The sequence below is a fragment of the Leptodactylus fuscus genome, chromosome 1 (assembly GCF_031893055.1).
Source record: "Leptodactylus fuscus isolate aLepFus1 chromosome 1, aLepFus1.hap2, whole genome shotgun sequence".
Classification (NCBI taxonomy): Eukaryota; Metazoa; Chordata; class Amphibia; order Anura; family Leptodactylidae; genus Leptodactylus; species Leptodactylus fuscus.
Window position 1 is genome coordinate 158,864,558 of NC_134265.1, and position 57,498 is coordinate 158,922,055.

The 57,498-nt window shown below is 41.8% G+C and overlaps 1 protein-coding gene across 2 annotated transcripts; it reads right to left on the reverse strand.

Annotated features, from left to right (window-relative positions):
* Nucleotides 1–8,343: 8,343 nt before the first annotated feature.
* Nucleotides 8,344–48,851, reverse strand: BRD10 (bromodomain containing 10). Of its 2 annotated transcripts, none has more exons than XM_075278361.1 (8): nt 48,309–48,851; nt 33,010–33,201; nt 30,286–31,682; nt 23,872–23,951; nt 17,671–17,760; nt 14,924–15,039; nt 14,199–14,356; nt 8,344–12,076 (listed from the first exon to the last, which is right to left on the reverse strand). In XM_075278361.1, the coding sequence occupies exons 1-8, from the start codon at nt 48,737–48,739 to the stop codon at nt 8,826–8,828; spliced, it is 5,715 nt and encodes a 1,904-aa protein (XP_075134462.1). In that variant the 5' UTR covers nt 48,740–48,851; the 3' UTR covers nt 8,344–8,825. The 2 variants fall into 2 exon arrangements, with proteins under 2 accessions (XP_075134462.1, XP_075134453.1); XM_075278352.1 differs by having other exon boundaries at nt 23,872–23,972.
* Nucleotides 48,852–57,498: the final 8,647 nt, after the last annotated feature.

A 57,498-nucleotide genomic window follows, 5' to 3' on the forward strand; every position in this document is an offset into this window, starting at 1 on the left:
CGGGCGGTCGCCATAGTTACAGACCTGACATGCGCCGTACTATTACGGCGCATGTCGGGAAGGGGTTAAATAAAGTTTTGGTTTGGATACCTTCTTTTCCCATTAATACCAAGTCTAAGTATTCAATTTCTGATTTATGAATCTTTCCTGTTAATTTGATCCCCCACTCATTTTAATTTAGATAGGTGGTAAAATCGTGAAATGATTCGACCGAACCTTCCCAGATGAAAATTAAATCATCGATATACCTTTTATATAGTTTGATATTATTTGTCCAGAAGTGGTCATTTAATATATACAAATCTTCATAGCGACCCATAAAGAGGTTGGCAAAAGATGGTGCAAATTTTGTACCCATAGCTGTACCTTTTGTTTGGATGTACGTTTTGTGTTCAAAGGTAAATACATTGTGGGTTAATATGAAGTTAATTCCTTCTAGTATAAATTCTTTTTGGTTGGTTGGCATGGAGTTGTCTGTTATTAAGCAGCTCTGAACGGCTTCTATGCTTTTATCATGCGCAATATTGCTGTAAAGGGCTGTGACATCTAAAGTTGCCCAATGAAAGTTTTTCTCCCATTTTACTGGCAAGATTTCACTTAGTAGACTTACAGAATCTTTCAAATATGATGGTAGGGTGGTAACAAAGTTCTGAAGCTGCAAATCAATGTAATGTGATAAATTCCTCATCACCGAGTTAAGTCCTGAAATGATTGGGCGTCCAGGGGGGTTTATTGGATCCTTATGGATTTTTGGCAGGTGATAGTACAGAGCTTTTCATTTTTGGTTAAGACTCCTTTATTGAAAGCCCTGAGTATGAGTTTAGTATAGTCTAGAAGATGTTCTGTTGTAGGATCTTGTGTAATTTCCCTATAATAATTCCTATCAGAAAGGATTCTTGTAGCTTCATATACAGTATATATAAGCTTCCCGGTTCTGAATGACTATACCACTCCCCCTTTATCTGCACTTCTAATAACAATCGAGGTATTGTTCTTAAGGGTGTTCAATGCTTTTCTTTCTAATGTAATAAGATTAGCTGGGACATCTCTTTGGTTATTTAATTGTCTGAATTCTGAGGATACTAGAGAGTAGAACGTTTCTATATTGGGTCCTTTATGGTGGAGTGGATAAAAGTTTGATTTGGGTTTTAGGTGAGTAGTAACGGGATCAACAGGGTCTTGTTCTAATGTTTTCCCGAGTGAAGAATTAGGAGGACTAAATGATGGTGCTAGTGTTAAAGTTGATGAGCCTGGCTGGGGGGCTTGGGTGGATGGATGGGGAGGAGAAACTAATGAAGCCAATGGTAATACTTATGTAGTTTGGCTCCCCTGACGGTTTTCTGTGATCGAGAAGTGTCTAGTCAACGTGAGTTTCCTCACAAATTTGTTCAAATTGATAAATAAATCAAGATCGTCTATTTTTTGTGTGGGACAGAAGGAGAGGCCCTTCTTTAATAAGTTGATTTCTGCCTGGTTTAGCTGGTAATCTGATAGATTAAATATCCCTAAATTTGTTATATCTTGTTCCTTTTTGGGCTTGGGCTGGTTAGGTCTAAGGCTTGGATTAGCCTTCCTTCCTCCTCCTCTACATCCTCTCTTTTTCTTCCTTTTGAGGGGGTCGATAAGCTGTTTATGATATTTCTCTTCGTCCCTAACGGAGTGTAAAAATCTGAGATCCGGATTATTCTCGTATGTAGGGGGGCTTCTTGAACATGATAGGTACGGGGGGAGGGAGTATGGGGGGGTTAAGGTATGAGGGAGGGCTAAAAAATGCTCCTTTTTTGGTTGTGTTGGTTCCTCTAATGCTCTCATAATTTGTGATTCCGTTAGAGTGTTCCATACAAGAAATCTTTGAATTCGCGGTTGGGGGAATTCAGCTCTACTGCAGTTGGACTAGTTAAGACCGAGATGGATGGGCTCTCTGTCTTGTTCTTATTGGTTAATAAATTGTGGTTTTGGAGGGGAGGTGTGATATTCGAGAAGGTTGTTGGAGGAAAATGGAGCTTCTTAGAAACAGCTTCCAATTCCAATGATATACTTGGTCCCTGTTCTGTAGTGATTATTTTTAATTCTGCAGGTGCCGGAGGCTTCTCTATGGACATTGAGATCTGGGAGTTAAATTTGGGGAGAGGGAGGGGTATAGTTCTTTTTGGGGTCTCATTAGAGATTAATTGATGTACTTGTGATGAAGGTCCTCTCTGTTCTTTTTCTTCATTTGGGTCGCTTTTTCCAGGTAGTGTTCTAGATCTGGGTGCCAGATTACTAGGTTTATTTTTGGTACCTGTTTTTAAGATTATTTTAGGTCGTGTTGTTAGATTTTCTTGATTACCTTTATTTGGCTGTGGGGCTGGATTCTTTACAGATATTTCCATATTTGTGTCACTGGATCGCAAACGCGATTGGCGTATCGCTTGCCTATGTAAAGGGGTAAAAGTGCTAAAGTTGGTATTGAGTTTAGGTTTCCTGGTGTTATTTGGTTCCCTGATTCTGGATATGTTACCTGGTGGGTTCTTTTTATTAAGTACCCAAAATTTTACATTGCCCATAGCAAAGTCACGTCTGTCTCTATTTAATTTGTGGCTCTTGGCCTCTAAGATGTTTCTTTCTACCTCCAAACTTCTGGAGCATAGAACTCTACTCATTTTAGCAAACATTGGGTGGAATTGGTATTTCTCTATTTCTATTCGTGCAGAATTAATCTGGGTATTTAGCTGATTGGCTAATTTTAGTCGTTTGTGTGACAATCGCTCAATCAGACCCATCGTGCATTTATGTAGATAGGAGTCCCATTCTGCTGAAAATTCAACATCATTCGGAAAGGGTGAGGGATTTTAAACCTCAAATCCCTTGGTGCTATATTTTCATTTAGGCATACCAATAGGAACTTGTGGTCAAGGCTGTGCCTGGATTTCTCTGTAAGTAGGTTTTCCAGTTCCCAGAAAAGGCCATCAAGCTCCTCTCTCGATATATTGGGTACATCTGTTGTAATATTTGGTTCATTAGTGACCTGTTCAACTCTGTCCTCCGAAAAGGCTGGTACAGGTCTTGTATAATTTTCAATAAGATCCTCACGTTTAAGAGATCTCTGGTGAATAAAACCCATATTTTAGACACAAGATTTGATGCTACAAGGTACCTATGTGGACGTCTTTAGGAGGAGGTCAAGGACCTAGCTCCCTCTTATCCACTGACACACAAGGCCTCCTGGTCAGGTGAGACCGTGAATGTAATCAAATATCCAATATATTCCTTCCCATCCATTGGTCTTCATTTCCTGGTTTGTCTCTCCCTGAAGGGGTGTCGGATGGTTCGACTGCTGCTGTAATCTCCAGTGCTACAAGTCTCCAAGCTGCCAACCGCTTTTTGTGACCACAGAAAGCGGCAGTATATATTTGCTCGGTACCTTTATTGCTGTTTTTCAATAACATTAAAAGTATCCTTATATCTACTCACAACATCCTACCTGAAAGAGGACTGAAGAGTCCACAAGAGCGACTGAGCATAAGAGAAACGAAACAGACTAAAGAGGCTTATTTATTTATTATGCTTACTTATATAGCGCCATCATATTCCACGGTGCTTTACAGACATTGACAGTCTGGAGGAGTGTTTAAACTAGGTACTGGGGGGGAGGGTAACAGATGTAGAGGGCAAGATAGTGTAGAAATGGAAAGAGGGCTAGAGACTGTAACTGGGGGTGGGGTTAGAGCAGTCAGTAGGCAGAGGAAGAGTAGGGAAGATAAATCTATGAAATGTATGTATACAAATGCCCGAAGCCTCACTAACAAGATGGAGGAACTAGAAGTGATGATGTTGGAAGAAAATTATGACATGGTGGGGGTAAGTGAGACATGGCTGGACTCTAGCTATGACTGGGCTGTAAATATACAAGGGTACAGCATGTTTAGAAAGGAGCGTACAAATAAGAAAGGGGGAGGGGTTTGCTTATACATAAAACCAGGCCTTAAAGGGGTATTCCCACATCGCATACTCACCAGTATTCACTGCTATAAAATCTTCTTTCTTCCTGGTTTCTTGCATCATTTGGTAGGCGGGGTTTCACGTGCAACCTGCCGTTTAGCTCCGCCCCCAAATTAGCGTGTAGCTCTGCCCGCCCACATTGAACTATGAAGTACAGGCAGCAGCAACTCCATTCTGTGTTACATACAGAGACTGCCTGTCTCTGCCATAATGAACACAATTGAATTAGCTAGCATGATAACTGGGAGAACAGAAGAAATGAAAGCAGCTCCTCTCCCCTATCTGATAGCAGGGAGCTAGGTCATGTGGTGTAGACACAGGAATAGCTAGATACACAGGCTGACTCCCGTGCACTTAGCCCCTCCCCCTGAGAGCAGCAGATACATCACTTGACTCATGAGCAGCTAAGTCAGGGCTGTGTCCACAATGAATTGAATAAAGTAAGATAGTGGACAAACAAAGCAGTTTTGCTGAAGCAGTGTATTTAGGAAAAGTCTTACATCCACATTAACAAGCAGTATAGATAGGATCCTTGTGATGGGACAACCCCTTTAAGCCAGTCCTGCGTGAGGACATCTGGGAGGAAAATGAATATGTGGAGTCCTTATGGGTGGAAATTACGGGAGGAACAAAAAATAATAAAATACTGATAGGGGATTGTTATAAATCTCCAAATATAACGGAAGAAGCTGAAAATATACTAATAAAACAAATAGATGAGGCCTCAAAGCATAATAAAGTCATTATTATGGGGGATTTCAACTACCCTTATATCAACTGGGAGGCAGAAACCTGCAGGTCCAACAAAGGGAACAGGTTCTTGTCAGTAATAAAAGACAATTACCAATCGCAACTAGTGCAGGACCCAACAAGAGGCGAGGCACTTTTAGACCTAATTTTAACAAATGAACCTGACACACTGTCAAAAGTGGAGGTTGGGGGACATCTGGGTAATAGTGACCATAACATAATAAGTTTTCTTGTACACATTAAGAAGATGTTCATTAGAGGGGGTACAAAAACACTAAACTTCAGGAAGGCCAATTTTATCCAGCTGAGGGAGGAGCTTAGCAGCATAAACTGGGACAATGTCCTCAACGTGACAGGAACACAAACTAAATGGGACATCTTCAAAAATATACTAAATAAGAGCACTAGAAAACACATACCCTATAGGAATAAGCGGGCCAGAAATCATAGAAAACCAATATGGCTAACTAACACAGTACAGAATGCAATGAGGGATAAAAAGGAAGCATTTAAAGTACTAAAACAAGAGAGTAGCGACACAGCATTAAAAAACTATAAGGAGAAAAATAAATTGTGCAAAAGACAATTAAAAGAGGCGATGATTAAGGCGGAGAGAAAAATTGCCAACAAAAGTAAAAGTAATCCAAAATTATTCTTCAATTACATAAATAATAAGAGAATAAAAACTGACAATGTGAGCACTCTCAAAAATAATCTGGGTGTAATGGTGGAGGAGGATGAGTAAAAAGCACAAGTATTAAATGCCTTCTTCTCTACAGTGTTTACACAAGAAAATCCTTTGGCTAGCAACAAGATTAGGGGGAATGTTAACTCTCAATTAAATGTCACCTGCTTAACCCAGGAAAAAGTACGGCGCCGCCTGCAAAACACTAAAATAGAGAAATCGCCAGGTCCAGATGGAATACACCCCCGAGTTCTGAGGGAATTAAGCACGGTCATAGATAGACCCTTGTATCTAATATTTAAGGATTCAGTAATGACTGGGTCTGTTCCACAGGATTGGCAAATAGCAAATGTGGTGCTAATTTTCAAAAAGGGGTGTAAAAGTGAACCTGGAAACTATAGGCCAGTAAGTTTAACTTCTGTGGTAGGAAAGATATTTGAGGGCTTTCTAAGAGATGCTATCCTGGAGTATCTCAATGTAAATAATCTTATAACACCCAATCAGCATGGGTTTATGAGGAATCGGTCCTGTCAGACTAATCTGATCAGCTTCTATGAGGAGGTCAGTTCAAGGCTGGACATGGGTAATGCAGTAGACGTGGTGCATCTGGACATGGGTAATGCAGTAGACGTGGTGCATCTGGACATGGGTAATGCAGTAGACGTCGTGTACCTGGACTTTTCAAAGGCTTTTGATACTGTTCAACATAAACGGTTGGTATGCAAAATGATAAAACTCTGACTATGGTCATGTGATTTACGGTCCATGGTCATGTGATGAGCACACAGGTGCTGCTCGTTATAGTCACAGTACAATAATCAGACATCTGCCTGGTAATCAGCTGTGCACCAGAGAGGTAGTGGCCAGACTTCTGAAATGTTCTTCTCATGGGGGAGAAAGCTCTTTAAATAAGTGGATAGAGGAAGGTTACACAATAGAATTTCCCTTCTCCCCCCCCCCCCTCAAGATATTGGTGATTGCAGCTCAGTCCCGGTCTCTTCTTCAACTCCACATTAACTTAACATGTCAGACCTTACAGCCGTTAGGTTGGATAGTAAACCTATAGAAATTCAATTATTCCTTCTCACAAAAAAAATATTTTTAGAAGTTCTTGTAGACTCCCGATTACAAAAACCAAACTCTGTGGGTGGAAAAAATATCTTTAATACAGAAAAATGGGTCTCTCTGATGGCTATGTCGATTCTAGGAACAATGAAATTGTGCATCCAATCAGTTCCCTGCTCTTAAAAGTCTCCCCTGTACCCTAGAGAAAAGGATCTGGAATAAGGAGTAGCATGGCATCCTTGCCCAGTAATTCTGATTACCAAAGACTCCCGCAAAAGGGCTGTGGGGGCTGTAGTATGCTAAGAGTTCTTTGAGGGAACCTGGTCTCCAGACCTGAGGGGCACACTCTTTCTGAATTTTCTGAAGCTCAAAGAGTAGTTCTGGAGGCTTTGAAGAGTGCAGCATCTCTAATAAAAGGGTCTTATGTAAGAACTTTTTCAGACAATAGCACTACCTTGGCACACGTGAATCACCAAAGAGGCATAAAAGGGAAGTATTTATTGATTCTATCAGCACAAATATTCAGCTAAGCAGAAAAGAATACGACCTCCCCTTCAGTGCTTCATCTCAGAACACGGTCAGATTTTCTAAGCAGTACATTAAAAAGTGCAGGTAGCAGCACTTGGTAACAATTTTGATCAAGATCTTGTAAACCACCGCTAGGTTCTGAGATTTTATTTCAGCAGCTAGCAGACTAGGTTCTTGCAAAATCCCTAGGGTACCATCTTGATGATCGTAATATTGTCCTAAAAGCACTATGCTAACTATACAGCCCTTTGAACCAACCAAGAGGAAATGTGATGTATCAGATTTTTTAAGGATATGTTTGTTTTTTTTTGCAGCATTTACCTTGTACAGATACAGATGAATCAATACCAAATAATATTCACTTTTTTTCTTGGGAATGTCAGTGCTAAGAAGTTTAGTTGTGTTGTTTTCTTAATTTTGTTGTAAATTCATTACAATATGTTATTTTAATATCTAAAATTATTACTACTTAGCTCCAGGGTGGGACTTGAACACTAGGAGGAGCAATCACTAGTATAATACACTACTATACTTCTGTTCCATACAATCCATATTATGTGATGCAATAGACACAGTTATAGGAGACTCTACCATGAAGTCCCAGGATGGTAAAAAACAAGTAAAAAACCCAACCTACACACACATCCATCACCATTCATAGATAGTAACAATAGTAACACAGATGTTGTACTTGGATCATCACATTTCAATATGACGTAAATGAGTAAATGTTATTGTCAGAACCTGGGAGCAAGGAAAGGATTTGTGCTTTAGGCGATCTCCACAGACAGCACATGGTCCTATTTAGATTTCAAATGTGTGTGTGTGTGTGTGTGTGCGCGCGCGTGTCCAATTTTTGACATGGAGCGCTGGAAAAAAAAACGTTCTATTTTGGTCCCTTTTGTGCACCAATCACAGCTCACGGTTTTCATTTGTGTGCGATCAATTTTCCCATAACATTAAAAACTATGGCATTTAGATAAAGAAAACGGTTGAACACCTTATACACAGAACACATCAATTAACTCAAAAGGACCATGTGCTGCGTATGGAGAACATAGACAGTACATGTCTGTAAAAAACAAAACACACAACAGAAATGTGAATAAGTTCTTACTGTCCGACACCAAGCCAGTCCTTTGCAGAGATTCTACTCTAATAGATTAGGCCTATTCAGGGTCCACTCCTGAAATCCAATCGACCAGTAGAGTATGTCTGGACAACCCCATTAAGCATAATTTTATGTTTTGAAGAAACAAACACAATAAAATCATAACATGACTTTTATTTTCTACAGGCAGAATAGTCTGCATTAATGCTAAACAGTACACTGTTCTGAAAAATACTAAAATACTTAAAAAACTATACATTATGTAAACAAAACATAAATAAGACAATGTCCTTTATACATAATATTTAGTAAAGAATGTTAAGGGCAAGGAATATGTACAATTTTACAATTTAGCCTAAAACCTTCTGAATACATAAATATCCATGCCCCCCCCCTCCCAAAAAAATTATTTTTTTTTTACAAATGTAGAAAGACAAATACTGCTCTAGATAAACTGCTAAAATATTCAAATAGAAGTGCAAATAGCTAGACTATCAATTGCAAACTATACTGGCTGATCAAAAGTGAATCCCCTTTTACTTCAAGCAGATTCCATACTAATGTGAACCTAAAAAAAAAAGGAAATAAAAACCGGAAAGTCAACTATGTAAACCATACTCATTGACGAACATGTGGAACAAGTATTATCAGTTCAGCATGAAGTAAGTGCCACAAAAGCTACCTTTTTATCACATTTATTCTTATTTAGGATGCTACAGTGTGCTGATTTTCTGATGTTTTAGACTGATAAACAAAACGGGTATCATCTGCCATGTTGTGTTCTGAAACAACTGAAGCAGGTGATGGATTGGTAGGATAGTTGCCCCTACCTAAAATAACTTCTTTGACTGGTATACTTTTAGGTAACTGCATTAGTTTACTTGTTTGCAGATAGCTGCCCTGTGGTATGCATGGAACAATACGAGGCTGAGGTACAGAAGCCAACGCAGGACATGTTGAAATCCCTTCAATTGAAGACACAGGACATGGAGACCCAAGTTTAGATGTCGTATTTACAAACGGAGTTATATTCTGTACAGAGGGTAACATTTTAGTAGTGGCAACAGAATAGGCAGTCTTCAAGGGTTGCCCTGAACTCTGTACTGGTGCCAAGTTTTGCTTTAAAGAATGCTGTTGCACTGTGGTGTTACTCAGGAGAGTACTAGGACATGTTTGCCCACTACTGCCAAGTAAAGAAAGTCCTTGTTTAGTATTTGTTGATAGCAGTAGAACATGACTTCCTGCCCCAAGTCCTTGAGGAGGGACAATTAATCGCGTACCATTAATGGTAATCTGAGTTCCAGGTGCTAAAGGTGTGCTAGTATTAATGACCAGTTTCTGATGGGTACAAGGGTCATTTATCTGTGGATTTAATTGGGTAACAGTAGTGGATGAAAATGGCGGTAGACTTTGATAAGGAGAGTTCACAGAATTGGTTTTACATAAAGCGGGTATTAAAGGAGAGGTCACTGCCACCTGTGTCATGGGGGCATTTGTTGAGAGCATTTTAGGAAACCTTTCTGAGACATGTTGAGTTTTTTCCAGAAGTTCTTTATTTACTGGTTGACATGCCCCTGCCATAGAAGTTTTTGAATGTGAGCTTTCTCCAAGAGAAGTGGTTGTTACAGGTATTTGCAAAGAAGATAATTTAGCTTTTGCAGGTCCAGTCATCTGTGTAGGGGACAGCATAACTGATGATGAAAGATGCCCAGTTTTCACAGTTGATAAAGCTACAGTACTCCCTCCATTTGAAAAACACGCACTCTTTGAAAAAGGTGGCAAAGTCTTTAAAAGGTCACTACCACAAGACTGAACTGAGACTGGTTTCGCGGTTGCCATCACAGGACATGCCATAGGTGCCTTTGTTATAGGCACAGTATGTATAAGGTTTGAACTTGGAATTTGTCCATTTTGTCCTTTTAAGTCAAATTTCTCTACACTGGAAATGGCAAAGTCTTTATGGGAATTTGCATCTGCTTTGCCCAATGTTTTTTGTAAAATATTAAAAGGTAGAACATTTTTTGCACCGCTAGTGGAATTAACAATAGTCTGTCCGATAGTTAAACCAATCTTTACATCCTTAACTTGAGACACAATAGATGCAGAACTTGTTTTTATTGGTGAAGTCATAGTCGAAGGTATTAATATAATCTGAGGAGACTCCGTAGGCTTAACAAATGTTTTGCCAATAATAGTGGGAGCGGCAGGTTTTGAGGTTTGTAGTGCAACATTTATATTTGATGAACTAGTTGGAACTTGAGTGTTGATAAAAACTAACTTTTGAGGTGTCACTGCTGATGTTGTTAGCATACTTATTTTTGGAGGATTTGTGGATGGCAGGATAGAAGGGGGTGTAATAAGTACAACTTTATGAAGGGAAGATCCACTGAGTAAATCACCCTTTGGAGGGGTAGTGGTGTCCGGCTGAACAACAGAAATACTACACTCTCTTTGTTTTAGATGTGTATTCTTGTTAATAGTGCTAGCACTCTGTCCGCTACTACTGCAAGCAGGAATATTTCCGATATTAGTCGTATCCTGTGAAACAGTAGGCCTATTACCTGGATGAACAGTGGTGACATTAGAAGAATGCACGGACTTCTCTGCAGTGTTACATATCCTTGAAGTAGGATATTGAAGTGGTGTAGACTTAGTGTTTATTTCTGACTGATAGTTTCTACCACCAGAAATTGATGAAGTCTGCAGACCAGGAGATGAAATTATTGGAGAATAATTTGGAGGAGCAGATTTATTTCTTGAGACTAAGAATGACTGAAGGTGTGGGGTAACCGTAAAAATAGAATTTGAGACTGGACTAACTTGTTCTTGGCTTGGTTGTACTTTTACAAGCCCAGTATTACCACCCCTAGTCCTTACAAGAATTGACTGGGAGTCTCTAATACATACAGTTTTTAATTCCTGTTTTCCTTCAGATGTATCTGTTTGTGATGAATTTACTATGTGGCTAGCCATAACAGTTTTGCCAGTATTTGATGCGAGACCTCCAAAGTCAGAATAAATGGGTGTGCACATAACAGATGGCACCACTGATGCTGGTGAACTTGCTGTTAAGATGGGAGCACTGCTTTTACTAGTTTCATAAGATGATACTGTGGTACTACAAGCAAAGCTTGTTACTGATGGTTGGGAAACGACAACAGTTGAACACGTTGTGGAATGTACTGTAGTCTTGTTAAATGCTGTGACGGGCTGTGCGGTTTCCTCTGCATTAATATAACCTACAGACGAAATGGATGGTGAAACATTAGGCATAACAAATTTGCCACATATATCTGGCTGAGTGAGGTGGTTATCCTCTCTCAAAAGTTTTTCATCTTTGTGCTTAATGAATAGGTTTTTAGGCAGAAGCAGAACCTGTTGCATTAGTTTGTCTCCAGTTTTGGTATCCAATACAGGTTGTACCTGAATCTTCACAGAAGGGTTCTGTAAAACAGGGACACAGTGTCCATCTGGGAGCTTGTACATCATCTGTAATGGAGTTTTTAAAGAAGTCTGACCAGATAGTGCAGACTGCACTGGGACTACATCTTCAACATTTTGAGAAACAGATAAAGACTGTGCAACATGGCTTGTTAAGGTCACTTTGTTCCCCAAATTTTTTGCTAGTAATGCCTGAATTGGTTTGGTCCCTTTCAAAGTATCCAGTGGTGAAACACACATGGCATCTTCCCTTATTTCTGTAACATCTGGATCAATTTGTTGTTGGTCTTCTAAACATTTTACCTGTGCCCTGCCTTCTGAGGAAGAACTGGAGACTTCATGGGGGCTTAATTTATTTTTCTTTTGTGGAAAAACATCATTTTCTTCATTATCTGTAGAACTGCACTGTCTGTTCAGGCGCTTACAGCTTCTTCCTGGCAACTCTTTCAAACACGAGTCCTGCCTAGTTATCTTGCTTTTTCCACATACTCCCACCTCTAATTTTGCAAGTTTTTCTGCAAAATAAATAACAGATAGAAAAAAAAATCAGTAAATACAAGTCTATTTTTATACTGTTAAAGGGGTATTCTCATCTTAAGGATCCAATCTATATTGCTAGTTTGTGTAAATTCAAGAGATTTCCTAAATACATTGCTTTATCAATGCTGTTTTGTTTTCCTGCCATGTGAAGTTATTCCTCCAATTGTTCACAATTTGTTGGTAAAGCACCCAGTCATCTGATATCAGGTCGGATGACGTGACTTACTGCTCTCGGGGGAATGGGGAGCAGAGTTCTTAGAACATACTTTCAGAGCTGTTTATCTAAACCGCTGCCATCAGAACAGTCAGATCAGCTAGTTGCAGTTTGCTGACAGAGGCTTAGACAGTGATGTTATCTCTCTATGTAAAGACAAAGATAATATTGTGTTTACTGCAAGTCCATTGTCTGGGAGTGTACGATTGTTCTCTCTCACCCTGTGTAATGTAATATACCTTTACCATGCATACTTGATCTGTATTTATATTAGATTTTCTAGTAATCATAAATCATGGTAAAGGCAATGTCTATATCTACTGTGATATGATTTCAACGTCTTATGGTCCAGTGTGGGAGATGTTCTAAGCGCCACAAAATTGCCTCCCCTAATCTCTGTGCCAAAGTCTTGGTTTCAATGTTTAATGGTCCCAGTATGATTGACATTCTGTCTAAGGCCTGGTTCACATCTGCACTGGTAATCTGTTTGGGGGAGTCTGCATGGGAACCCGGAATACCAAACGCAGTGGCAAGCGGTGTGCAGTGAAAACACACGGATCCCATAGACTATAATGGGGTCCGTGTGCTTTCCGCACGGTCTCCACACGGAACATGCGGACAGAAAAGTAGTTCATGATCTATTTTCCTGTCCGCATGACTCGTGCAGAGACCGTGCGGAAAGCACACGGACCCCATTATAGTCTATGGGATCCGTGTGCATACTGCTTGCCAATGTGTTCAGTAGTCTGTTCAGAAGTGTCCCCATGTGGACTTCCACAAACAGATTACCAATGCAGATGTGAACCAGACCTCAGCTCCACAAAATTGCCTCACTTCTTCTCTGTGCCAAAATCACACCTATGCAGTGAGCACGTTTCTCCATGTGTCTTGAGACTGTGTGGGGCAGGTGATTTCTTGGGAGGAATACAGCAATGGCCTGTTCTCTACATTTTTAAACAGTAGGACATTCCAATAAACACCTATGTAAGACGATAATTAAACATCTGCTCAGTCTGGCCCGTTCATGCATCCCAGCCCTATGGAAATCTCCCTCCCTACTTTTGCTGACCAACTGGTACCCCAAGGCAGAAGATATCCAGAGAATGAAGGATCTTCCCTTCAAAATACCCACTATGCCATTTTTTTTTAAAATGTAGATTATGAGCCCCATATAGGCCTCACAATATACATTTTTTCCCCTATCAGTATGTCTTTGTAGAATGGGAGGAAATCCACACAAACACGGGGAAAACATACAAACTCCTTGTAGATGCTGTTCCTGGCGCTGCAAGGCTGCAGTGCTAACCACTGAGCCACCATGTTGCCCCCCACGATGCCATTTTTTTTTCAGCCTGAACTCCCTGCATTCTCTTTCAGGGTACCCAAGATTTCTGGGGAAGCAGCGACTTTAGATGTGGCTATTGGAGGACGACAATCCTCCTTTCTTTTTTTGAGATTATTGCTAAACCTTTCAACCTTGCTCTCCTTCTTGCTTCTTTTCTGGGCGTTTCTTTCTACTCTGTTTCTACGGACACCGTTGGAGACTCCAGCATAGACAGCATAGCATAGCCTTATTAGTAATTCATTTAACAGGTTTGGTCTTAGATGTTGAATTTAATTTAGTTTTCACTTAACAGGGTTCATCCCTAAAGTTTAGTCACCATTCAGACTTCTGGAACTCTGCCTCATTTGTTTGTATTTTCACTTTCTTTATTTAGATGGTTGCTTAGTTATAGGCCCAAATGTTCAGATGCATATTTTATCTGAATACAGTACATTGCTACCTCTGTCAGTCGCCACAGGCACTTGCACACATTTGCACATTTGTATTAATTTTTGAAAATATTCATTAAGATTAAAACAAAAGAAATCCAAATTCATACCAGGAGAGTCTTTTTCCTCTTGACAAGTGGCAAATGTTTTAGAAACAGAATTTGGAGATTTCTTAGCCTCAAGTTCTCCACAGTTATATGATTCCTTAGGAAGAATTTCTGAATTTGTCAATTTTAGGAAATCATCGTAATCTTTTCTGAGGCGTGCCCTGCACAAAGACAGAAAGAATAGTCAAGTAATTTAATGAACTCCCTTTGAAATAGTTTTCAGTGCAGTTACCTGCTATATCAGCATTTAACTTCAATTATCACTCAGCAAACCTAGTAGCTTAAAGACATCTCTTCATTTTAAATGTGAATGTCAGTTTATCTACATAGATGGTAGAATGGTAAGATATGTTTGTAAAAATTAAACAAAAGGCAGATATTGCAATATCAATTACCTTAGAATGCCATAACGTATCATATACAAGGAAAAATACAAACGCATATAGCATTATAACGTCCCAAAGTGATACGCTAAAATGTTAGTGATCCTGTAGCAACTAACTAGATAACCCTCTACATTACAGATTTAGCGCTTCCAGGAAAGTATATGGTGCTGTACACAATAGTGAACAATGCAGTCCTCTGTAGTGCATACAGTGGAGTAATCATATATCCAATGTCTTTTTTCTTTTCCATAATCATATTGTTAGGAAGCCATAACAAGATTTTTATTTAAGCATATAAATAGTAACAGGAAATAAAATGCAATGATAACATAACATTATTACCGGTTTTTCTGAAAAGCTTTTTGTAGTTTTGGTTCCCATGGCAACAGCTCATTTAGCAGACGTGTCAAGGTGCTGTGTAGCTCTTTCACGCCTTGTCTCCTGAAGTGCCACTTTCCCTAAAACATTACATTAGACAGTTTTCTATTAGTGAATCCATATTCTTTATCTCTTATTTTACCAAAATCATTAAAGAAGCCCTTCAGCAATTTTTTTTTTTTTTTTAACATTGAATATGTCAGTATTATTTTAGCAGTGCAATACGCCTCAGCCCAGTGCAGCTGTATACATGCATTTAACCCCTTCATTATAAGCAGTTGTGTCATGTTATAATTAGTCTGTGCATCAGTCCAAACCAGACAGGACAAGTTTACATCTTCATCTATTAACACGTGTTCCCATGTGTGTTGTTTTATGCATGCAGTGATGCTGAAGATATCAATTCTGACCTATTTAAGAAACAAGGTGTGCAGGGAGACCCTGTAGGAGGTAAGTTCCTAAAATGATTAGCTTCAGCGTTATTTTCACATAGTCTGTTTGTGATGTTCGTTGTTCTCTATGTGAAATTTCTGCTGTATCTGAGAAGTAGTGTCAACCCACCATGAATAAACTTGGAAAAAGAAGCGCTTCCAGCCTCCTATGCATTTCAGATCAAATTCTTAGTCATTGCAAACATAATTACAACATAAAATAACACCACTCTAGATAACCCCACTAATCCATCTTTGCATTTATTTCTGAAAATAGATTACCGTATTTACTCGAGTATAAGCCGAATTTTTCAGCCCAGTTTTTGTGCTGAAAAAGCCCCCCTCGGCTTATACTCGAGTCAGCAAAAAAAAAAAAAAAATTTGTTTTTTTTTTTAGGAGGGTGAGGGGGGTTTATGACCAGCCACAATGTCAATGTATAGAATCTCCCATAAAATAGTGCAAAATTAAAAAAATAAAATAAAATAAATAAAAGTTCTTAATCCCTCCTTTCCCTAGAATACATACAAAAGTAGAAAATGACTGTGAAACACATACACATTAGGTATCCATGTGTCTGACAGTACCCTATCTACTGAATATAGGTTATCTGCAGTGCTCCTGTTCCATCAGGAAGGGGTTAATAGGAACACTGCAGATACCCTATATTCAGCCAGACTGAATTCCAAGTGGGGGAAGAAAAAACAGTCCTCAAGCTCAGGGAAGGGGCAGACAGACAACCAAAACACCCCCTCCCTTTCCCCAGCATCTACTGCACCCAAAAACTACGACCATTTTAATTTTTGAAATTTTCCAGTAGCTGCTGCATTTCCCCCCCTCGGCTTATACTTGAGTCAATAAGTTTTCCCAGTTTTTTGTGGTAAAATTAGGGGGGTCGGCTTATATTCGGGTCGGTTTATACTCGAGTATATACGGTATGTCATAGCTTATCTACTCCCCCTCACTGCACAGAGCAAGTCTACAAACCTCTCCTATACACCTGAAAGAGTCAGTATTAGATGCTCCACAGTGGGCCCCCGCACAGTATAATACTGTGGAGCACATAATATTGTGCAGGGGGCCACTGTGGAGCATCTAATACTGTGTTGGGGGCCACTGTGTAGCATTTAATACTGTGCTCGGGCCCATTGTGGAGCATCTAATACTGTGCGGGGGGCCACTGTGGAGCATATGATACTAAGTGGGGACCACTATGAAGCAGATTGTTCAGCGTGGGGGCTACTGTAGGGAAAATTGTACTGCGGGGGGGCGGCCTTCACTATTTATATCATACAGTATCTGTTTTATGGCAGATGTGATATTATTATAGGCTATAACAACTTTGCATGGTCACTAGAAAACAGATCCTGTGCAATGTATATAGTGTACAAAATTGTTTGTATTTTTGGAAGCTTGGTAAAGACCCATTTACATGACTGTATTTTGCAGGTCCATAACCATCTGCAATTTTGAATCAGCACAAAAGTAAGGTTAAATTGGTGTGTTGGCACTTTGCAATAATTTAATAGGTTTTGGGTTGCAGTTTAGGCACTCGGTCTCTAAAAGGTTCACAATCACTGCTCTAGTAGATGAATGATTTAATGTGAAAAGTTTCCTCTTCTAGTTCTACTGTATTCAGCAGCTACACAAAAAGAACTTGCCCCCCCTTTCAGTTTGCACCACTTAGAAAAGTAAAAGTCATAACGCAGTCAAAATATCACAAACTGAATCAATCTCTGTCCAACAAGCCATGACAAGAATCTCATAGTGGATGTAGAGTGGAAATGAGAGCTTAAAGAGACTCTACCATTGAAATGAATTTTTTTGGCGATCACACATCGGAACAGGCTCCTATATTGAACTACAAGAGCAAGAGTGGCCTCCCAAAAATGGCCGCCGACCGGCATGCGCACTCGGCTCTGCTGGTGTCTCACTGGCAGAGCTAACTGCGCAGGCGTCGGAGGTGACGCAAAGGAAGACGACGAAAGAAGGGGAGGATCCAGTCAAAGATAGAGGCGTCGCTGGAGTGTGTTTTCGAGCAGCAGTGGGGACGCCCCCATCGCATTTTCAGCGCTGGGGCCCACTCCCATCGCTGCGAGAGAACTAATTTGCATACCGGTAAAAACCAGTATTTCTAAGGAACAGCGCGGCGGAGACCACGTCTAAAGGTAAGAGACGAATAGCCTTTCTAAAGGCTATTCCAACGTATGATCGCCCAAAAAATTCATTTCAATGGTAGAATCCCTTTAAAATGATAATGTTACAGATACAGACAACCTTACCGATTTCTTCTTATTGTTTTCCATACATTTCAGCTCTCTATTTATTTTCTTAATCAGTTCCCTGAGCTCAGTAAGATTGGTACAGACAAGCTGAAAATAAAATGAAAATGTATAATCAAAATTTGCCCATCATGATTCCCTCATGTTTGAATAAAACTTTCTTACTTAACTAGCTTTCCATTATACTGGCCCTAGAGAAATCCTCAGGAACCTGTCTGAATACATTCCAACTACAGTGTAACAAATGACTTGGCACTGTATAAACAGCAAGCACATAAATACATTCATACTGCTTGAATTACCAGTCAGAAGATGACATCTGCTGCACTGACATCTAGTGACAAGTATGAAAACTACAAAATGTAAAATTTTATATAGATAATTTCAATTTAAAAATAAAATGGTTTATAAAACAAGTATAAACGCAATAAAAACATTATTATACTATTGCCTCTGAATTAAGGTGCATCTTTTTCAGCTAGTTTTCTTGTGTTCAATCTCAGTTTCCCCTTGATCTTATTTTGCCTCTGGATTCTGCCTTTATCTTGCACTGTCATTCTGTCACCTATAACTGTAGTCTGAACTCTTAGGGCCCGTTCACACGGAGTAAACACGAATGTATTTTGGCAAAATAAACATGTAAAAAATACACGTGTAAAAATAAGACTCCCACTGACTTCAATGACATTTTACACGTGTATTTTGATGTGTATTTTTATGTGTATATTGACGTGTTTTTTAAACCTGTAAAAAAAATGTCATTGAACTCAATGGGAGTCCTAGGGCTTTATTCCTGACTATACCTATGCATGTGTTCGGATCTGTTCCTAGAAGTGAGTTCGTGGCCAATTGATGGCTACTCTTGGTTTTGTAGCCTAGAAATACGATCACAGCCTATATATTGTTACTATTGTTAAGGTTTAATTCTCAGTCTAGCCTGTATGAAACTGATTGTGGTTCAATGATCCACTTCTTCTGTGAGAATCATAGTGCAGAGGTGATAAAAAATTTGCCTACAGCCAATTTTCCAGATGACTATATTCACCAAAACTAATTTGCCGTGCCAGGGTGCATTTAGTGTCAAAAAACCCTAAATTCTAGGTGATTCATTATTAAAGAGGACCTTTCATCAGATTGGGCACAGGCAGTTCTATATACTGCTGGAAAGCTGACAGTGCGCTGAATTCAACGCACTGTCCGCTTTCACGATCTGTGCCCCGGGTAAAGCGCTATCGGTCCCAGTACCGTAGCGCTTTACAGTCAGAAGGGCGTTTCTGACAGTTTGCCAGGGACGCCCTTCTGCCTAGAAGCGCCTATCACGCTGTACAGTGTGAGCGGGGAGGAACTCCCCCCTCCCTCTTCTGATAATACTCGTCTATGGACGAGCTGTGTGAGCAGAGGGAGGGGCCGTTCCTCCCAGCTCCACAGTACAGCGCGATAGGCGCTGCTGGGCAGAAGGGCGTCCCTGGCTAAGTGTCAGAAACGCCCTTCTGACTGTAAAGCGCTACGGTACCGGGACCGATAGCGCTTTACCCAGGGCACAGATCGGGAAAGCCGACAGTGCGCTGAATTCAATGCACTGTCAGCTTTCCAGTAGTATATAGAACTGCCTGTGCCCAATCTGATGAAAGGTCCTCTTTAAAGGGGCTCTATCAGCAAAATTTTGCTGTATGAGCCCCACATATGCGTGAATAGCCTTTAAAAAAAGCTATTCAGGCATCGCTAATCTTGTTTTAAACCCTCGTTCCGTTTTAAAATAAAACTATAAAAACATATGTAAATCATACCTATCATGCACAGTGAGCGGTGATTCACGATCTGACGTCATCCTCTGGCACTTCTTCTTTCTTCATGTTTCGGTGACGGCTTCATCTTCATCTTCTTCCAACGATTCAAATCCGATTGACTGAAATCCGGCTCGTGCGCAGTAGCGCTCCCTCCGGAGCCACTACGCATACTACAGCGCTATTTTTCTCAATGGCAGTGCCACCGGAGTGTGCACAGTAGCTCTGGAGGGAGTGCTACTGCGCACGTGCCGGATTTCAACCAATCGGATTTGAACCGCCGGAAGATGATGAAGATGAAGACAGGGAAGAGCCAGGACTGGAGGGCGTTGCCGAAACAAGAAGAAAGAAGAGGTAGGCGTGCCAGAAGATTACGTCGGATCATGCATCACCGCCCAGGGTGCACATTCAGGTATGATTTACATATATGTTTTTATAGTTTTATTTTAAAACGGGACGGGGATTTAAAGGGGCTCTATCACTGGGAAAAGTCATTTTTAACTAATCACATCCTTGCATAGCCTTTAGAAAGTCTATTTCACACCTACCTTTAGTATATAGATTGCCTCAGTGGTTTCTGAATAAGTCCGTTTTTATTCATATGCTAATTAGACTGTTGCATGATACATCGTGCACACCTCTCCCTGTTGTTTCCTATGGCACAGGCTGCTGATGATGATGACTCAGTTTCCTGTTTGCCTCACACACATAGGAGATAATAGAAGAGAGGAGGCTGCTGGGAACTTCCTGTACTGGCTGAAAGCTCATTAGCATATGAATAAAAACTGACTTATTCAGAAACCACTGAGGGAATCTACATACTAAAGGTAAGTGTGGAATAGCATTTCTAAAGCCTATGCAAGCATGTGTTTAGATAAAAATGACTTTTCCCAGTGATAGAGCCCCTTTAAAATAAGATTAGCGGTGCCTGAATAGCCTTTTTAAAGGCTATTCACGTATATGTGGGGTTCATACAGTAAAATTTTGCTGATAGAGCCCCTTTAAGACAAATAATACAGTCCTATGGAAAAGTTTGGGCACCCCTATTAATCTTAATCATTTTTAGTTCTAAATATTTTGGTGTTTGCATCAGCCATTTCAGTTTGATATATCTAATAACTGATGGACACAGTAATACTTCAGGATTGAAATGAGGTTTATTGTACTAACAGAAAATGCGCAATATGCGTTAAACCAAAATTTAACCGATGCAAAAGTATGGGCACCTCAACAGAAAAGTGACATTAATATTTAGTAGATCCTCCTTTTGCAAAGATAACAGCCTCTAGTCGCTTCCTGTAGCTTTTAATCAGTTCCTGGATCCTGGATGAAGGTATTTTGGACCATTCCTCTTTATAAAACAATTCAAGTTCAGTTAGGTTTGATGGTCGCTGAGCATGGACAGCCCACTTCAAATCATCCCACAGATGTTCAATGATATTCAGGTCTGGGGACTGGGATGGCCATTCCAGAACATTGTAATTGTTCCTCTGTATGAATGCCTGAGTCGATTTGGAGCGGTGTTTTGGATCATTGTCTTGCTGAAATATCCATCCCTGGCGTAACTTCAACTTCGTCACTGATTCTTGAACATTATTCTCAAGAATCTGCTGATACTGAGTGGAATCCATGCGACCCTCAACTTTAACAAGATTCCCGGTGCCGGCATTGGCCACACAGCCCCAAAGCATGATGGAACCTCCACCAAATTTTACAGTGGGTAGCAGGGCTGCCGATATGTCAGTATTACTGCTACTGGCGTCAGGGGCACGGCCAAATTGAAAAATAGGGGGGGGGGGCCCGGTTTTGGACCGCCACCGTGTGCCGACCCCCTGGCGCCCGCAGCAGTCGTGTGTCCGATTTCAACTGAGTTGGACACATACGCGGCTACAGCAAGGAGCTGACACAGGTCAGCTCCTTGCTTCGCTGCTGCACGCTGGCTACTGCTGCCGCCGCTGCACGCCGGCTATGCGGACGTGATGTGATGACGTCACATCGCGTCTACAACTATGCGCGAGTGAGAGAAGAGGCGCGCAGACAGCAGCGGGGAAAAGGTAAGTTTAATGTGTACACTGAGGTGGAATGTGAAACGGGGGCAGATGAAGGAGAGGACAGCATGACACTGAGGGCAGAGATGTGGGGACATGAATCTGGGGGTAGAGATGGAGAGGACAGCATGACACTGGGGGCAGAGATGGGGGGGGGACATGAATCTGGGGGCAGAGATGGAGGGGACATGAATCTGGAGGCAAAGATGGAGGGGACATGAATCTGGAGGCAAAGATGGAGGGGACATGAATCTGGAGGCAGAGATGGAGGGGACATGAATCTGGGGGCAGAGATGTGGGGACATGAATCTGGGGGCAGAGATGGAGAGGACAGCATGACACTGGGGGCAAAGATGGGGGGGGACATGAATCTGGGGGCAGAGATGGAGGGGACATGAATCTGGGGGCAGAGATGGAGGGGACATGAATCTGGGGGCAGAGATGGAGGGACATGAATCTGGGGGCAGAGATGGAGAGGACATGAATCTGGAGGAAGAGATGGAGGGGACATGAATCTGGGGGCAGAGATGGAGGGACATGAATATGGGGGCAGAGATGGAGGGGGGACATGAAACTGGGGGCAGAGATGGAGGGGGGACATGAAACTGGGGCAGAGATGGGGGACATGAAACTGGGGGAAGAGATGGGGGACATGAAACTGGGGGCAGATGAAGGGTGTATATGAAGCTGGGGGAGAGATGTGGGCTCTCTATAGGCGCTGTCACACGTAGCAGATTTTACCTGCAAATGGAATCTGATTAAGCCTTGTAATGCTGTTAAATAAAGGTAAATTTAATACATAATTGGTATGTCGCAAAATAAAGTAGTTTTAAAATGGCGGGGGGGGGGGGGGGGGGGCAGACACTTAGGCTGTATGGGGCCCCAAAATTCTTGGAATGCTCTTTTTTTGGACGCCATGCATAACGCCTTTTTGTATGACCAAACAACTCAATCTTTGTCAGTCCACAGGACCTTCTTCCAAAATGAAGCTGGCTTGTCCAAATGTGCTTTTGCATACCTCAGGCGACTCTGTTTGTGGCGTGCTTGCAGAAACGGCTTCTTTCTCATCACTCTCCCATACAGCTTCTCCTTGTGCAAAGTGCGCTGTATTGTTGACACAGTGACACCATCTGCAGCAAGATGATTCTGCAGCTCTTTGGAGGTGGTCTGTGGATTGTCCTTGACTGTTCTCACCATTCTTCTTCTCTGCCTTTCTGATATTTTTCTTGGCCTGCCACTTCTGGGCTTAACAAGAATTGTCCCTGTGGTCTTCCATTTCCTTACTATGTTCCTCACAGTGGAAACTGACAGGTTAAATCTCTGAGACAACTTCTTGTATCCTTCCCCTGAACAACTATGTTGAACAGTCTTTGTTTTCAGAACATTTGAGAGTTGTTTTGAGTAGCCCATGATGCCACTCTTCAGAGGAGATTCAAATAGGAGAACAACTTGCAATTGGCCACCTTAAATACCTTTTCTCATGATTGGATACACCTGGCTATGAAGTTCAAAGCTCAGTGAGGTTACAAAACCAATTTGGTGCTTCAGTAAGTCAGTAAAAAGTAGTTAGGAGTATTCAAATCAATAAAATGATAAGGGTACCAAAATTTTTGCACCGGTCAAATTTTGGTTTAATGCATATTGCACATTTTCTTTTAGTACAATAAACCTCATTTCAATCCTGAAATATTACTGTGTCCATCAGTTATTAGATATATCAAACTGAAATGGCTGTTGCAAACACCAAAATATTTAGAACTAAAAATGATTAAGATTAATAGGGGTGCCCAAACTTTTTCATAGGACTGTAAAACATGACAAAGTTCAAAGGAGAATGGGGATAACTGCTGTAAACAGTATTCTCACAGTCAAGATATTACAGAAAATCTGTCCCCCTTTTTATGCTTTAGTCTCAGAGGGCAGCATAAAGTAGTGACAGACACACTAATTTCTATATTGTATCTGTTATTCCTATATTATTATCAGTGTATTTGTTGCAATACTGGCATCACACTATGAGCCAGGAGTTCTCAGTATTAATGAGATGCCCCATCTTACTTCCTATTACTGTACATAGGAGAAAGCTGTAAACCAGCAATTGGAGGGTGGGATTAGCCTCAGCTCATGAATATGATAGCAGCTTTTGCATATCATGACACACACATGAACTGCAACTAATAAACTACACATTGAACATGTATAAGGCACAAACCTGTATAAGGCATAAAAGGCCTCAACACAGCTGGTGACAGATTCCTGTAAATTGTTAAGTAAATTAAGATTATGCACAAACAAAACAAAATCCATTTTGTCTTTTGTCCCTATTCGGTTTTTAAAATGTTCAACTATAAACCAAGAAAGTTGGTTACCTGGAATTCAGGAGGAGCAGGTGAAGCAGCGGACAATCTCCTCTTCTTGATCACTGTTTTTTTGGATACAGATTTTTTTCCTTCCAAAAATCCAAGAATAGCTTTATAAGAAATTATAAAGACTCTTCTAACAAAAAAGCATACATGATGAATTGCCAGTCTAAGGGTAGGTTCACACTACCATTATTATAGTCTATTGCTCTCATTCGTCATAGGATGAGAGCAACAGACTTCAACACCGATGGAGTGACTGACAAAGACTGAGCCACCCTGCATCAGTGTCTGTTCCCATTCGATCTAATGTAACATAAAAGCATGACAGAACTATAATAAAGGTAGTGTGAATATACCCAAAGTCATCTGTCTAATAAACATCAGAATTCCTAAAGTATAAGAATATTTTTGATATGGTTATAATTACCATAAACTGATATTACTTTGTAATAAAGAAATTTTCTGACCTGGTGGGGGTCAAGCCCGTAAGTTCCACAAAGGTCAACTGCTTAAGCAGGTTTTTCAGGAAGCCTTCAGGCCTGCAGTCTATACAGGGAACAGAGGCAGAAGAATCTGTTCACTGTATAGTTGGAAGTACTGGAGTACCACTTGAATGAGAGCAAAGCTACAGTACATGAGCAACACCAATGTACATGGGGAGGGGGGGTTAAGACAGGAGATGGTAGGGGTCTGAGCAGCCAAAACCATGCTCCAGTAAGTACCGATTGCCTCATTTACATAAGACATCAAAGTTATTATTCTCCAAATCTACAAATGTGATATACAAATGTGCTCTGTAACAGTCGAGGCAGTTGAATCTGCTTGGAAGAGGTGATAAGACTCCCTTTAAGAAATGATAATTCAGCAAGTTGTGACAATGAAAGAGCTCACATGAAAAACAGTGTATCTCCTGTTATAAACAAATTTCTAATAGCACAGGTGAAAATAAACTTTGTAATATATCTTTTTAAACAAATCTGTTTTCTTCGCCACATCCAGGCAGTTACTTTCTCCATATTACCAGGTTTCTCTGAAAATAAGACAGGGTCTTATATTATTTTTTTGCTCCAAAAGATGGATTAGAGCTTATTTTCAGGGGATGTCTTATTTTTTTCCATGACAAACAATCCACTCACCAGACCCCCTTATACCCAAGACAATTAGAGTCTGGAAGTGTCAATGGTGGATGGGTTCTCACAAACAGATCTGAGTCACTCCTGTCAAAGGCATGTCACTGTCAGGCCCCTTGCCATTGCATCAGCGTTCCACTGCAGTCAAGTGTAGCAGCTGGCTGCCCCTGGTGACTGTAGGCAGCCACAACGGAGTGATGCCAGCAGGACTACCTGATCAGTGTGTGAGCCCAGCACTAGGTGATATACAGCTCTTATTGTTGTGGAGAACTATCTCACTAGTGCCATCTTATAATGATAGCTCACTTAATGGGATCCTATCATTCAGACAACATTTTTCTAAGTACCACGTCAGAATAACCTTAAGAAAGGCTATTCTTCTCTTACCTTTCGTTGTCTTCTCCTTGCCGCCGTTCGCCTACAATCCCGGTTCTTGTCGGTATGTAAATTAGCTCTCTTGCAGCACTGGGGGTGGGCCCCAGCGCTCAGACAGCACTGGGGGGCGTCCCCAATGCTGCGAGAGAACTCTCTCCAGCGCCGCCTCCTCTTCTTCAGTAGTGTCATCTTCAGCCTCTTCTTCCAGCAGTGGCTTGTAACTTCTAAGGCCTCAGGCCTTGGGCAGAGCAGACTGCGCATGCTCATAGGCCATAAGAAAATGGCCGCTTGGAAAGTATTGTAAGAGGCCATTTTCTCAGGGCCTGTGGGCATGCGCAGTCTGCTCTACCCAAGGCCTAAAAGTAAGAAGACACCACCGGAAGAAGAGAATGAAGAGGCCGTTCCTGACGAAGATGGAGGCGGCGCTGGAGAGAGTTCTCTTGCAGCATTGGGGCCACCCCCATTGCTGTCTGAGCACTGGGGCCCGCCCCCAGTGCTGTCTGAGCACTGGGGCCCGCCCCCAGTGCTGCGAGAGAGCTACTTTACATACCGACAAGAACCGGAATTGTAGGCGATCGGCGACACAGAGAAGACAACGAAAGGTAGGAGAAGAATAGCCTTTCTTAAGGCTATTCCGACGTGGTACTTAGAAAAACAGTCGTCTGACTGATAGGAGCCCTTTAAAAGCAATGTTTGATTCTTTTGGGGGTGTCTGATTTCTTTTGGGAGTGTGATTCTTGATGAAGGGTCTACTAGATTGGTGCTGCTGTATTCTACTTATCTCTCTACTTTTTTACATGTATAGCTGCATGGAAACTTTTTTTTTTAATGAACTGTAACTGGGCTTATTTTTTGGAGTAGGGCTTATATTCCAAGCACACTTCAAAAATCCTGAAAAGTCATGCTAGGGCTTATTTTTGGGGTAGGTCTTATTTTCGTAGAAACATGGTAGTCTATGACGAGATGAGGGGGGAGTAGAAAAGGCACTGAAATAATTGCTGCTGTTACACCTTATTTTTTAACACTGCTAAATCTTGATTTACATCTGTGCTTGGAGTCTCAGAAACTGCCTTAAATTGGCGGAGAGAAAAGTCCTGCTTTCAGTTTTGATAAAGATGACCTCATTATAGGCAACAGAGTCCACCAGTCTCCAAGTATACCTGCTGTTTTAGCATTCCGGCTCTCCATCATTCAGGTACCCTAACAGACTTAAACAACAGAGAGCTTGGCACTAGTATGAACCTAGTGCAAGTTGTACATAACAAGCCCATAATATACAGAATGAGGCAATAAATCAATTAACCAGCTGTGAAGATGTCACTCAAACAGTGGGGGGTGGGTGAGCTCCTGGGCGTTAGTTAGAGGAGGTTATCAAGAACAAAGAAGTGAAGCCCTGGCAGGAGAAGAAACACTCCTAAAGTCTTTTTTAGATTTACATAAGAATAAAAAGTTTATTTTCATGAAAATGGAAACAAGTAAAGCCGGGTTCACACAGGGCTTTTTGGTCTGAAACCTGAGGCAGAGGCTGAAGCGAGAGTTGCATTTCATATCAAACAATGAAAACTCTTGGGTAAAAAATAAATAAATATATATATATATATATATATATATATATATATACAGTCCTATGAAAAAGTTTGGGCACCCCTATTAATCTTAATCATTTTTAGTTCTAAATATTTTGGTATTTGCAACAGCCATTTCAGTTTGATATATCTAATAACTGATGGACACAGTAATATTTCAGGATTGAAATGAGGTTTATTGTACTAACAGAAAATGCGCAATATGCATTAAACCAAAATTTGACCGGTGCAAAAGTATGGGCACCTCAACAGAAAAGTGACATTAATATTTAGTAGATCCTCCTTTTGCAAAGATAACAGCCTCTAGTCGCTTCCTGTAGATTTTAATCAGTTCCTGGATCCTGGATAAAGGTATTTTGGACAAACAATTCAAGTTCAGTTAAGTTAGATGGTTGCCGAGCATGGACTGCCCGCTTCAAATCATCCCACAGATGTTCAATGATATTCAGGTCTGGGGACTGGGATGGCCATTCCAGAACATTGTAATTGTTCCTCTGCATGAATGCCTGAGTTGATTTGGAGCAGTGTTTTGGATCACTGTCTTGCTGAAATATCCATCCCCGGCGTCACTTCAACTTCGTCACTGATTCTTGAACATTATTCTCAAGAATCTGCTGATACTGAGTGGAATCCATGCGACCCTCAATGTTAACAAGATTCCCGGTGCCGGCATTGGCCACACAGCCCCAAAGAATGATGGAACCTCCACCAAATTTTACAGTGGGTAGCAAGTGTTTTTCTTGGAATGCTGTTTCTTTTTGGACGCCATGCATAACGCCTTTTTTTAAAACCAAACAACTCAATCTTTGTTTCCAAAATGAAGTTGGCTTCTCCAAATGTGCTTTTGCATACCTCAGGCAACTCTATTTGTGGCGTACGTGCAGAAACGGCTTCTTTCTCATCACTCTCCCATACAGCTTCTCCTTGTGCAAAGTGCGCTGTATTGCTGACTGATGCACAGTGACACCATCTGCAGCAAGATGATGCTGCAGCTCTTTGGAGGTGGTCTGTGGATTGTCCTTGACTGTTCTCACCATTCTTCTTCTCTGCCTTTCTGATATTTTTCTTGGCCTGCCACTTCTGGGCTTAACAAGAACTGTCCCTGTGGTCTTCCATTTCCTTACTATGTTCCTCACAGTGGAAACTGACAGGTTAAATCTCTGAGACAACGTTTTGTATCCTTCCCCTGAACAACTATGTTGAACAATCTTTGTTTTCAGATCATTTGAGAGCGGGCTGTCCATGTTCGGCGACCATCTAACTTAACTGAACTTGAATTGTTTTGTAGAAAGAAATGGTCCAAAATACCTTCATCCAGGATCCAGGAACTGATTAAAAGCTACAGGAAGCAACTAGAGGCAAAAGGAGGATCTACTAAATATTAATGTCACTTTTCTGTTGAGGTGCCCATATTTTTGCTCCGGTCAAATTTTGGTTTAATGCATATTGCGCATTTTCTGTTAGTACAATAAACCTCATTTCAATCCTGAAATATTACTGTGTCCATCAGTTATTAGATATATCAAACTGAAATGGCTGTTGCAAACACCAAAATATTTAGAACTAAAAATGATTAAGATTAATAGGGGTGCCCAAACTTTTTCATAGGACTGTATATATATATATATATATATATATATACTAGCAGTTACCCGGTGGCGCCGAACCACTTATATTTCTTGTCCCCCTGTCGGTGCCCCCAGTATCTTGTCCCCCCCATCTCTGCTCCCAGTTTCTTCCCCCCCCATCTCTGCCCCCAGCTTCATGTCCCCCCTTCTCTGCCCCCAGTTTCTTGCCCCCCCATCTCTGCCCACAGTTTCTCCCCCCAGTCTCATGTCCCCCATCTCTGCCCCAGCTTCATGCGCCCCCCCATCTCTACCCCCAATTTCTTCCCGCCCATCTCTGCCCCCCAGTCTCATGTCCCCCCATCTCTGCCCCCAGCTTCATGCTCCCCCACCATCTCTGCCTCCAGTTTCTCCCCCCCCCCCCCGTGTCATGTCCACCCATCTCTGCCCCCAGTTTCATGCCCCTTCTCCTACAGCGGCCCCCGTGTAGTACAACTCACCTGTCTCTTTCCTGTGTTCCTGTGTGTGCTGGCTGCCTGCATAGACTTCTCGTGCTGTTGTCTGTGTGTAGTTTATGTAGCAGAGTGAGCTCCAGCGTCATAGCAACCAGATGCCGGAGCTTGCTGTGCTTCATATAGGACACACAGGCAGCCAGCCGCGAAGTGTATGCAGTCAGCCAGCACACACAGGAGAGAAGGAGACCAAGGTGAGTGTTACTACATGGCGGGAAGTGAAGCTGGGGAATTGAATCTGGGGAAGTGAAGCCCCCCCCCCGGACACCCTCTCCCCTGCCGGACACCCCCCCTCGCCCGGGACACCCACTCCCCCCGCTGCATTGACCTGTATCTGTTGGGTCCAGTGCAGCAGCCTCCTCCGCGATGTGCGTGGCAGCCTGGCATAGCTGCGGCTCCGGGTCCCTGTAGGCGGCCGCCATGTTGTTCTCTGTGTCACTGTTGAATCGGCATGCCCACATTGAGGCCTCAACCTATAGTGCCGCAGCCCTGGCTCCATAGCCCGCCCACAGCTGCCATGCACCAATAGGAGGAGCGTGGACAGAGCCCGGAGGGGTGTTTGGAGGGTGACAGTGGCGATTTGGGGTTAGTGGCCCACATTTAAAGTAGCCTATCATTCCTTCCTGGAAAATATGTGTGTGTGAAATTTCACCAAAATCCATTCAGCCGTTTGGCTGTGATTGAGGAACAAACATCCGAACATCCAAACCCACAAACCCACAAACTCACAAACATTCACCTTTATAATATTAATAGGGTGTGTGTGTGTCTAACGTGAAAGATGAGATTCCTGGCTTCAAAACAAGACCAAGATTGCAGCTCAAGACTCTGTGGCTCCGGAGTTAAAGAAGTATTAGTAAGTGTTCCCTCTGCAATTTCACTGAACATCTCCTGCTAGGGCAAAATTTTTAGGTACTTTTTTCAAAGCCTGTACAGGAGGCAGTGAAGGCTGTTAGGGTGTAATATAACTTCAAGTTAATAATTAACAGATATTAATGAATGTTAATGTTTATCACACTTTTATTTACTTGAGAAGAGTCTGTCAGCAGTTTTGGCACTTAGCGCAGAAGGAATGGGGCTTGGGAGGGTATAAATGCAGAGCCCTGAGCACTGCATTTAAAAGGAACCGCCTCACCTATAATTCAGTATAGGCCTTTGTTGTTGCATGAGAATTTCTTAAAATTTCTACAATCAATGGATTAATGGAATTGTATTGTAAATACAGCAGTGAACTAATTCAAATAGTACTCACCAGATTTGTGCTTCTTGTGCTTGGTTTGCTTTCTGTTTAGAAACAATTTATTATGGATTTCAGACTTGAATGTATGCGTTTGAAGATTTTCACATTTACCCTGTATGTTTTCATTTAGAAGAGCTTTTATTTTTTTCTTTTTCTTCTTCTTTTTTGCTCGCATCTTACCGAGCTTTAGTTTTTTATTGTTTATTAGAGGATTATCTAAGATAATGTCCATTGCAACCCTGTGGCAAATAACCTCTGTACTGTCAGTGTAATTTCCATTCAGATTGACTTGATAAGTTTTAAGTGCATTTTCTTTTAAAGGGCTAGTGTCAGTTTTGAGTAATGTTGCTTCAGCATATTTATCTACATTTTCAAGAATTCTAATCTCCCCTGGACTCAGAGGTTCTCCATATCCCACAAGCTCCCCAGGACTAATAGGCTTTTCTACGTTTTCTTTGCACGAGACAGTCACATTACAGTCGTGACAAGGACCATCATCTGGCTTTTTGTCATTATCAGAGAAGCATTTACAGTCGTCCAGTTGACAATTTGTAGAACCTTCTTCCTTAAAGTCACAGCATTTCTCAGGATTAGTTGAATAGGTTGAAGATGCCACTTTCTTAACATTTTTAAAAATTCCATTCCTTTTGGCAGAGTATTTGCATTTGGACCTCTTCGATTTCACTCGGGGAGTTCTTTTAATTTTAATTGATGGGATAGGAAATTCAGGGGCTTTAAAGGGTCTCTGTTTGTACACACGCACATCTGCACCACAAAACTGAGGAAAGTGGATGTATGCATTTTCCTGGGAATCATAACCAAGAATTACCTCTCTGCATTCATGAATTGGTTGTCCAAGCACAGCATCTTGCACTTCACTTTGTGTTTCATAGACAAAGTCGCAAAGACCTTTCAATAACCAAACCTTTTGGTAAAATGTTAACTCATGAAATGTTTTCTGTTCAAGCGGATTGACTTCACCTAAAACTTTAAAAAACTGAGAGCAAAGCCCAAGTTTCTCAGCACATCGGTCAGGGTTCTCAGCTTGACCAACAACAGTATACCACTGTTGAACCTTCTGCCGCAGTGCAGACTCCCAGGCTTTGTATGGGAGGTTGGGGCGCCGATGTATGGTTGGCCTGCGATGTGGAGGGCTCAATAAGGAAGTCATTATCTTTGCCAAAAATACATTACATTGAGGCATCAACAAGCACCGCTCCAGTTCATAAAACACTATTTCAGGCAGGTTTAAAATTTGTTGAGCTAAGCACAGAAAATGACCAATGGCTGGTATTTCCCACATTGTCTCCATTGTTGAAGGTGCTGCAAGAGCCAGGAGACCCCGATCCCAATCTTCCATTTCCTTCTGGTTGGCTTCCTCTGCTTCTTTTTTCTCTTGTTCCTTAATTCTAATTAAAAAAAAAAGAAACAAATTTACCATACTATATAAAAGAAAATGTTTACTTTAACCATGCATGCAAAAATACTCCTACACAAAATGGGAAACAGAATCAGTCAATTTTACTTTCTTCTCAACAATACCATAATATGTTACCTTTCTCTGGTGCTACCTAAAGTTATAGAAAGGCAATAATAGACATTATAAATAAAGAGAAACTAGCAAGTTTTGATAAATGAGGGTCATAAATTATAATGATAACCTTTTAGCTCTCCTCATATGTTTTAGCGAATATTTGCAATTCCTATTAACACCTAAAGCACACAGCCTATTTTGGCCTTAAAGAGGACTTTTCATGTCCTTGAGCACATGCAGTGTAATATACCGCTAGAACGCTGCCAGTGTGCTGAATTCAGCGCACTATCGGCTTTCCTGTTCTGTGCCCCAGCTGAAGAGATATCAGTGCCATTACTGTAGCTCATCAGTGTCAGAAGGGCGTTTCTGACAGTCTGTTAGGATCGCCCCTCCTCACAGTAGCATCTATAGAGCTGTACTGTGAGAGGGGGTGTTCCTTACCGCCCAGCGATGAGTGGTGAGGAATGCCTCTCATATTCCTAGACTAGTAAAGGTAATCCTATACCATTTCTAAACAAACTAATTTACTATTACCATTGCCCTTGTCACACCACCAACTAATTTACTATTACCATTCTGTGGACACACACCACTAACGGGTAAAATATCAAAATTTACTTATACATTAAAGAAATCATCCAAGACATAAATATCGCTGATTTATCCTTAGGATAGGTCATCAGATCAATGGAAGTCCATCATCTGAAACGCACAATATTCAGCTGTTTGAAGAGGCTGCAGCACTCAGACGAGTACGTTTTCACCATTTACCAAGTACAATACCATTCATTACAGTGTTTGTGATTGGTATTCAATTGTTTTAAATGGTTACCTACCAGTAAACCGGCTACATGACAGATAAATGGGAAATCACATGGCCTGTGAAGTGGAAACAGTGCTCCTGCAAGTGCCACTTTGAACAGCTGATTGTGGGAATTCCAGGTGTCAAACTCCTATCTTTCTGATACTGATGATCTAACTTTTTTTGTCTTTCTTTTTTTTTTAAGAAGAAAAGAAACAGAATATATCTGGGGTAAATGGCTGGTTGAATTATACCTGTGGCCATAGTCAATGTAAAAGCATATGTTATCTGGAGATGCTCTATCCACTGGGGAGCTGACTATTGCCATCTAGAGGAAAAATCCTCCAAGCTTACAATTAACAACAATTTCAATAATAAAAAGTTGATGCAACTTTTGTACCTCTTTTCTTCCTTTGCTCTTAAAAACTCTGCTTGTTTTAAAACTTGTACCATTACAGATTCCATAGTGCCACTGTTTATGTTGGCCAGATTTCTTGCTGATGATCTCCGTCTTGTTGAAGTATATCCTGTATCTTCCTCGGGTTTATCATTCTTAGTGCATATCGCTGCAGATGTTTTATCTCTGAGGTTCCTAAAATATAGAAAACAAAATATTTCCTGTATTGACAGAACTTCAATGAATCAATGTACTCAAAATATTAGGGCGTTGCTTTTTTCATCTTTGCTCTGCTATCAGTCACATGAGGCATCAGCACAGCATCACATGGACAGCTAAAGACTGTACTATATCTACCTGCATACAGCAGGGTATTTAGTCTTCTCTCTATATTTTCCTATATACAGTAATAAAATAAACTAAGTATATTGTTTGGGAGGCTATGAGCTCCTTTATTATACTGTAGTTGGGTGACATTTATGCTTAACATTATAGAACAGCTGATCTGTACTGCATTTGACTTACACTTCAGTAGAGGACAGTAGTAAATGGCCATCATAAAGCATTGACTGCAATAGCTTTTACTTCTTAAGGGGCGTTTACACTACCACTGGATGTCCATTCTGATGAAAAATAAATAAGTAACAGACACTAATTGAAGTTAAAGGGGCTATTCAGGCACTGCTAATCTTATTTTAACCCCCCCCCCTGTTTTAAAATAATGCCCTACAAAAGAATATGCAAATCATACTTACCCATGCACGGTGGGTGCTTCGTGCACTGTCGAACGTCATCATCTGTCACGCCTTCCTCTTCTTTCTTCTTCCAGCGTCGCCCTCCTGTCCTGGCTCTTCCCCGCCTTGATCTTCTGTTCTTCCGGCGGGTTTGGTTCAAATCCCGCGTGTGCGCAGGAGCGCTACTGCACACGCTCCGGGGCCATTTTTGTAGTAGTTCTAAGTTCCCTTTAGAACTACACAAGCGTACTGTGCATGAGCAGTACGCTTGTGAACCTCTTCATTTCGGAAGAACAGAAGAGCAAGGCGTGGAAGAGCCAGGACAGGAGGGCGTCGTTGGAAGAAGAAAGGATAGGAAGGCGTGACAGCAAAATGACATCCGACAGTGCATGACCGCCCACCATGCACGGGTAAGTATCATTTGAATAATCGTTTTTAGGGTATTATTTTAAAACAGGGGGTGGGGGGTGGTTTAAAAATGAGATTAGCAGTGCCTGAATAGCCTTTTTAAAGTCAATTCAGGCATATGTGGGGCTCATACAGCATCGTTTTGCTGATATAGCCCCTTCAATGTCCCATTTTTTCTTTTACTAATCCATTTATGGGTCAGTTGAAAAAACAGATGCATTAACATCAGTGTCCGCTATTGTCCGTTTTTATACTGTGCGTTTTTTTTTGTTTCTGATTTCTGAGCATACGCAGAATAAAACGGACAGTAATAACAGACAGTATAATGAATGACATTACCAATGGTAGTGTGAACGCTCCTTTACCAAAACATTGTTTTACTTTTTATAGGATACACTGACACATATTTATACATAAAGCTTCTCAGACATTTGCATGTAAATTTATCTTAGAGGAATTATTTTTTCTATGTATTTATTGATTAGGAATAGAGGATTTTAAATTACAGGTTCAGATTCAAACAAAAACTTTACTTCCTCTTCTTCTGCTGGGTGTTGCTTCCTTCACAAGGGAACCACAGCCAGCGCATTTGCAATAAAATGCCAGCAGAAGAAAAAAGCAGCAGCGTTCTATTGTGCATGCGTGGCTTCTGCCGATGTTCTATTACGCAGACGCCAATTCCAGATCCCAGGTACGAGCAGAAGAGGGGACAGCGGCAACTCAAAGTCATCTCCAGGACGAGAAGTCAGGTAAGTATGATGGGGTGGGGAGTGGGTTAGGGGACCGAGTTAAGTTAGCTAGGTAGGTAGGGCTGGTAGTCCGCTGGCTAGCTAGGGAAATGGTGGTGGGAGGGTTGTGAGGGAGGGGGAGATCTGAGTAAACTGCAATGCATCATGGTAATTGTAGGCTAAGACAACAGAAAGCTTGCCACGTTAACAAATGTAGAGGACACCATGAGCTTTGTGGCCGCTTACATGAGCATGTGCAGTACACTCTTGTAGTTCTATGGAATTCTTACTGCGCCTGCTCGTGTAAGCGGCCACAAAAAAATGGCCGCCCGCATGTGAAGTTGGCTCTGCCCGAGGCCCGCTGGTAGAGCCGACTTGTACATGCGTTGAATTTTGATCCCCCGCGTGTCGGAAGAAGACGCATGAAGAGGCCTTTGCTGACGAAGATGGAGGAGGCATTGGAGAGAGTTCTCTCGAAGCATTGGGGACTCCCCCAGTGCTGCGAGAGAACTCATTTGCATACCGACAAAACCCAGTATTTCAAGTGAACGGCGGCACGTAGAAGACAGCGAAAGGTAGGAGACTAGCCTGTCTTCTATTCATGTTACTGAGGGAAAAAAAAGGCGTTTGGATGATAGGATCCCTTTAAAGGGGTTGTCCGAGATATAATAAAAAAAAAAATTTTGCATTAAACTAAACACCTGGGGTGCTGCTGTCATCTAAGAGGGCAGGGGTCCTTGGGATGCTGCTGGCATTTAAAGGGGGGGGGGGGGGCAGGGGTCTTTGGGGTGCTGTTGATATTTAAGGGGGGGCAGAGATCCATGAGGTGCTGCTGGCATCTAAGGGGAGCAGGTGTTCTTGGAGTGCTGCTGACATTAAAGGGGAAGCAGGGGTCCCTGGGGTACTGCTGGCATGTAATGAGGAGTTCAATTTCCTGTGGGACTGCTGCATGTGTCTGTATAGGATCCCTGGGGTATTTATTTTGCGTGTGAGGGTTTCTGGGTTATTTCCTATATAAGAGGGGGTTCTGGAGGTGATCCCAGAGCGCTGCCACCTTAATGCATGTTTGGGGGTACCTGGGGTGCTACCTGTGTGTACTTCCATCTCTGTGCATATGACAGAGGGGCGCTGCTGTGTGGTGTACAGGTTCCTGGGGTACTACCTTCATGTATGTGGGAGGTTCCTGTGGTGCAGCCTGTGCGTGCGTGGAGGTTGCTGGTGGTGGTCCCTGGTGTACTGCCCCATTTATTGGAGGGTCGGGCCCATGGGGTCTTGCCACCTACATGTTGGGAAGAGGGGGCTGCCCCCTGTGTGCTATGCGGGTAAGACGAGGGCTCCAGTTCCTGGAGGGCTGCCGCCTATATGTTGTTGTGATCTGGACATTGGGAAGTTAATGCCTATGGGCTGCATGGGGCATGTTGTTAAACATAGACCTCAAGCTGACTTTCACAGAAAGCAGAGCGACCAGGGGCAACATGGTGGTTCAGTGGTTAGCATTGCAGCACTTGAGTGCTGGGTTCAAATCCCACCAGGAACAACATCTGAAAGGAGTTTGTATGTTCTCTCCGTGTTTGTGTGGATTTCCTCCCATTCTACAAAGACATACTTAAAATTTAAAAAAAAGAAGGTACATTGTGATCCCTATATGGGGCTCACAATCTACATTTAGAAAGTAAAAAAAAAAAAAAAAAAAAAAAAAAAAAAGAACGCAAAGAGACCATGAATCTACCTGCAGCAACTCCATTCTAGTCAGGTCAGTAGTGAGACAACTAGAAAGGAGCTGTTGTATGGGGAACCTGCCTAGAGTAACTACAGAATACACCCAGACCATGAACCTACCTATAGTAACTATAAAATACACCGAAACCATGAACCTACAACATCTGGAAAAAATTATGGAATCACCAGTCCCTGAAGATGATGGGGCTGGGGCCTTAAGAGAGGTTTTTGAGGCAGAAAGCAGCCACATTTTTAGTTAACCACTTCCGTAACAGACTATTTTCCCTGGTTAAGGACCAAGCACATTTTCGTTTTTTTTGTTTGTTTGTTTTTTCATACATGCGGTTTTGAGAAACAAAACTTTTTTCTTTCCTCAACTCAGGTTTTTCAAATACGTTCAGAATGAGCGGAGTAACAAGCAGCTCCCTTTGAATGGATGCTGGCATACGCGCGCTACCCATTGAAATCAATGGGAGGCTTTTTTTTTTTTCCCTATTGCTTTTAATGTAATACGTGCGTATTACATTGAAGGCAATAGGGGAAAAACCCTCCCATTGATTTCAATGGGTAGCGCGCGTATGCCAGCATCCATTCAAATCAAAGGGATCTGCTTGTTACTCCGCTCATTCTGAACGAATTTTACGTTCAGAATGAGCAGAGTGTAACATCATGTGAAAGCTCCCTTTTGCTACAAGGGGTCTATTGTGGGTGTGGTTTTAGCTATTTTTTTCTTTATTATTTTTTACATTCTACTTGCCACAAGGTCATAATTGACCTTTGAGGGGCATCCTAATAGTACATTAAGCTGTACATAGTTGGCTGATTTTTCTTATAACTAGGGCTGACACATTTAGCCCAGCTACAGGAGAAATCATCCTCCTGATCATAATTGTAGAGCTGATCTGGAAGTCCTCTAGGACTAAGCAGCTCTAAGGCTGTGTTCACACTGAGTTTTTTGGTCAGGAAACGGACTCAAATTCCTCCTCCTCCATAGGACTGTATGGTGAGGCGTTTTTTGGAGGAGGCATTCGAGTCAGTTTCCAGACCAAAAAAACTGTGTGAACGCAGCCTAAGGGTCCATTCACACGGAGGAAAATGGCACTTTATTGGTGGGGAAAGAAAGCATCCCATTGACGTCAATTTTTATTTTTTTTTTGCTTTTTGCTTCAGCATTGAAAATTCAGTGCCAAATAAAGTGTAATTTTCCTCCGTGTGAATGAATCCTAATAGTCACAATCACAATGAGGTCCCATAGTTGTGTATATAGCACAATGATTTTGTGCAGCTGCTTAACAGGCAAGTTCTTGATAGTGTCAACAGTGGACCGCCTGGACATATTTAGTGTATGGGAGGTCTGGAATTGGTTTAAAAAAAAAAAAAAAAAATTAGATTTTAGTCCAGAATTACATGTTGTATGAAAGGAAACCAAGTTGTCTGAAAAGTTAGTGACCATTTAAGCTACCCCATTGATTTAGTATACATGTTACTTCAGCACATAAGTAGGAAAGGTGTACGAGTGTACCCAACTGGGCGTTTGCAGTTTTCCTCTTCATGCTCTGTTTCTAATGTTCAAAGATCTGCGAGTTGGTTGATGGAGCCTAGTTATTATGACATCTCCCATACACTGGAAACAGAAAGAGTAAGGCTAAATTCACACAGGGTTTTTTGGACACTCCCTCCCAACTAGGCCCATTCATTTGGTCCTAATCTGGAGCAGAATGCTGCAACAGTCGTGGGAGGTGTTTTTTGGATCAGATTCTGAGGCGGATTCCCACGTCAAAATCCAGTCCAAAAAACCCCGTGTGAATTCAGCCTAAAATCTGCTCCAAAAGGCCAGGTTTACACTGTGACTTTTTGCAGCACCGATGTGAATGCAACCTTTAGGACTGCAGCTGTTAGGTAAGAGTTGAATCCGTCTGTAGCACTACAACAAGGTTGCAGTATAGACCTGGCCAAGGTCTCTCACTATATAGAAGTAATGACAAATACATATGTAGGCAAAACACTTGGGGTGAATTAGAGACTTCCAATGTAGCTCCATAAGCCCCTTTATATTTGTGTTTCTCCTACTCACCTCCCGGTCACTCCTTACATTTCCCATAGCCCCTACAACAGGAAAATCAAGTGAAGTATAGCTTCACACTTGCACTATGCTCTCTGCCGTTTGTATCCACCATGAGACCTGAATGACAAGAGGCCAGCCGCTAAAACAGCAGTTACCCACAAACCCCATAGACTATTATAGGGTCCACCAGTGTGTTCAGCAGTTTTCTGCAGTTTTTTTAATACTAAATCCAGCAGAGAGAAAAGTCCTCCATGCAGGAATTTTCTCTCTGCCAAAGCCATAGTAGAAAGAAAAGTGTCTGATAATATACATAAAGTTTATTGTATTCACTTGCATTATTGATTTATTCAATGTTTGCTAAAAAGTCAGTAAAATGAAACCAGTTTAAAGGATCATAGAAATTCAACATTGACAATCTTTGGTTTGTCTGTCAGTAGAATAATGGCTTAATTTTTTTTTACCTATAAGGTTTCTTGTAGACCACCTTCAGTTTACTGTATGTATGTTTTCTGATTAATGTTTTTGCACTCAAAACACATACAAACCTTAACAGATAAAAGTTTGACAATATGAAAAATTCAACTTTGTGGTTTTTCACTTCTAAATACAATGAAAGACATCTTAAATTAAACTAATTTTATTCACACAAAATGTGAATCAAGACACACTTAACCATTTAAATTTAATATGTTCATAAAACACAAACATTGCAATGTGTACAATGGTATTGACTTGAAGATGCGAGTAATTACAGTATTGAGGAAGCCGATATTAAGTTGTGGTATGGAAGATTGTGGGTTCAGGTGGTGATCTCTGGGAGTAGGACGATGGATAGTATAGCTAGGGTTCATGCACACAAATGGTTTTACACAAAAAGGTGTGTAGAACGTCTATGATTATCTGCTTGCTGTAAAGATTCTCCGCAAATGGAAGTTGGCGTATTTTATGTGCCACCGTTTTGGCAAAGAGGTCTGCCTTATTCTTCCAGTGGGTCATGATGGACGCAGTATGTTGGTTATCTTATGCTTGTGTCTTATCCTGGGTGACCTGTTTTGACTTCATTTTTTGGGTGAGGGTCGTTGAAAACTGCTCTCTTAGGATTAAAGGGAGAGTCCCAGATGTAGTGGAAGACGACAATGCAAACTAAATATAAAATTAAAAAGAAATATTTTTATTATAGTAGTCATTTACAACAGGAATGGCTAGCAACTGTGAAACAGTTTGCATATTTTTTATAACTTTTAAAATTACATCAATTCATATAAATGTCCACATTATTTCAGCATAACTTACATGTTTAGCCAGGACTTTAAAACTTCAGAATGTGTTTCTTTTTGTGCTTTAGCAGGTAATGCCATGAATCTGTTCACACTGTTCGGAGTATTTTCTGGTCTGTTGTGAACAGCTTACCACCTGCTGCTGATTATAGTTTTAAAGGAGGCCTCCACTTTGTTCAGGGTTAACGCACACAGAATTTTTGAATTCGCATCAGAATATATAATATATATTTTTTTAAACTGATAATAGATTGTTTCCGCTAGCGAAAAAAAAAAAAAAAAAAAAAAAAAAAAGGCCACATGACCTTTCCTCAGGCAGATTCTGGCTGAAAAAAAACCAACAAGAGTCAATGGGAGGCGGAAAAACCACTAGCAGTTTTTGAAGTGTTTTTTTGCAAGGTCCATATACTGTGCTGGAGGAAAAAAAATAAAAAAAATAAAAAATGCCTCTAAAAAACCATTTCCTAATTCCTGAAGCGGATTTTTCCTCTCTAAAAAAGTCTGTGTGCATTGACCCTCAGATAGCCTTGCTCTTGAGGAACCTGTTTAAATAGTCAGCAGACTATTCAAAGCAAGCCTGATCCCCATACAACTCAATGAAATGGTGGAGAGAAGTGGGACTAAAGAATTTATCTTCAGACATGATGTGACTTCCAAAGTAAGCTTAGGGGAAAAAAAAAAACCAACCAAACTTACTTATTTTCTTTATTTTTTTTTTTCTGAACACTCAGGTAATATCTATACTCATGATCTAGTCTCAGGGATAGATCATTATCATTAAGTCGAAACATTATCTGATTTTGTTTCAGCGAGATTATATGAATATATATATATATATATATATATATATATATATATATATATATATATATATATATATATATATATATATTTTTCCAGGACAGCAAAACAAGGCAAAGTGAGCTTGTTGTAGACAGTCGCAAAAGATCATTAGTGACAAAGATATATACTATTGAACTATCCTAAAACTAGATCATAAAAACAAATACTTAGGTTCCTTAAAAAAGCTAATCTCGTCAGAGGACCAAATAAAACCAGAAGAACATGTATTTGTACTCACCTGTTGAAATTGGTCCACAAATAAACAGTCACAATTGGTTGTTCTTTTATAACGCCGAAGGAGAGAGGCCACAGGAAAATGTCCGACGGGCATGCGCAGTCGGGGCGCTTTTGGATGAAGACATGAAGGTGATGTGGGAGAAGAGGCGGTCCGGAGAAGATGGAGGTGTCGTTGGTAGAGTTTCTGAACGGCACAGGGAATGCACCCTGTGCTGTTTGAGCGCAGGGGGAAAGCCCTCAGTGCTGTCTGAAAACTCATTTACATATGGAAAAAAAAATATTTCTCAGGAACGGCAGCGCGAATCACATAAATAAAGGTAAGAGAAGAATAGTCTTTCTTAAGGCTAGTCCTATGTGTACTTAGAGATGGTATCATTAGAATTCCCTTTTTTAAAAAAAAAAAAAAAAAATCTAACAAAAATCTGTTATCCTGGTTTTTCTGGTCTTTTTTTTTTTTTTTTTTTTTTTTTTTTTTAATTAATCTCCAAGCCTTAGTTAAGTGACTTATAGCAATCATTTTGACCTCAGATTCTTTCCGAGAAGAAATCTGCAATAGACGGTACAAGTTGAAATTTTTAATTTTCTCAAATATATTCTATTCCAGTACACAATAGGACATGCCCAGTTTTTGTCACTGCTTTTTGAGGGATAAGATCTACATTTCATTGATACAATTTTTTTGGGTAAATATGACACTTTTTTCATATTTTATTCTATCTCTCGTGGAGAGAGATAATGAAAAAATCATTTCTGTTTTTCTTAAATAGTCCAATATGCAATATAGAAAAGAAATTCTATAGGTCACCATAAGTAGAATAGTCCTCATGTTGCACGATCAGCTTCTGGACTTGAGAAGCATATAATGGCAACATACGATAAGGAGAAAAACCGGCATCTTGCAGAGTCCATAAAAAATAACTTTCAATCCATATATCAAACGTTATATTTTATGGACTCAGCGAGATGCTGATTTTTCTCCTTTTCGTATGTTTCTTATATAGTGCTCACTGACAAATTCTTTATTTGACAGAGGTAATTCAGTGTTAGACAAGGTATTGCTCAGGGATACTTTGCATCAGCTTTAACATACTTTATTATACTTCCCATCAGCCTGAGACAATAGGAGAAGTTGCCAGGTGAGACATCTGCACTGCACTTGAGAATCATTTGCATATTTCTAAAAACAACTGATTTGACATCAAGTTTTCTGATAACAGATTCCCCTTAAAAATTGTGTAAGATGCATACTTATGAGTAGTTGCCATAGAAGATGTGTCTATGGCTTAGTTATAATGTCTACTGGGAGTCTAGGATATTCAAGACATTTGTCTCTTCTCCACCTCAACACAAGTGTCAAAAGAAACGTGAAACCATAGGATGGAGGGTTCTATTGCTTGGTTTCTTTTGACAGATTTGTGTTGATACACAGGCTCACCAGGAAGTCAGTGTATGGGATGCAGCCAGTCAGCAGCCTCGGTCATCACATGAGAAGTAGCAGTGACATCACTCACATACATCACAGATCCCTTTGCATTGTCCACCGATTTGGCCTCAGCAGTTTCGTGGGGCACCAGTCTTCCAAGAATCAAGACAAGGCACAACAAAAGGGCAGACACCTTCAGCGGCAGACACCAAGTTTGCCAAATTCCTGGCCAGCCCCTAACAATGTTTCAAAGGGTAGTTACATTGGATATCTCACTGTCTCAGAACAATTTCTCTCCACCATATACAAGCATCCTTGCCTCTGCTGAGCCAGTATGTATTTTTTGGTTTCAAAGATATTTATTAAATGATACAACCAAAACAGAATATAGAACAAGTAACAGAATAATCTCAATATCTGTGCAAAAATGTGAAGCAAGGAAAGCATAAAGCAATGGCCTATGAAGGATCTTCAAAGAAGGTTCCATAAGTGTGACCTGCCAACTGCCCTTGCTAATGGATGTGTACAGTCAATCCATTTGTTTGGGCCTACTAATGGCGATTCCAAAGTGACACATGGCAGGCAGTCTGTTTCATTATTTAGCTCAAACTTGGAAGAGTCTTGCAGCAATTTGGTATTTAAAAAAAAAAAGATACCCCAAGAGTCCACTCAATCTCTTATGCAGATGTACACTCACTGGCCACTTTATTAGGTACACCTGTCCAACTGCTCATTAACACTTAATTTCTAATCAGCCAATCACATGGCGGCAACTCAGTGCATTTAGGCATGTAGACATGGTCAAGACAATCTCCTGCAGTTCAAACCGAGCATCAGTATGGGGAAGAAAGGTGATTTGAGTGCCTTTGAACGTGGCATGGTTGTTGGTGCCAGAAGGGCTGGTCTGCGTATTTCAGAAACTGCTGATCTACTGGGATTTTCACGCACAACCATCTCTAGGGTTTACAGAGAATGGTCCGAAAAAGAAAAAACATCCAGTGAGCGGCAGTTCTGTGGGAGGAAATGCGTTGTTGATGCCAGAGGTCAGAGGAAAATGGCCAGACTGGTTCGAGCTGATAGAAAGGCAACAGTGACTCAAATAGCCACCCGTTACAACCAAGGTAGCCAGAAGAGCATCTCTGAACGCACAGTACATCGAACTTTGAGGCAGATGGGCTACAGCAGCAGAAGACCACACCGGGTGCCACTCCTTTCAGCTAAGAACAGGAAACGGAGGCTACAATTTGCACAAGCTCATCGAAATTGGACAATTGAAGATTGGAAAAACGTTGCCTGGTCTGATGAGTCTCGATTTCTGCTGCGACATTCGGATGGTAGGGTCAGAATTTGGCGTCAACAACATGAAAGCATGGATCCATCCTGCCTTGTATCAACGGTTCAGGCTGGTGGTGGTGGTGTCATGGTGTGGGGAATATTTTCTTGGCACTCTTTGGGCCCCTTGGTACCAATTGAGCATCGTTGCAATGCCAAAGCCTACCTGAGTATTGTTGCTGACCATGTCCATCCCTTTATGACCACAATGTACCCAACATCTGATGGCTACTTTCAGCAGGATAATGCGCCATGTCATAAAGCTGGAATCATCTCAGACTGGTTTCTTGAACATGACAATGAGTTCATTCTACTCCAATGGCCTCCACAGTCACCAGATCTCAATCCAATAGAGCATCTTTGGGATGTGGTGGAACGGGAGATTCGCATCATGGATGTGCAGCCGACAAATCTGCGGCAACTGTGTGATGCCATCATGTCAATATGGACCAACATCTCTGAGGAATGCTTCCAGCACCTTGTTGAATCTATGCCATGAAGAATTGAGGCAGTTCTGAAGGCAAAAGGGGGTCCAACCCGTTACTAGCATGGTGTACCTAATAAAGTGGCCGGTGAGTGTATAATGCGCTACTGCTTATATGCCCATATCAAATTAAAAGTTTGTTTCTGAAGAATAGCTAAGCACAAGAGGGTCACCAGGATTGGGATAATAATAGAGAATGTGTGGTAAAGTAACCATCCTGACTGATTAACTCTAACAATCCAAAAAGAGGGTGAGGCAATGCCATGCAAAGAGATCCTTCAAAAGCTTCAGGATCAACATGGCATAATTCCATAAGAAGCTATTGTCCCTGGGTAAACAATGGTGCTACCAGGGTGCCCTCTTAATGGTGTAGAACCTAGAGGCAGATAAGAACAGGCCAAAGGATAAACCTTTATATCAAACTTTTATGTAATGCAGGGCTGATGACGAGCATGACAAGAGAATCAGGAATCCTGGTCCGAATACTGTGTGTGAAACAGAATCTTACATACTACTCTGTGGGAAAAAAAAGGGCAGCTTTGCTGTGACTTCTACATAGGACAGGGACAAGTCTTGCTTTGACTACTGGAAGAGTGAGCGATTACACAGCAGGGGGAGGGAGGAGGTTAAGCTGGGTTGGGGTGATAGTTGGTTAACGGAGGCCAACAAAACAATACAAAGGAAATGTCAACTTTATGAAACAGTTTTATGAGGGGAAAAAAACAAACAAACCCCGACATGCCCCAAACACACAAATCACCCACTGGTGTGTCGGTCTACCCCATACAGATGTGATTGCAGTTGACAAACAGCTGAGAAAAACCAACATAACCGGTTTTGGTAGCAACCAAGTTTAAATGAGCGTTTATAGGTTTATTCACAAACAATCGTTCCATGACTGCTTAAAATCTAACAGTTCAGCAGTCCAAAGTCCGAAGTGTATGGCCAGCTTTAGAAGCCAAAGCACACATGAAATTTTTTTTTTTTTATTAAGCCTGGTGCTCTGCTGCATAGACATGGATTTAAACAAGGACTTTTCATCAGGTCTGAAAAAGCCAATGACATACATCATCGAATAGGTGCTGTCACTATGAGCATTTTGTTTATCCAAAGCCGGTCAGTCATTCTAAAGATATAAGCCATATTAATGTTGAAGCAAATTAGGGTACACTAGTCAAGTGGGCAGTAATACTATAGAACAAATTCCCCACCTCTAGTGAAATCACAGAGTTCCCACCCAGATGGTACTAGATGGGCTTATTTCTTTCAAAGGGCTGAAAAAATTTGGATAAACCAAGCATCAAAAACCTTAACCCCTTCAGGACCAAGACAGTTTTTGTTTTTGCATTTCCATTTTACCTTCTCCACATTTCAAGAGACCAAAGGGTATGTTCACATGGAGGAAAAGGTCGCAGAAACCTTTTCCGCCATGTGAACTTTCCGCGTGGCTAGCCGCGACGGGATGCTGATTCAGCATTGGCATTCCGTCACGGCAATGAATGGCAAGATAGGGCATCTCACTTCTTTTTTCTACTACTAGCTAATGGGAAAAAAAAAAGCGAGCGGCTCCCATTGAAGTCAATGGGAGCCGTTTTTGTAGGCGGATTTTGAGGCGGATTCCGCCTCAAAATCCGCCTGCAAAAAACTCTGTCAACTAGCCCTAACCTTTTCATTTTTCAGTTCCACATGATGGCTTATTGATTGTAAAATAAATTGTATTGAATTGAATTCTACTTTGTAATGGCAGCATTCAAACCATTCAATATTCAGTGCAATGTACTGGGAAGCTGGAAGAACAAAAAAAAAAAAAATATTCAGAATGAGGAATTGTTAAAAAAACAAACAAAAAAAAAACCTGTTTACACCATATTGATATGGGTTTAATTTTTCGGCCATTTCCATTTTTTTCTTGCTATGGCGTTCACTATACGAGAAGTATTTTTAAATTTTAGTAGTTCAGGCAATTTTGAGCACGGGGATAACCAAAGTGTTTATGTTTACTTTTTATATGTGATCTGGGCAAAATTGGGGAGATTTGAATTTTTTATTTTTTTTACACTTTTATTTTCAGCCCGCATAGGGACCTTGAACCCTAAGGCTGAGTTCACACAGAGTTTTTTGGTCAGGAATCCGCCTCAAATTCATTCTCCAAATAACCCCTCACAGTACTGTCCTATGTAATCTGTGATGCGTCCATTCTTTCAGGCGTTTTCCGCCTGAAAAAAAAAAATCAATGCAAGTCAATGGGAGACTAAAAAATCGTTAGCGTTTGAGGCATTTTTTGCCGCAGAATTGGAAACAAACGCCTCAAAAAATACCAGGCGGATTTTCCACCTCCCATTGACTTGCATTAATTTTTTCAGGCAGAAAACGCCTCAAAAAACACCTCACAAATTTCCCAGAGCAGATTTTGGTCAGGAAAAATAGTGTGGAGTTTTTTGTTGCTTTTTTGAGGTGTTTTTGGAAGGTGGCTATGAATGATCTTCTTAAAAACATCTTGCAGTTTTTGATGTGGTTTTTGTCTATCCAGCATCAAAAAGCATGTCAAAATCCGTGAGGCGGATTTTCCACCTCCCAATAACTTACATTGATTTTTTTTCAGGCGGAATCCTCTTGAAGAATGGACAGGTCGATTTCTTTTTTCCGCTTGCGAAAAATAACACTAGCGGAAAAAAAAAAAAAAAAATTACAAGCGGACTACATAGGACTGTGTGGTGAGGCGTTTTTTGGAGGAGGATTTTGAGGCAGATTCCTGACCAAAAAACTCTGTGTGAACTCAGCCTAAGGGGACTGATTGCTCATACAATACACTGTAATACTGATGTATGTACAGTTAGTGTGGCTATATATATATATATATATATATATATATATATATATATATATATATATAGCCAAACCTGATAAAAAAAAAAATCCTGGACAATTCCTGTTGTCATTGGGCTATTCAAACCCAGTGACAACTAAAGGTGGCCCAGAATTTTTTCTGTTAAACTGTGTCCAAACTGTAAATCCACAGCACTTTACAGTACACTACAGACAGATGGGGTTTTTAAAATCTTGTCCACATATACAGAGGAATTCAACACAAACATCTATGTATCTGCAACTTATTGATCATTCAGATGCAGAGGATGCGGGGGAATGTCACTAAAAATAAATTCATTCACAGCCAGTCTGTTGCTAAATGTGCATTGTCTACATGTAAACTAAACTCCTTGGTTAATCTATCCTGACATATACAGCACCACAGTCAGCCAGTCAGTCCACAGTCTTGCGTATATGACACCGTCGGCCAGTCAATCCACAGTCTTGCGTATATGACACCGTCGGCCAGTCAATCCACAGTCTTGCGTATATGACACCGTCGGCCAGTCAATCCACAGTCTTGCGTATATGACACCGTCGGCCAGTCAATCCACAGTCTTGCGTATATGACACCGTCGGCCAGTCAATCCACAGTCTTGCGTATATGACACCGTCGGCCAGTCAATCCACAGTCTTGCGTATATGACACCGTCGGCCAGTCAATCCACAGTCTTGCGTATATGACACCGTCGGCCAGTCAATCCACAGTCTTGCGTATATGACACCGTCGGCCAGTCAATCCACAGTCTTGCGTATATGACACCGTCGGCCAGTCAGCACGTTTACAATCTAATGTTAATTTATTTTACACTTTGTTGAACTTTAAGTTTGATTAAATATAATAAAGCTCTGATAGTTCATAGATAAAGAAGTGGAAACAAGGACTAGACAACTTTTATGGTACATCCACAGAGCAGTAAAGCACCAGTTTTCTACAGCGGTAAACCCCACAGGAAGGGGCACACAAGATGGATAGGAGAGCTACCCTCTGCTCAGCTTGTTACTACTCTAACACCACATTATAGAAGTTTATATATTTTTCTTGTTTTTTTGTTTTTAAGGTGAAATCGCTTCACGTGAGAAGAAGCCAGAAGAGGCGAAACCTGAGGAAGGGCTGCACCCCAGCAGGTGTCAGCTCTACAGCCAGGTACTGAACACAGTGACTGGGGCAGACATGTACTCACCGGGACAGCAAGGACAGCTTCTGCTCCAGCATCAGCTCCAGTTTCTGGGCTTGCTTGGACAGCCAATGGTCTGCGCCATGCAGCTGGTAGCATCCTTCTAGCATAGTCCTGAAGTCTGACACAAAATCCCCAATGGCGCGGTACTGACCCGAGGAAAACTTCTCCTCCATCTTCAGCAGTGACATGGTTGGCGCAGCGGCTCTGCTGCCAGGTGTGTGAGCCACAGACATCGCACCCTTCCCATCATCCCCGGGGACATAGGGCTCAGTGATAACCGCGGGGACATCTTCAACAGGAGCAGCCTCAGACCCCTCTTCGCTTGCCGCAGCACAGGCAACTGTCACTGTGCCGGGCACCTGCTCCACTGACTGTGGCGACGTCCTTTCATTCTCCTTTAAGGGTGACACAGTGCCACTCGACACCCCCTCCATACCAGAGTCCCTGACACGTCCGGCTGTGCCTCGCACTCATTCATACCTCCCGTGTAAACCGCGGGAGCCGGTACCACAGCAGCTAAACACAGACACTAACTGAGGGGTTGTGGTGTACCGGAAGCAGTGAGGTGAACAGCTAAACACTTCCCTGCCGCCTCCGTCCCGCCCACCTCAAGACTCACAGCCTGTTGGGAATGTGGCTGCAGCCAATCAAACGGGCTGGTGTAGTGTATGCGGAAATCTCCATGAGATGAAATCGCTGATTGGCTGAGAATTCAGCTGTAGGGCCACACAATTGCTTGAGTAGAACACCTTATGTAGGATGACGGTGGGGTTGGAATGGAAGCTGTGACCTGAGTGGCAATAAAACATAGACAGGAGCTGCCAATTATTATGTACATTATATATACACATACACAGTACAGACCAAAAGTTTGGACACACTTTCTCATTCAAAGAGTTTTCTGTATTTTCATGACTGAAAATTGTAGATTCTCACTGAAGGCATCAAAACTATAAATTAGCACGTGGAATTATATACTTAACAAAAAAGTGAAAATATGTCTTACATTCTACAGTAGGTTCTTCAAAGTAGCCACCTTTTGCTTTGATTACTGCTTTGCACACTCTTGGCATTATCTTGATGAGCTTCAAGAGGTAGTCACCTGAAATGGTCTTTCAGCAGTCTTGAAGGAGTTCCTAGAGATGCTTAGCATTTGTTGGCCCTTTTGCCTTCACTCTGCGGTCCAGCTCACCCCAAACCATCTCGACTGGGTTCAGGTCTGGTGACTGTTGAGGCCAGGTCATCTGGCATAGCACCCATCACTCTCCTTCTTGGTCAAATAGCCCTTACACAGCCTGGAGGTGTGATTGGGGTCATTGTCCTGTTGAAAAATAAATGATGATCCTGCTAAATGCAAACCGGATGGAATAGCATGCCGCTGCAAGATGCTGTGGTAGCCATGATGGTTCAGTATTCCTTCAATTTTGAATAAATCCCCAACAGTGTCAACAGCAAAGCATGCCCACACCATCACACCTCCTCCTCCATTCTTCACAGTGGGAACCAGGAATGTAGAATCCATCCATTCACCTTTTCTGCGTCGCACAAAGACACGGTGGTTGGAACCAAAGATCTCAAATTTGGACTCATCAGACCAAAGCACAGATTTCCACTGATCTAATGTCCATTCCTTGTGTTCTTTATCCCAAACAAGTCTCTTCTGCTTGTTGTCTGCCCTTAGCAGTTGTTTTCTAGCAGCTATTTTACCATGAAGGCCTACTACATAAAGTCTCCTCTTAACAGTTGTTGTAGAGATGTGTCTGCTGCTAGAACTGTGTGGCATTAACCTGGTCTCTAATCTGAGCTGCTGTTAACCTGCAATTTCTGAGGCTGGTGACTCGGCTGAACTTATCCTCCGCAGCAGAGGTGACTCTTGGTCTTCCTTTCCTGGGTTGGTCCTCATGTGAGCCAGTTTCTTTGTAGCGCTTGATGGTTTTTGCAACTGCACTTGGGGACACTTTCAAAGTTTTCCAATTTTTCGGACAGACTGACCTTCATTTCTTTAAGTAATGATGGCCACTTGTTTTTCTTTACTTAGCTGCTTTTTTCTTGCCATAATACAAATTCTAACAGTCTATTCAGTAGGACTATCAGCTGTGTATCCACCTGACTTCTGCACAACACAACTGATTGTCCCAACCCCATTTATAAGGCAAGAAGTCCCACTTATTAAACCTGACAGGGCACACCTGTGAAGTGAAAACCATTCCTGGTGACTACCTCTTGAAGCTCATCAAGAGAATGCCAAGAGTGTGCAAACCAGTAATCAAAGCAAAAGGTGGCTACTTTGAAGAACCTAGAACAGATTATATATTTTCAGTTGTTTCACACTTTTTTGTTAAGTATATAATTCCACATGTGTTACTTTATAGTTTTGATGCCTTCAGTGTGAATGTACAGTTTTCATAGTCATTAAAATACAGAAAACTCTTTGAACGAAAAGGTGTGTCCAAACTTTTTGTCCGTATATATATATGATAATCCATTTGTTTTATTTGGTATGTTATTTACTTACATGCTGTCTTTCACATAAACTAGAGCAGAGATTTGCGTGGTTTAAAAAAGTGCAGTTTTGGGAGTGCGGTGTGCAATGTGAGGATTACCACCTCCCAGGTGTCGCTGTTTCGGAGGGGTACTCTCTACTTTTGAACCAAGTTCCTCTGTCTGTTGTGGTTCCTTAAAGAGGACCTTTCACCACCTGGGGCACATGCGGTGTAATACACCGCTAGTAAGTCGACATCGGCTTTCACGTTCTGTGCCCCCAGTGAAGAGCTATTGGTGCCGGTACCGTAGCTCTTCACTGTCAAAAGGGCATTTCTGACAGTCAGGAACACCCTTCCTCACAGCAGCGTGAAAGCCAATAGTGTGCTGATTTCAGCGCACTGTCAGCTTTCTAGCAGTATATAAAACCACATGTCCCCCAGGTGGTGAAAGGTCCTCTTTAAATTGGTTGTCTGGGATAAATTAAAACTTTACCCCTAAGCTAGATCCCCTTCCCCTGCCTAACTTGTAATATACTCCCTTTGAAGAAAAAAAAAAAAAAAGTATATTTGCCAATATGCCTGGGGTGGACATGTGACTGCTCCAGGCACATTTTCTGATTTCCTGGAGACATTCAGTTTCGATGTTTCCATAGACAGGAGGCCACCAGTTCTCTCTCCTTCCCTGTCCCCCTAAACGCTGACTTCTTCTTCTCCTGGACATTGTTTCCTTCACAAGGGAGATGGCGCCTGCACAATAGAATGCTGTCAGAAGCAAAAAGAAGCAGCGTTTTATTGCGCATGTGTGGCTTCTGCCAGTGTTCTATTGCGCAGGCACCAGTTCCAGAACCCAGGAGAAGAGGAGACAGCGGAACCCCAAAGTCATCTCCAGCAAGAGAAGTCGGGTAATTATGCTGGGTTGGGGAATTAGGTAGCTAGGGCTTGTAGTCTGCAGACTAGCTAGTGAAACGGGAGGGGGGGGGGGGGGGTGAGGGAGGAAGTGAGAGGGGAGACTCAGAGAACTGCAATGCATCACGGCAGTTGTAGACTAAGACAGCAGGAAGCTACCCATGTAAACAAATTCAGAGGACACCACGAGCTCCCAGAGAAAACCAGAAATCACTCAAAACACTGTTAAAGGTATTTGGGCACTTATTAACTCATTAACAGCAGTAACAGACCTTTCTTAAAAATAATTTTTTTTGCTCAGAAAACCCCTTTAAATGTCCATGTTTTTCATAAATGAAATAAAGAAATATACTTACAAAGATTATCTTGTGAGAAAACCAGAGGACCTTTAGCCAGGATGAATGTGGATGTGACTGGTGGTGGACAGCTAATAGAATGGGAGTCCTGGAGACAGCCAAAGTAAGACACTCCACTATCTCCAACACTTCCATTGAAGTGAATGGGAGCGCTGTCCACAACCAGCTACTCCCATATTAAGCCTGTGGTCAGGCCAATGGTGAACCCTAGCCTCTCTGCTACCTGTGGTGGACACTCAAAAGACACCCCCTCCCCCAGTATTGAGTCTGGGGGGGGGGGGGGTCTGTGTTGTTCATCTTTTGATCTTTCACCTCAGACAGCGGGGGGGGGGGTTTGGCGGTGCTAGCAGTAACATTACAATAAATACAATGTTGTAATATTTTGTGCAGTAATACTCACAGGAAACGTCTTCTCACATTTCCCGTCACTTCCCTTTGGACCAACATGACCACTTCTTCCAGCTGTGACTTGTCTCTGCAAAGTTTGCAACACAGACATCTTTGACTCCTCACTTCTCCACGCACCCAACCCATGTATATATATATATATTGTCCCTCAGTGGCAAAATAGACTGTGGGGCATAATAGAGGTTGCTGGGGGGGGCGCTGTGGGGCATAATAGAGGTTACAGGGGCCACAGTGGACCCTTCAAGCTCTATTATGCCCCACAGTTGCCCACCCAACTATTATGCCCCGCAGTTGTACACCCATGAACTATTATTATACTCAGGGGCCCTAGTATAATAAACTGAGCCCCAGGGGAGGTGAAGGAACATAATAAACAGTGTTATTCACCTCTCCGGGATCCGATGTTAATCCTAGCATGCTTGCAGACCATATGGTAATGTGCCAGATGTCACGTGGTCTCGGATATTACCATATAGGCCCAAAGCCTGTGCTAGCAGTAACAGGCTATTACTAGTAGCACAGTCTTCGGGCCTATATGGTACTGCTAGCACAGGCGGCTAATAGTTCAAGTATTTGTTTAAACCAACTCATAGGATAGCATGCTTTTCAATATCATCCAGCACTAATATCCTGCCACACTATTAGAGATATTGGCTTAGGCATTTCTGCTATCAAGGTTTTGTAGATAGCATCATCAGGAGCTCCCAGATGACACAGGTACAATGTATGTCACAAGGGGTGTGGCCTCTATGCCCGCATTGCCTAATTAAAATGCTGCTGTTATGAGGGCTGATGCGCTGTGCTTGGCAAGCCAGACCAACAGAGTTGTAAGGTATTTTCCCTTTCCGTGGCTTCCTTTATTAGTTTTCTGCTTCAGTGTTATTCTAAGGCTAGGTTCACACCTGTGCCTGAATTCCATTCAGAGAGTGGGGAGGGGCCCTCACAGTATAGCGCTATAAGCGCTGCTGTGAGGAAGGGCGTTCCTGAATGACTGTCAGAAACGCCCTTCTGACGGTGAAGAGCTACAGTACCACCACCGATAGGTCTTCACCTGGGGCACAGATCGCAAAACCCGGCTTTCTAGCGGTATATAAAACCGCATGTGCCCCAGGTGGTGAAAGGTCCTCTTTAAGTGTTTGTCTATTGTGTCTCTGAGTTATGTTAGTATGTACCGTCCTTCTCTGGGAGAGGCACGAGAGGAGGACTAGTGCTGGAGTCTATAACAGCCTGTAACACCCCTGGGCACCCTGATATAACCAAGGCTGGGGGATTGCACAGTGTACTACTACCCCCATCTGCAAGCTGCCATTCTCTTTGTTCCATTTGCTTTAACCCTTAAGTACTATCATGGTGTCTCTCATAATGATATGTGTATGATAGTGGTGTATGATAGACACCATGATAGTACTTAACAGTTACCTGGTTCACTGCACCTCTGGACTCATGAGTCATGCCTGCCTCACCTTCAGGGCCTTTCCAACCAACACCACACCGGCTCAGAGAGGAGAGGTCCTTTCTCCAACTGGAAAGTACGGCGGGGAAAAATACTACCACCACTATCTGGTAGTGCTGCAGGACCCAGCACTTAGCCATATATGAACCCCTGAAATGGAAAGATATTTTTCAGGCCAGCACCTCCTTTATACTAGTATATGAGTTAAAAAAATTACTGGTGCAAAAAAAAAAAAAAAAGGTAACTCATTCAAAATTATGCAAGGGTGCATTCACACTAAGTATACGCTGAGCTGATTCTGAACGTTTTTGTGTGATTAAGGAACAAACACACAAACATCCAAACTTTATATTATAATATTAGTAGGATAGGATAGGAAGTAGGATAGGTTAGTATAGGATAGGATAGGATGCATGTTAAATCTGCTGAACTTCTCCCAACAATCCAAGAGCAATTTGGTGATCAACAATGCTTCTTCCAGCATAATGGAACACCATGTCAGGAAGCAAAAGTGATAACTTAGTGGCTCAGTGAATAAAGTACTGACATTTTGTTAGTTTCCAGAAAACTGCAGAAGCTGTGATCAATCCTCAAAAAGCAGATAGACAGACAAACCAGCTGATATCCAGTTTGTCCCAACTGATATTCAGTATATCAGTGCAAATTGTAGATCAATGCTGTAAATATTAAGTCTTTGCATAAATGTATGTATTTGTCAGAAAAAAATTAAAAACTTCTGAAATGCTTATAATTATACCTCAATATACCATAAAAACATTAAAACACTGAAGCAGCAAATGTTGTGAACATAAAATCTTTTCAGGGGCCACACGGTGGCTCAGTGGTTAGCATTGCAGCGCTGGGTCCTGGTGTTCAAATCCCACCAAGGGCAAAAAACCATCTGTATTAGTAGCGCACTGATGCATAAAACTTAACATTTATTCACTCTTATAAAAATACTAGTGCTTACAAACAATAACCATAAAAATTATCCCTTTTTGGAGATAACACATTATCAAATAGCATATGCTCATGTGTCCTAATGAGCCCATAACCATTAGAATAGAGATTTTTTCGGCAATGTCACTTTAAGTTGTAAACATAAATTATACTGACCACAAGCTGTTCCTTATAGTCTGCCTGATAAGATGAACACATAGAAAATGAACGGTCTTACCCAGTGGCGTAACTAGGAATGGCGGGGCCCCGTGGCGAACTTTTGACATGGGGCCCCCCCCGACACCGAAGATCTCGACCGAGTCCCTCCTACGCATTCCTGCGCGCTCTATTATGACCAATAGTGGCCCCTGCACACAGTATTATGCCCCATAGTGGCCCCTGCACACAGTATTATGTCCCTTAGAGGCCCCTGCACACAGTATTATACTCAATAGTGGCCCCTACAGGACTACACAGAAAGAATCAATAGACAAACAAACATGGCAAAACAAGGGGAAGCTAAAGCATTAAGTCATCATAAATTCCCCACATAGGGTCCAAACATAATATCCTGAATTCAATAATGAACAGAAAACCGAAGAAACGAACCACAGGATAAAGATACAAAATATAAATTTTATTAGAGAAACAACACACATATAAATAAATAGTTAGTTAAAAGGTGACTAACATCACAAAACCATCAGATGACAGTAGGCACAAAAGGTAGCTAAATGAGCAAAATCCCTATAATAAATGTCGCAAAATATCACGAATGTGACAAATCACATCAGAAATGTGGAACAATTATATAGTAGGGAGACTCAGAGGTTGGCCAATATGTAAGAATTAGCACAGCAGATACATGATTGACAAAGTTGTCATAAATGGACTACAAAACAAGACAAGTAAATGCCAAAGTACGATTGTATCAATACTGCAAATGGAAAGACATCAGAAAAAAGCGTTATAATGATGCACCAGCTCCCTTCCCCAGGCCTTCTATGACCTGATGGCAGCTGCGGCACCTTGCTATGCTGCCCCTAGCCGTCACTACTTCTCTTGGAGTACCGTCCCCGCCTTGCTTCAGCACATGTCCCATAACATCAGTTGGGTCCTGAGTTCCGCGCTTTGCTCTAAGGTCCACTTGACCACCGCTTGCCCATGCGGTCAGGGACGCTGCTTCTCTGTAATGACAGGCTGGGTGAATGTAGTGGAGTCTGGGCCCGGCTCGCAAACTGGGGCGGCCTATTTCCTCTCCCAGCCCAAAATTCATGCCAGGGATTCTCAGAAAGCCTACTCCTCTGCTGCAACATCGACCCCACCTGCGAACTGTAAACGCTGCAGCACTGGCGTGTGGAGACGTCAGCAGGTCGTGCTGAGGTTCATCAGCTTGGCCGGCAGAAAACACATTGCCGCCGAGGTGAGGGATGCCATCCTAGATGAAACAGCAAAGTCTTTCTCGCCGATGCACCCGGGCCCAGGCGTGGTCGTGTGTGATAATGGCCGGAACCTGGTAGCGGCTCTGGAGCTTGCCAGACTCGCACTTATTCACTGAAGGGACAACAAATTCCCAAGAATAGGTGCATACAAAAAAGAAAATATATTAAAAGTTCACTTTTATTCAATCACTGATAAAAACGTGTAAAAGGTAAAAACATTATTCTGGGTAGGCACTCCGGACGGTGACGTGGCCAGATACAAACTTGTGTGCACTACACTGCCATATGCACACAATATAGGAGTTGGCTAACATAGGCACTCTCTAATATACTTAGTCCCTACACAGTAGTTACCCTAACTCCCTTTACAGCAAATGCAAAATATGTCAGGGGATACTGGCACTGAATATATCAGTTCAACTCTGAGATCAATATCATGAAAAACGGTGATAGCTACCGCCCCCTCTCTGAGGCTACTGGCCTAATGCCACGCCAATAGGGATAAGAGGTAGGAGCCAATACACCCATAGATCGCAGAGCTTAAGACCAGGAACTCCAGCCATACATATAACTCCTTACAATACGCCCTACGTGTTTCATCTCATACTGAGAATCTTCAGGGGCAAGATATGAATGTTGCATTACCAGCAATAAAAACTGCTTTTACCAATGTACTCAAATACAGTCCACACATGGCCCATGTTTTCAACTTGTTGGTGCAAAGGTTTTTAAAAACCTACCCCATTGTGCCTGATATACTGGTGAAAGTGCAGCCATTTTTGTAAGTCTAAAGTAGCCGCTGCTAGCCAGAAAACATTCAGAGCACACTCCTGTCATCTCCTCACCGTTGGATGACGGAGGAAGAGGAGGAGGATGAAGTAGCATTTGATGTCACTGTCCCACACGAGGCTAGCGGGGAAGTTCAGTGCATCCTATTGCTTCAGTGCGGATGGTATGAAGGGGAGTTGAAAGTGGAGGAAATGGAGAGTGACCCTTCCGGTGGGGGCAGCAAAGTCATGCCAAGTAACACTATGGCACAAATGGCTGACTTCATGTTGGACTGCTTTTCCAGAGACAAAGGCATTGTTCACATCATGGAGAGCAACCAATACTCTATTTTTGCAATCCTCGACCCCCGGTATAAAAATAACATCTCGTCTTTCGTTCTGGTAGGGGAAAGGAACAATTGCATAAATTATTGCCACA

What these genes read in the sequence shown, in the direction of transcription:
- BRD10 (XM_075278352.1), bottom strand. Translation starts at nt 48,739, where the DNA reads ATGGAGGGGGTGTCGAGTGGCACTGTGTCACCCTTAAAGGAGAATGAA. An exon ending in GCACAAGAAGCACAAATCTG is followed by an intron (nt 23,973 to 30,285) that starts GTGAGTACTATT and finishes TTTCTTATAAAG; the next exon opens with CTATTCTTGGATTTTTGGAA. An exon ending in AAAGCTTTTCAGAAAAACCG is followed by an intron (nt 14,357 to 14,923) that starts GTAATAATGTTA and finishes GTCTTTGTGCAG; the next exon opens with GGCACGCCTCAGAAAAGATT.